This window comes from Anolis carolinensis, chromosome 1 (assembly GCF_035594765.1).
Source record: "Anolis carolinensis isolate JA03-04 chromosome 1, rAnoCar3.1.pri, whole genome shotgun sequence".
In the NCBI taxonomy this organism is placed as follows: domain Eukaryota; kingdom Metazoa; phylum Chordata; class Lepidosauria; order Squamata; family Dactyloidae; genus Anolis; species Anolis carolinensis.
Window position 1 is genome coordinate 84126299 of NC_085841.1, and position 72089 is coordinate 84198387.

The 72089-nt window shown below is 41.1% G+C and overlaps 2 long non-coding RNA genes across 2 annotated transcripts; one reads left to right on the top strand and one right to left on the bottom strand.

Annotated features, from left to right (window-relative positions):
- The first annotated feature begins 24560 nt into the window (after positions 1 to 24560).
- Positions 24561 to 35656, top strand: LOC103279435 (uncharacterized). Its single transcript, XR_010006797.1, has 2 exons — positions 24561 to 26083; positions 35610 to 35656. It is a non-coding gene; the product is annotated as an uncharacterized LOC103279435 (long non-coding RNA).
- A 2669-nt stretch (positions 35657 to 38325) lies between these two features.
- LOC134298373 (uncharacterized) lies at positions 38326 to 55310 on the bottom strand. The gene is made up of 3 exons (XR_010005412.1): positions 55116 to 55310; positions 44234 to 44449; positions 38326 to 39718 (listed from the first exon to the last, which is right to left on the bottom strand). It is a non-coding gene; the product is annotated as an uncharacterized LOC134298373 (long non-coding RNA).
- Between the last annotated feature and the right edge of the window lie 16779 nt (positions 55311 to 72089).

Consider the following 72089-nt stretch of genomic DNA (forward strand, 5'->3'; position numbering starts at 1 on the left):
AATAAGATATTAGAAGAAGGAATAATCCCAGCATCCTGGAAAAGTGCAAATATAACATTATTACCAAAGGAAAAGGCAGATATTACCAAGGTAAAGAATTTCAGACCAATATCGCTTCTGAACGCCGATTATAAAATATTTACAAGTATCTTAGCAGCAAGACTTAAAGAGATACTAAAGGAAAGGATTAAGAACGATCAAACAGGCTTTTTACCAGGTAGACATATGAAGGAAAACATCAGAAACATTTTGAATGCCATAGAATATTACGATAAAAATCCTCAAAAGGAAATAGCTTTTCTATTTCTCGATGCCGAAAAGGCATTCGACAACGTCAACTGGTATTGCATGTTAGAAATTCTTAGAGAAATGGACGCAGGTTTTTTCTTTATAAAGGCAGTAAAGGCGATTTACTCTCAACAAACGGCAAGAATAATAATAAATGGGAAACGGTCAAGTAGTATTAAGATAAACAAAGGAACAAGGCAGGGGTGTCCACTCTCCCCGCTATTGTTTGTGATGACTCTGGAAGTCCTATTGGAAGCAATTAGAAAAAACAAAGATCTTCAAGGTTTAAGAGTAAGAAATCATAACTATAAAATCCGCGTCTTTGCCGATGATGTAGTTTGCTTGATAGAGAACCCACTAGAACAGTTCGAATGTTGGTGGGAGGTAATTGGAAATTTCGGGGAGGTAGCGGGATTGAAGATCAACCGAGAAAAAACAAAAATGTTAACAAAAAACATGTCGCAGAAGAACAAGGAAAATCTTGAAGTGAAAACGGGGATAGAGATTGTGAAAAAGATAAAATATTTAGGGATAGAGCTGACGGCAAGTAATGCTCAGTTACAAAAAAATAATTATGAAAAGAAATGGAGGGAGATAAGGGAAAAAATGAAAAAATGGGGGTTTCTTAAACTCTCATTATTAGGCAAAATAGCTGTAGTTAAGATGAAAATTTTGCCGGAGGTTTTATTTCTTTTTCAGAATATACCGATCCTGAAAAATAAAAAAAAATGATCAAAAACTGGCACAAAGAAATAAGTAGATTTCTGTGGGAAGGTAAAAAGGCCAGAATTGCTTTAAAACATCTGAAAGATGACGTGAAAAGAGGAGGGCTGGGGTTACCAGATCTACAATTATATTACGATGCAGCAGCATTGAGCTGGATCAGAGATTGGGCTAATCTAAAGGATAAGAGAACATTAGATCTGGAAGGATATGACTTAAACAAGGGATGGCATAGCTATTTATGGAAAGAAAAAGATAAAAAGGAAAAAAACTTTAGAAATCACTACTTAAGATCAGCCTTGATAGGAACATGGTATAGGTATAAAAGAAGATTCTATACAAAGACCCCGATATGGTACTCACCTTTAGAAGCAGAGCACAAAAGGGAAATACCAAGGGAGAATTGGTTAACGTATAGACAGATGTTAAAGATAGAGAATCAAGAAATTAGATTGAAAAGATATGAAGAAATAAGACAGCTAGAACCAAAAATGACATGGTTAAATTACTGGCAAATAAATGAAAGCTTTAAAGAGGATTGCAAGATAGGATTTGAAAAGAATGAAACCTGTTGGGATAAAATGTTAAAATCAGAAAAGAAAATAATTAAAATATTATACAATCAGTTGTTAATATGGGAAACGGAAGAAGTGCAGGTTAAAGAGGTAATGACGAAGTGGGCAAGAGAGATAGGTCGTACGATAAGCATGTCAGAATGGGAAAAAATATGGAAAACAAAAATTAAATACACATATGCGGCAGAAATAAAAGAAAACTGGTACAAGGTATTCTATAGGTGGTACCTAACCCCAGAAAAGCTTGTGAAAATGAGTAAAGGGAAAAGGGATGACAAATGTTGGAAATGCGGAAAACATATAGGCGATTTCATGCATATGTGGTGGAGGTGCAAAAAGGTCAGAAAATGCTGGCAAACTATACATAAAGAAATGGAGAAAATAATCAAAATGAAATTTGGTATCAAGCCGGAGTATTTCCTGTTAGGAATAACGGACTTTCAGATGGACTATAATACAGAAAAGCTATTTACATATATGGTGACTGCAGCTAGGATATGCCTGGCTAAAATGTGGAAGACACAAGAAATCCCACCTAAAGAAAACTGGTTTCTGAAACTTTTGGACATCAGAAACATGGACTTACTAACCCAATTTTTAAAACAGGACAATGCAACCAGGCGAGAGACAAAATGGACTCTACTGAGAGAATACATGGAAAAAGAAAAAATGAACTGAAGACGAATTATTGTAAGCAATTACCTTGGGACTATTCCCATGGACGCCGTAAAGATAGAGTTAAAATTGTTGTCATGTAAAAGTTCTGGAAGGCCAAGAGGGTTTGGTTTTTTTTTTCTTTTTCTACTCTTCTCTTCCTCCCTTCTTTTGTTTTATGTATCACAAAACACTCATAAATAAAAATTTAAAAAAAAAAAAGAGGAAAACTTGGGTTTCCCACCGTTTCAGCCAGAATTGGAGCCCTTGCACCTGCAAGATGTTTGCCCACAAGAAGTCAGCCAAACAAGCCTTGAGCAGAAATCTCCCCCATTTTCTCTCCGGGATTATTATAATCGAGATAGAGGCGCTAGGGAGGCGAATCGCAGAAGCGCCAGGATTGCTGCCAGACAATTAGCTGATTAAGCCTGTTTCCCTTGGGAAATCTTAAGGAGTCATGCATCTGGACACAGTATGGGTTTCGTTTCTTGTTCCCCAGGGAAAGTGTTCCTTGGCGGGAAAACAAGATCCTATATAGGTGTTTACCCGCAAGGAAATCCTTGCGGAGTCAATTCGTCAGCTTCGGGAGTGAGATCGTGTGTGGACTACGCTACTCCAGTTCCCTGTTTCCCGGACCTTGCCACGGACCTTGTTCTAGTTCCAAGCCTGCCTTGTCCCCGGATCTTGCCACGGACCTCGTTCTTGCTTCTTGCCTCTTGTTGCCACGTATCAAGCCTTGTTTGCCAAGAATCTAGTTTGCTTCCAGCCTTGTTGTCAAGCTCCATTGGACTAAAGGACCCTGTCAATTCCCCACACTTTGCTTGGCAAAGTGTGTGTTTCGGTTATTGGATTATAACTTTGGACTCTAATATCACATATTGGACATTGTTTTCCTGGACTATATTTGACCTTTCCTGAAAGGTCTACTTCTGAACTATATTCTTCACTTGTTTTTATTGACTTTATATAGTCCTTTAATAAAGATATTAGATAGATTCTGGTCTCTGCGCATGGTTATTGGTGCTCTGCAGCCTGGGTCCTGACATCTCCTCTATTTCATCTCTATCCCTTTCTCTCTTTTAAAGTTAGAGTTATAGCGCTTTAGTGCAAGAGTGAATTTGTGAAATAGCATGTATCCACTAAGTCATTGTAACTCTAAAAATAAATGAAAAAAATTTCTTCATCAAGCCATCTGACCATTTCATCAAAACATGCCACAATATTAAAAAAAAACAAACCTGGAAAGTCCAAGTGAAGACCCAAGAAACTACCACAAAAAATTCACCAAAGAATGGAGACAACATCCACTGGCAAAACCCACTTTAACCCAGCCCGAAAGAGCCCTAAGACATAGCCACCTTATCAGATGGAGAAAACAAACCTTTCTGGGATAACTTGCAAAACCCACCCACTTCCAAGCTACTTGGAAAAAATTGATACCAGAAAAACACAAATGAGAGGAAAGAATGTGGCTGAGATCATGTTGAGAATTGGCATAACATAATTCCACATAATTTGGTGGGATCATAGAGAAAATCACGGCATCTAGATTGAGAAAAGAGGAAATTGGAACTGTGCCCATTTATTTTCCTGTGCGTGCTGTTGCCTAGCCCCAGGAAATGTGCCTGTAAAGAGGTCTCTGACTTTCTTACATAAAACAGTAGAACTCCAGTGGCTTGAACAACTGGCTAGTTAAGGTTGGGGCAGAATCCAACAGAATTCTAGCCCAGTTCTTTAAACGCAGCAGCAGCAAGTTCTCTTCTGCCTGTCCACTTGCAAGAACAGAGAAAATGTAGTCATTTGCCAGTCTCTGAACCATTTCAGGAACATTTCTGCCAGTAACACTTGTTGCCATCTGATCTCTATTGTTTTTCCGACTTCATTTTTCTGTCTCCTCCCCCACCGCCAGCCTCCCTCGCTTCCCACCCACACAGTCATAACCGTGTTTTGAACAGAAGAACAGACCTCCATATTCATTAAATGTGTGAAATGATGGAAGCAAAGTGTGAAATGGTAATAGTCTGTTTGTGGTTGATTAATAGAAATTTCTTCTAACAATTCCCGATTCCTTCTGGGGGTCATTGGAATGGAGCAGCTGTAAAGTCAGCAGGAGTAATTTAGATACTGAGCGACACAGACCACAACATCCGTGGCAGAATATGTGAGAAGTGCCCCGTGCGCTTGTTCAGGGCAGGAAATAATGACAAGTCGCCACTCCAGTGTCAAGTTAATAGGATGATTAGTTTCCAAAAGACTCCTGTTGTTAAGGAAAGCAATGATGAAAAATGTATATAATTGGACCACTCCCTTTATAAGTTGATTCATTGCCAAAGAGTCAGTGCCATATTCCTTTAAACAGAAGATAAAACTTCAAACACGGGAAGGGGTAAGGCAACTAAGCAACACTGTCACGTTTCTTCAGCAATCAACAGTGTTGTTTCTCAAGTTGTAAGTTAATATTCTCAAAATCACTCTTAAGTCCTTTCAGGCAGAAAGGAAAGGATTTGAACACGAGAGATAGAATTGCAGGTGCTTCTAAACTTAAATTATTGTTATATTTTTTTATTCTTGAGAAACAAATTTATAAGACTTTTATTGCTTCCTCCATTGTTACTCTTTGTGGTTGCTTTGTAAAGGACACCAAGGTAACATCAAAGTATGTCTTCAAATAGTCATAAGGATTAAGAGTTGAATAATGGTGACCAAGCGCTGACAAATGCTGAAAGTAATTCACTTGCTTTGGTAACAATGGCAAATATGTGACAATGAGATGTGCTCAAAAACAAGTAGAACCCCTACACACACACCCCATTGTTGGTCACTGGGCACCACAATCCCAATTCCAGGGTGATGGAACTACTATAAAAAACCATCAGTACATCATATTTTCATACCACAAACAGCTCACGGCGCCAAGGATGCCTTTCCCGAGGAAAACAGAGCATAAATTTGAAGGGTGTGAAATTGACATGATTAATAATTATAGTTATTAGCACATGCGCCAGCTGCTCATGTATGGTTTATCTCTTGATTTATGGGGCAGTAAATGCCCATATCTCCATCTGATGCAGAATTGAGAGAGTGCATAACCATGGGTAAAATGCATCTTTTCCATTGCCAGGAAGTTTTGCTTTTAAAAAAATTATCCGAGAACGTACCCTGGTTCCTTCTGGATGGAAGTGGTCCTTTTGTTCTCCTTTCTGCTCTAAACCTGTCTCCTCAGTGCCCTCAAAGCCTTTGAAGTAGGGGTTGCAGCTAACAAGAGACTATAGTTCTCCTGCCCCCCTTTCTCCTTCATTCTGTTGCCAGGCTGCAAACAATCACTATACATATTACAGATGAAACCACAAAGAGTAACAATGGAGGAAGCAAAAACTAATCATTGAGGTGCCAGAAGTGAAATCTTTTGTATCCATAGGCAGTTTGATTCCACCTCCCCCCCCCACCCCCCGGACCTCTTCTATTGCTTCTTCCACATGCACACATATGATATTTACATGACCAGTTAGAAAAGGTAGCAATTTACAGCAGGATCTTACTGATTTACAAAGCAGGGCATTTAGAACCTAGACTAAATCATTGTGCCTGACTCATATGATACATGATTGAAAACCTGTGCTACACTGTACAGAAATGTCTTCCGACTCATAAAATGTAAGACCAAGCATGGTAAGGCCCTTTTAGCCAAATCATATTGATTCCTTTGTCTTCTAAGCTTACCAATCTAATTGTATATTATATGGTGCATGGTTGAAACCAGTGCCATTTAATGTGAAAACGAATCTGATTATATAGAATAAAATAACCAAGAATATACTGAGCTTTCCCCATGCTACTTGAAAAGGGGATGACTGCCCCACACACCCCTTCCCAATACCTGACTGAAATCAGGGTTAGCAAAAATGTACTGACTCTGGTTTTGGGGGGCTTGTACAAAATGTAGCCCTAAAAGTATATTTTGGGGATTTGACTGAAATTGGTATTATTTTGATTCCAGGTCTCTTCCATGTGCTTTCCTCTAGAAGTAAAGTCCAAATCACCCCTGCTCAAATTCTTGTTAACATCCAAAGGTCCACACATTCCCCACACCAAAGTAACTCCATAATAGTTTTTTGTAGACCCACTTTATACTTATACACTACAACAAAAAGGGAAGAATGAAAATCAAAGGAGTAATCAGAAGAGCAACTGAGTGAGAGGATCTGAAAATGGAAACAGGCGAAGAAAGGCACTAAATGGCTTTACCCAAACTCTTCTACTGCACTGGAAACAGAAGGGACAGGGCAGGAGGTCTGTGCCCAATGATATACATTGCAGTTCCTCACCAGCCCCAAATTCAGCAGCAAGTGAATCCATAGGACTCCTCCATGAAAAAGGAAATCCTATATGCCAGTGAGGACTCCATCATGAGGGGAAGAGAAGTGAATAGACCATTGGTTGTGGGGGAGAAGGGCGAGTTGTCATAACCCCATGTTTTCCATCAGTTAGGAAGTCTATGTGGATCCTTGTTCTTTCATACTGGCTCCTGGATGACTGATGTCATTTCCATGACATCATTCAATGACCTGGAAAACCAACTACCCTTGGAGTATAAACATGTAATCAAGGCCAGATTAGATACTAAGGGGAATGTGGATTCCCTGGGAACTATTTTCCCTTCCTCATCTGGACCACTTCGCATTCTAGTAACAAGGAGAGATCAATGAGATGTTGTTGGACTGGAAGTCCCAGCAGCCCTAGCAAGCATAGCCAATAGTGAAGATTGTTGGGGGTTACAGGAACACATGCTTTCAATCCCTGTTGTCTGTCAGATGATATATGTTTCTGAATGAGATTAGCATTGGTGCTGCTGCTTCTCTCTGCAACCTCAGCAATATTTATTTATTTATTTATTTACAGTATTTATATTCTGCCCTTCTCACCCCGAAGGGGACTCAGGGCGGATCATATTATATACATATAGGGCAAACATTCAATGCCCATATACACATAGAACCGAGACAGAGACAGACGCAGAAGCAATTTAACCTTCTCCTGAGGGGAAGTTCGATTCTGGCCACAGGGGGGAGCAGCTGCTTCATCATCCACTGTGACAGCACTTCCTCATTCCAATGTCGTAAATTAGTTAAATTTGCCTCCCACTTTATAAGTGGTACCTTATTTCCTACTTGATAGATGCAACTATCTTTCGGGTTGCTAGGTCAGCAACGAGCAGGGGCTATTTTTTATTTTTAATTGTCGGGTGCTCACCCCACCACGGGCTGGCCTTGAACTCATGACCTCATGGTCAGAGTGATTTATTGCAGCAGGCTGCTCACCAGCCTGCGCCACAGCCCGGCCCCAATAATCAAACATGATAAAAATTTGTGTTTATTATTTTGTCTCCCACAATACTGGGGTTTTGTTTTGCTTTTACTATGTTATAATTTTGTTTTTTAACCTCTTCCCTTGTCCTCTCTACACTACTCACACAATATCATGCTCTATTAATTCATTTATTTTTTCATATAAAATGTGAAAGTGTACTTTGTTAAAAAAAAAAGCACATAGTTCATTGAATAGTGAATACCATTATCCCTTCATATCCACAGATTACACAATCTACGTCTAGAATATATATATATATATATATATATATATATATATATATATATATTCTCCAAAAAGCATTGTGGGTATATCAATACAGTACATGTAAACTGGGCTTATGAAAAAGTTGTCATTATAATTAACTACAGGGATACCTTTATAAAAATTAATACATTCCTCCTGAAACACACACAAAAAAATTAGATAGTCATTTGAATGTCCCCCCTTCTGATGTTATCACCCAGTGTGATCCCCTCCCCCATCCCCTAGTAATGTCACTGCTTAGTGCCTGGGATGATCCTAAACTGGCAGTCCTATTTATCTGCTTTCTTACAATAATTTCAAGAGATTGGAGGAGCTTGTTAACATGCCTGAATATAACTTCGCTGCTGCTCTGATCCAACAAAACTAGATGCACAGAGATAGCATTACATAGAGACACTGCCTAGCGTGTGATAGAGTAATAATAATAATAATAATAATAATAATAATAATAATAATAATAAGTTTATTTATACCCTGCCTCCATCTCCCCCAAAGAGGACTCGGGGCGGCTCACAGATAATATCAGATAAAAACAGTGACAATAAACAATACATCAGTAACAAACACCAATTATAAAATTTAAACATTAACCTATGAAAATAAAAACACACTTAATAAAACACGGAATTAAAAACAGTGAAGTTGAGTAATAGACTAGCTAAAGTGCACTTTGTTATAAGTTGTAAACTCAAGATAATGGATAAAGTGCTATAAATTCATTGGAGGTCAATTTGGGATAGGAAGGACCCTAAGTTAATATCAAGATTGACCAGGAGAAGTGTGACCGATATAGGAAAGGTCAAGGAACATAATTAATTATGGGGATGGGCGGTCTTTAACCAAAGGCCTGTGTGAAGAGCCAGGTTTTCAGGTTCTTCCAAAATGCCATCAGGGTGGGGGCTTGCCTGATCTCCCTGAGGAGCGAGTTCCAGAGCCGGGGGGCCACTACGGAGAAGGCCCTCTCCCTCGTCCCCACCAGCCGGGCTTGTGACAGTGGCGGGAGCAAGAGGAGGGCCTCCCCCGACAAACAAAGAGATTGTGCAGGTTTTTAGGAGGAGAGACAATCACAAAGGTAGGAGGGTCCCAAACCATTCAGGGCTTTGTAGGTGATCACCTTGAATTGGATCAGAAAGTGAACAGCAGCCAATGGAGCTCCTTAAACAGGAAAGTTGACTGCTCCCTGTAACGGGCTCTAGTTAGAAGCAAGGCTGCTGAGCGTGGGACTAGTTGAAGTCTCCAGGCCGTCTTCAAGGGCAGCCCCACGTAGAGCGCATTGCAATAGTCCAATCTAGAGGTAACTAAGGTGTGGACCACCATGGCCAGATCAGACTTCATGAGATATGGTCGCAGCTGGCGCACAAGTTTTAATTGTGCAAAGCCCCTCCCGGCCATCACTGACACCTGAGCATCAAGCAACAGTGATGAGTCCAGGATGACCCCCAAGCGGTGGACCTGCGCCTTCAGGGGGAGTGCAACCCCGTCAAACACAGGTTGCCACCCAATACCCCGATCAGATGTACGACTGACCTGGAGGACCTCTGTCTTGTCAGGATTAAGCTTCAGCTTATTTACCCTCATCCAGCCCATCACAGCCGCCAAGCACTGGTCCAGGATCTGAGGGGCTTCCTTGGAGTTTGGTGGAAAAGAGTAGTAAAGTTGGGTGTCATCTGCGTAGAGATGACACCACACTCCAAAACTCCGGATGACCTTTCCCAGCGGTTTCATGTGGATGTTAAAAAGCATGGGGGACAGAATGGAATCTTGTGGGACCCCACAGGTCAATGGCCAGGGGTCTGAGCAGGTGTCCCCCAATTTCACCAACAGGGAACGGCCTTCCAGGAAGGACTGGAGCCACTGCAAAGCAGTACCCCCAAGGCCCATCCCGGAGAGCCGACTCAGAAGCATACCATGTGTCACGACCCAGGCTGCAGAGCACCAATAACCATACACAGAGGCCAGAATCTATCTAATATCTTTATTGAAGGAATATATAAAGTTAATAAAAACAAGTGTAGAAAATAGTTCAGAATTAGACCTTTCAGGAAAGGTCAGAATTAGTCCAAAAAAGCAATGTCCAATAAGAAATATTAAGGTCCAAAGTTGTAATCCAATAACCGAAACACTCACTTTGCCAAGCAAAGTGAGGGGAGATGACAAGGTCCTTTAGTCCATAAACTTGAGCAAGGCTAGGAAATAACTTGGTACTGGAAACAAGGCTTAAAACGTGGAACAAGGTAACTAGGAACAAGAACAAGGTCCGTGGAATAACTTGGTAAAATCCGTGGAACAAGGCAAGGATTAGTCCTGGGAAACAAGGCAAAGTCCGTAGATAAACAAAGGCTGGGAAGCAAGGCGAAGGCTGGATAGCAAGGCAAGGCTTGAGCAGGAGCGAGGCTTGAATCGGAGCGCGCTGTCCAGACACAACTCGCTCCGTAGGCTGACGAATTGACTCCGCGAAGTTACTACGCGGGTAAAACACCTAAATAGAGTCTAGCTTTCCCGCCGAAGCAGTTCTCTGGGAATCAGAACCGAAAGCTAACTCTGAGACCAGATGTGAGACTCCCCAAAGATTCTCACGAGAAGCAGTCTTAATTGGCCACATTCTTAGCTGCAATCCTCGCACTCCTGCGCGAAGCTGAATCCAAACTTCTCTGTTGTTTACAAAACTCCCGGCGCAAGAATACGGGAGAAGTAGGCTCTGGGCTTGTTTGACATACTTCTGGGAGACAACTTTCTTGCAGGTGCAAGGTTCCCAGATCTGCCTGGGAAAGATCTGGCTGAGAGGAATCCAGTTCAGACTGGGAAGGTAAAAAACCCAAGTTTTCATCTTCATCAGGAATTACAATGTCCTGAGCAGGACTACAAGGCCCATGGGTCATCACACTATCCCCCTCCTCAAGGCCCCTCCCAAACTGGGACTCTCTCCCCGAAGCGCGAGGCCGCGGTTTGGTGGGATAGGTCTGATGAAAGCGACGGGTTAGATCAGGAGCGTGAACTGTGGAGGCGTCTTCCCAAGAGCGCTCCTCAGGGCCAAAACCCACCCAGTCAATGAGATATTGCAGGCGGCGGCGGTGAAAGCGAGAATCCAAAATGTCCTCAACCTCGAACTCCTCCTCCCCATTCATCAAAACAGGAGGGGGGGCCGGTTGGTCTGTATCAGGTCGCACACCATCCGCCGGAAGGAGCAGGGAACGGTGAAACACTGGGTGAATGCGCATTGAACGCGGAAGTTGGAGTTTGAAAGTCACGGGGTTTAATTGCGCCACCACTGGATAGGGACCAATGAAACGGGCATCTAACTTCCGGCAAGGGCGGTGGGAGGGCAGAAAGCGAGTGGACAGGAAAACCCGATCTCCTACCTTGATTTCGGGGCCCGGCTGGCGATGTTTGTCAGCGTGGCGTTTATAGTCCTCCTTGGCTTGGTCCAGTTGCTGGAGCAAAAGTTGTTGCACCGCTGTGAGTTCCTGCAGCCAATCCTCTGCTGCGGGAACCTCTGAAGTTTCAATGACAGGGGGAAAGAAACGTGGATGGAAGCCGTAGTTTGCAAAGAACGGCGTTTCTTTTGTAGAAGCTTGAACTCCATTGTTGTAGGCAAACTCAGACAGTGGTAACAGAGAAGCCCAATTGTCCTGTTGATAGTTTACATAACAGCGAAGATACTGCTCCAAAGTGGCATTGGTGCGCTCCGTTTGCCCATCTGTTTGGGGATGATGAGCTGAAGATAAGCGAGAGTCTATGCCCAATAGTTTTTGTAGTGCCTTCCAAAAACGAGAGGTGAATTGAGATCCACGGTCTGTGACTAAACTCTTGGGCAATCCATGTAGTCTGAAAACATGTTGAAGAAATAGATCCGCAGTTTCCTTGGCCGTGGGGAGGCCTTCGCAGGGAATGAAATGGGCTAACTTGGTGAATAGGTCCACCACCACTAAGATCGTGGTGAATCCACAGGAAGGTGGTAGGTCAGTGATGAAATCCGCGGAAATTATTTCCCATGGGCGAGATGGGGTAGGAAGGGGGTGTAAAAGCCCTGAGGGCTTCTCCCTTCGTATCTTGGAGCGCTGGCATACTGGGCAGGTGTTGACATATTTTTCCACATCCTTGCGGATCTTGGGCCACCAAAAATCCCTTAGGATCAAATGCATAGTTTTAAATAGTCCGAAGTGTCCTGCTGGTTTGCAGTCATGACACAGACGAAGCGCTTTTTCCCTGCCCGGTCCGGGTGGGATATAAACATGATTTCTATAGCAGAGCAGCCCATCTTTAAGCGAAAAGGGGAAATGCAGACCTTGGCGAAGTTGGTCCTGCGCCCAGGCATCTGCTTGCTGACTAGCCCTGATTTCTTGAGCACAGATGGGTCCTGGAGTAGGGGAAGTTGAACCAATGGGAATGGATTTGGTGTTCCCCACCGTGAGCGTGGCAAAGTTCTCAGGTTGTAGCAGTTGGGATTCAAAGGTCTCCTTGCGTCCTGCAGCGTATTCCGGTTTACGTGACAGGGCGTCTGCTTGCTTGGTTTGGGCTGGGGTCACATAATGGATCTGGAAGTTGAAACGTTCAAAGAATAAAGCCCAACGTTGCTGCCTCTGATTTAGTTTGCGGGCAGTTCTTAGATGTTCTAGATTACGATGATCAGTGTGGACTTCAATGGGAAATTTGGCCCCTTCTAGCCAATGTCTCCAAGTTTCAAAGGCTGCCTTTATGGCCAGTAGTTCTTTTTCCCAAATGGTGTAATTCCTCTCTGGTGTGGTTAGTTGACGAGAATAAAAGGCACAGGGGTGGAGGTGATCTCCCACCGGTTGTAAGAGTACAGCCCCAATTGCCACATCAGAGGCGTCCGCTTGCACCACAAAAGGGGTTCCAGGATTTGGGTGCTGTAGAATTGGCTGGGAGGTGAATAGTTTCTTTAGTTGCTGGAACCCTTTCTCTGCTTGATCAGTCCAGCGGAAAGGCTGCTTTCCACGGATGCAGCTAGTGATGGGGTCGGACCAGCGGGCAAAATCTGGAATGAACTTGCGGTAGTAGTTCGCGAACCCCAAGAAACGCTGCACCTCTTTCTTGTTAGTTGGCGCCCGCCATTCCAATACTGCTGAAACTTTGGCTGGATCCATGGAAAGCCCTAGAGGCGAGATGCGGTAACCAAGGAAATCTACCTCTTGTAGATCAAAAGCGCATTTTTCCAGCTTGGCATAAAGTCCATGATCCCGCAATCGTTGTAACACCATTTTGACGTGGTTCTCATGTTCTGATTGTGATCTGGAAAACACCAAAAAATCGTCCAGGTAGATTATCAAGAACCTGTCTAGATAGTCCTGAAAAATGTCATTGACAAAATGCTGGAACGTTGCGGGGGCTCCGCATAAACCGAAATTCATAACTCGGGACTCAAATAATCCGAATTTGGTCTGGAAGGCGGTCTTCCACTCGTCCCCTTCCCTGATGCGAACTAAGTTGTAAGCCCCCCGAAGATCCAGCTTGGTGTAAACCTTGGCTCCTCGAAGCCGATCCAGTAGATCCGAGATTAAGGGCAGGGGATAGCTGTTCCGCTTGGTGATATTGTTCAATGCTCTGTAGTCCACCACCAAGCGTAGTTCCCCTGACTTCTTCTTCACAAACATCACTGGGGAGGCGGCTGGGGATTGAGAGGGTCTGATGAATCCCTTGCGAAGGTTTGTCTCTAGGAATTCCCTGAGAGCTTCTTGCTCTGGTTCAGTCAGGGAGTAGAGATGCCCTCGCGGGATCGGGGCCCCCTCCACCAAGTCAATGGCACAGTCATAAGGTCTATGTGGGGGTAATTTTTCGGCTTCCTTCTCATTGAATACATCCCAATACTCGGAGTACTTCTTTGGCAAGGTGATGATGGGCTCGGTGTCTGTGGCATGGCATACCTTGGCTACGAGGCAATGGTTTTGGCAATACGGTGAAGCAAACTGCAGTTCTCTGTTGGACCAGGAGATGTTAGGGTCGTGGAGAGTCAGCCATGGAATTCCCAAAATCACAGGGAAATGGGGGACCTCGGTAACAAAGAAGGAAATCTCTTCCATATGTTCCCTTATCCACATCCTGGTGGGTTCCGACCACTGACTTACGGGGCCCGTCTTGAGGGGACGGCCGTCTATGGCTTGCACCACACGGGCATTCTTGAAATCATGATATTGTAATCCCAGAGAGTCGGCATACTCTCTATCGATGAAATTGTTGGTAGCTCCAGAGTCTATCATGGCGTGGATCATGACGGGTCCCCTTTTTGCTGACCATAATGTGACCACGAGAAGGAACAGGACCCCGGTTGGCGGCTCTTGGATGGATTTTTTGACCGGGTTGGCGAGCCTCTCTACACCCGGTCGTTGGCTTCCCCCGCCGGCTGTGTGCCAGTCGGCTCAGACGCCTTCGTCTCCGTGGAGGACGCCGCCGCAAGACGGGCGGCAGGCTTCCCTTTGGCTGGGCACTCTCTGGCGAAGTGGCCCCCGTTCCCGCAGTACCAGCAGAGGTTTAAGCGTTGACGACGGGCCTTCTCGGCGGCATCTAGTCTGGGACGCACATTGCCCAACTGCATCGGCACCTCCTCGCCTCCTCTGGGGTATGGGGTTGGCGGTGGGGGTCTCCACACCGGACGTGGCTGAACGCTGGCGGGAGCGGGGGGTTTTGCCCCGGCTCTACTGCCCTGGCCTCGAACCCACTGTTTCCTGTTGGCAATCATGACTTCAGCCCGTAAACATTGATCAATGAGTGCCTCGAGGGTCTGGGGAGGATCCACCTTGGAGATTTCTTCCAGCATTTCAATGTTGAGACCCTCCCGGAATTGTCCCCTGAGGGCTACATCGTTCCAGCCGGTGTTGTGGGCCAGCACTCGGAACTCGGCTATATACTGAGACATAGGTCTGTCTCCTTGGAAAAGGCGACGGAGTTTGTGACCGGCTGCCTCCAAATTGTCCTCGATTCCCCAAGTCTCCTTGAGGTGGTCCAAGAAGTGTTGCGCTGATCTTAGGTGTGGAGAGGCTTGGTCGAACAGTGCCGTCGCCCAGCTGGCCGCTGGCCCGTCTAGAAGACTGTAAACCCATGCCACTTTGATGTCTTCTTGGGGAAACTCGGCAGCACGGGCCTCCAGATAAGCTTGACATTGGCGACGGAAGACATGAACCTTAGAAGCTTCTCCAGTAAACTTGGTTGGCAACGCCATGGCCGGAAGACGAACTCCGCGTTCCTTCAAACCCCTTATTTCTCCATCCTGTGCATTGAGCTTATCACGGATTCGGTCCACCTCTTCCTTGTCGATGGTGTAGGTAATCGGCTGGCCGCTCGGCCCAGGTACGACTCCGGTAGACATTCTGGCCGAGGTTAATTGGTGCTTAGGTTGGCGGAGTCAAACTGTCACGACCCAGGCTGCAGAGCACCAATAACCATACACAGAGGCCAGAATCTATCTAATATCTTTATTGAAGGAATATATAAAGTTAATAAAAACAAGTGTAGAAAATAGTTCAGAATTAGACCTTTCAGGAAAGGTCAGAATTAGTCCAAAAAAGCAATGTCCAATAAGAAATATTAAGGTCCAAAGTTGTAATCCAATAACCGAAACACTCACTTTGCCAAGCAAAGTGAGGGGAGATGACAAGGTCCTTTAGTCCATAAACTTGAGCAAGGCTAGGAAATAACTTGGTACTGGAAACAAGGCTTAAAACGTGGAACAAGGTAACTAGGAACAAGAACAAGGTCCGTGGAATAACTTGGTAAAATCCGTGGAACAAGGCAAGGATTAGTCCTGGGAAACAAGGCAAAGTCCGTAGATAAACAAAGGCTGGGAAGCAAGGCGAAGGCTGGATAGCAAGGCAAGGCTTGAGCAGGAGCGAGGCTTGAATCGGAGCGCGCTGTCCAGACACAACTCGCTCCGTAGGCTGACGAATTGACTCCGCGAAGTTACTACGCGGGTAAAACACCTAAATAGAGTCTAGCTTTCCCGCCGAAGCAGTTCTCTGGGAATCAGAACCGAAAGCTAACTCTGAGACCAGATGTGAGACTCCCCAAAGATTCTCACGAGAAGCAGTCTTAATTGGCCACATTCTTAGCTGCAATCCTCGCACTCCTGCGCGAAGCTGAATCCAAACTTCTCTGTTGTTTACAAAACTCCCGGCGCAAGAATACGGGAGAAGTAGGCTCTGGGCTTGTTTGACATACTTCTGGGAGACAACTTTCTTGCAGGTGCAAGGTTCCCAGATCTGCCTGGGAAAGATCTGGCTGAGAGGAATCCAGTTCAGACTGGGAAGGTAAAAAACCCAAGTTTTCATCTTCATCAGGAATTACAATGTCCTGAGCAGGACTACAAGGCCCATGGGTCATCACACCATGGTCGATGGTATCGAAAGCCGCTGAGATGTCCAAGAGAACCAGCAGGGACACACTCCCCCTATCCAGTTCCTTGCGGAGGTCATCCACCAAGGTGACCAAAGCTGTCTCAGTACTATGACCAGGTCTAAAGCCGGACTGAGATGGGTCTAGAAAATCGGTGTCATCCAGGAAACCCTGGAGCTGTGAGGCAACCACCCGCTCCAGGACCTTGCCCAAAAAAGGTAGGTTCGAGATTGGTCTGTAATTGCTCAACGTGGTCGTATCAAGGGAGGCCTTCTTCAAAACAGGCCTCACTATGGTCTGTTTAAGGGCAGATGGAAATTTACCTTGAGCCAATGAGGAGTTAATTATCTTCACAAACTAACCTCCCAACCCTCCTCTGGCCGATTTAATTAGCCAAGAGGGGCAAGGATCCATGGCACAAGTAGTCGCTCTCACCGCACCAAGGATCTTGTCCACGTCATCCAAGTGAACAGGTTGAAACGAATCCCACAAAATAGGACAGACAGGTGTCTTGGTTATCTCACTTGGCACTGCGTCTAAGCTAGTGTCCAAGTCATGACAAATCTGAGCGACTTTGTCTGCAAAATGGTGCGCGAACTCGCTGCACCGAGTTGCCGAGTCCTCAGCTGCCTCCCCACCCTTGGGAGGGTGGAGGAGCTCCCCGAAGACACGGAACAACTCTGATGGTCTATTAGTTGCAGACGCTATGCAGGCAGTCTTGAAGGTCTTCCTGGCTGCCTGCAAAGCCACGGGGTAGGCCTTAATAGTGGCACTAAACCGTGCTCGGTCAGACACGTCCTGAGTTTTCCGCCAGTGGCACTCTAGTCTCCTTCTCGAGCGTTTCATCACTGCCAACTCCTCTGAAAACCAGGGAGCTGAAGTGACTCTTTGCAACGAGAGGGGACGTTCAGGGGCAATCATGTAAATTGCCCTGGACATCGCGCTATTATAGCGGTCCACCAAGGCATCAACAGGATCATCAGCCTCCCCAAGAGACCTCAGTAGTCCATCAGGATCCATAAGTCTCCTGGGGCGGACCATCTTAATGGGTCCACCACCCCTGCGGAGGTTCAAGGAGGCAGTGAGTCTTAAACTGATAAGGTAGTGGTCAGACCATGACAACAGAATAATATTTTGCTCTTCCACTCTGACCCCACCATCTATCGCAACAAATACCAGGTCAAGCGTGTGACCAATTTGATGGGTGGGACCAGATATCACTTGGGACAGCCCCATGGTCGTCATGGCAACCATGAAGTCTTGAGCTGTGCCTGTTAAGGTGACCTCGGCATGGATGTTAAAGTCCCCCAGCACTACGAGTCGCTGGGAGACCAGCGCCACACCAGAGAGCACCTCTGCTAGCTCAGGCAGGGAGACTGCTGTGTCGCGGGGTGGACGGTACACTAGCAGAATCCCCAAGCTGTCTCGGGTACCCACCTTAAGATGAACACACTCAAAACCTGCAGATTGCGGGACGGCGCACCTGACCAGGGAGATGGACTGCCAAAAGACCACTGCAACCTCACCTCCCCGCCCCCCTGGATCTGGCCTGCTGTATTTAATTTTCCACTGAAATTTCTTTTTTCCAGAACTGTAACATTTGTCATCTGAAATGAAAATATCTAACTGTAAAGAAACTAACATTTAGCGAGTTCACAGAAACTTGCCAACATTTTTCTTTATTATTTTCAAAATGTGAGTGCATATACATGATTGGATGTCACCCAAATGATCTAAAGCACATGGAACATCTTAACCATTTCATTTATAAGAACACCTGTGAGACAACAGGAAGTTAGAGAAATCTACCCCTCAGAAGGGAAATTCACTCCTGAAAGACTTATGTGGAAAAGGTGCCTCAAGTGAAGCTATATCAGAAATCCTTGTTTCCACAACAAGCCAAATTTTTCAAAATCCAATGATCACAGGAACAGAAAGCGAGGTGAAATCTTCTGAATGGGGGCATAGACAGCTAAATAAACACCACAGAAGTTTTAACCCTTCCTTATGCTATTCAAAGCTTATCTATTTATCTCTCTATCTATCTATGGCAGGAGTTACACTTTAAAAATACCCATTCTGACTCACATACACAATCAACTTAAGAACAAACCTACAGAACCTGTCTTGTTCATAACTTGGGGACTGGTGGTATATGGTATTCCTAAGACTATTCAAGATGTGATATCTTATATACTATCTATCTATCTATCTATCTATCTATCTATCTATCTATCTATCTACTTTTCTTCTAATTGATGGGAAGGTTAAAACTGATTAAAAAATTACAGTTTATCTGATAACATTTGATATCCTGGTTCATTCAAGAGAGAACTGGGCTCACATAGAATCAAAGGTTTAGTTTTCAGGAAATGGATCTTTTTTGATGATACCAGTTGATTAAAAACTTTAAGAATTATCCTTATGGATTATTCTTGATAATGTGTATATCATTTATCGTTAGACCTAACTGATATTCTTTCCTGTGTTTGTGTATTTCTTTATAAACTTACTCATTCTCTTTCACTGGGAGCACGGTTAAAGTAAATGCCTTTCTAAAATTCATGCAGCTTCTTTACAAAGGTCAAAACAGGGGGAGTAGGGGAAAAGGAGTAAAATTATGCTTGGATTATCAAAAATCTAATTTAATTTTACTGGAGATTTTATCAATACAGAATGGAATAAATAACAGTACTTTACAACCAGATGAGACATTGTTACAGAATCAATTTGAAAGAAGCAGTAGGAGATGCTATCCAAACGAGACACTCAAAAGAATGGAAATTTAGCTAGCAATATTCTTCCATGGACTATGTTCTTTGGGAAGGAGCATAGAACCAATATAGCAATTGATATAAAAATAAATTGATACAATAAAATATGAATCTATTTGTGCAAATCTTTGTTTCTTGGTTCTATAAGATAATTTCTCCATTGACTAAAATCCAAAGTCTTTGTCCAGTTTCAACAAGTAAAATAGACGTGTTCTGCCAGTTCCTTGCAATCTCATGTCTAGCTGCTACATAAAAGGAGGAAAAAAGCAGCTCTTTATGTTTAAATTACTTATCCTGATTTAAGTATTGTAAAGAGATGGTAGCCTTTTAGGTGTTAAAGCTATTGATTAATAATTTTACTGAACATAATAAATATATTCTTGCAAAATGTAAGTGCCCCAAGATCACCCAACCTGCCACATATGTACAGAGATGTCTCATATGCCATAGTTTCTCCAGTACAAACGTTTTGATTGTCTAGTAGTATATCAACAATGGACTATTTTAAGAGTGTTCTTTAATCTAAGAAGAAATACACTTCAAGAGGAAATGTTTTCACAAAGAAGTCCAAGATGAGTTTTCAATTACTGCTCTTCAATCTACCATCCATATTTTCTGTCCATATAGTTAGACTTTGTCACTTGCATCCACTACATGTTTAAGTGCAATTAAGTAATGCCAAGTTAGAACTAAATCAAGTGTAAATGAACATAAATAAGCATAAATAAACATTGCATCTCCAATGGAAATGTGATTTTTTAAAAATATATATAGTTTAATGCAGTGTCTCATTTTCACTAACCTCCTGTATGAGCATCCTGGCACAAACTGGTATTTGCTCTAATCTAAGCAGAAAATTTACATAATAAATGTTTCTAAAGCAGTAAGAAGAAAGCTGCAGGTGATGTGCTAATGAAAGCAAAGCAGTTATTAATATTTCCCAAACACATATTCCTTTTTATGTGAAAACCATTTCAGGTTGGACCAATTAATTCCCTTCTTTTTGTAAAATACTTTGTAAAATATATGGTTTCTGTTATTAGGTGACACTGTTGGCACAGAAGCAGATGGATTACTATAACAGCCAAATACGTTACGCCAACCTTGTTTTCAATAGCAATAGATATTTACAAGTTTTAGGCAGATAAGCAAGGAGGAATACTCAGTTCTATCTTCCTGGGATATTTGGCAGAGTTGTATACCAGGCCTATGCTATGGTTCACAGCTGAATCCAGTGATATACCTGGTCCAATTTAGAGGATACAGGAGTCAATTTGGTTCTCAGTCTAGATCTTTGTAGTCTAGAAATCCACATCATTGTACCTATAATTACTATCTTTGGAACTCAAGAAACAGAAGTTATTCTGCCCTTCCCCCTTTTTTTCAGAACTAAATAAACTTTGTAGGCACAGTTAGCGTTTAAGAAGGTACTATGTCTGCCTGTCAAAATACAGGGTGTTTGAAAAAGAACTCCTTAGCTTTAAAACACATTGAAACTAGGGAGTTCTTTTTCAAACACCCTGTATTTTCAGCTATAATGCATAATGCTACAATGATACTATAGTCAACTTCTTATTTCAACGTGATATATGCTAGGCTTTACCAGCAATACACTCCTGCAGTCCACATTTGACATGTCTGATTTTAGAAATGGCAATAATGAACTGATTTCAGAACATTCAATCTCTTAAGGAACTCATTGACTAACCTCACAGCTGCTGTGCTGGAACAAAGGAAATTCATGACGAGAAGACTGGAAAGGGAAATAACAGGACTGGGATACATTCACAAACTACTGTCTATTAGCAGAGCTTTGTACAGGGGAAAAGGCTTCTTGGCATATATCAATTGACTTACATACTGCATATTTTAAATATATATATATTGAAATTCTTTTAAAATTATATAGCATTAAGAGTACTATAGTGATGTAATGGTTTGAGCATCTAACTAAGGGCCTCGTCACACTTGAGTATTTATCTATTTTAAATCCAGTTTTAAATCCTCCTGCAGAATTCTGGGGTTTATAGTTTGGTGAGGCCCAGGATCGGTCTGGCTGAGCTGTTTAAAGCCCCCTCCCTAAAGTGGATTTCAAGTGGATCCAGACTCTAGTGTGATGAAGCTCTAAGACTCTAGAAACCAGAGTTTGATATCCTGTTTGGCCACAAAACCCACTGGCGACCTTGGGCAAGTCATACACCCTCAACCACAGAAAAATCTGTGCTAAGTTTGCCTTAAGTTGGAAATCACCTGAAGGCAAACAGTAACAACAGCAACAACAATAAACAGCCTGAGAAAAGAGATCAGTGCACCTGGACTAACCTTCATCAGCTTGTTGAAGAAAAAACCATTGCTCTTTACAAAGACTGGGCTCACTTTTAATCATACTTTTCTTTTTAAAGTTCTTGAAAGAATTAGTGGTCTAAGATTGCATTCAAATCAACTTGAGTAGAATTAAACATTATCTTAAATGTGGACTATATCTTCCGATGTCTCCATGCTAGCTGTTTTTCAGGACTAGATTTTATGGAATTTTAGATTTGTCTATGGTCAAGAGCACCATACTGTTGTATCTGTCACAGCAGAAACAAAGTATTAATGGAGCCATTAATCACTATCAAAATTGTATTAAGAATGAAGGTAGCCAAAAAGAGCTTAACTGACAGCAAGTGGCCATAAACCTGTCCAAAAACTAATTTGATTACCATCATACCAGCATCTGTGCCTCTTATGAGGCTTCATTTTTTTGATGAAATTAAGTAGACAAGCCATTCATGCGTATAATAGACATCTAAATCATGGTAAACATGTTGCTGGCAACAGAAGTAGTTAAAGAAAGTGTGAGATTGCTTTGTAAAATGAACAATGTATGCATAAATTGAAGCCATTTTATTCGTGTTTGTACAACAGTTGGTTTGAAATAATAAAAACTAACATCATCGCCACCCCATGTTTTGCCAAACACTGCAAAGTGAGGAACGGTTTGATCAACATTCAGTGCTAAAAATCACAGAACTGCTGGCAATTTGGAAGACAAACTGCTTTGTCAGTATGAATGTTCAGTCATAAGCAATCCTTGCAAACAATCTGCTTTATTTGTTGGCAGACAAATTCATTTTTTCTCACATATCTTGTTTCCCATTTCACTTGTTTCTAGTGTTGTGTTGTAAAGGTGGGTCCTTTAGAGCAAGCATGGGCAAACTTCAGCCCTCCAGGTGTTTTGGCCATCAAATCCCAAAAATCCCAGCCAGCTTACTGGCTGTTAGGAATTGTGGTAGTCCAAAACACCTGGAGGGCTGAAGTTTGGCCATGCTTTCTTTAGATGTTCAGGACTGCAACTTCCATGAGTCCTAGCTACATAATCAGTGGGAAAGGAGGATGGCAACTGCACATTAATTTCTAGGGGGCCATCTCTTTCATAAAATATGCAGTGGATTCTTACTGTCCTTGCTTAAAGCAACCTCCCCTAACCTCCAGATCTGTGTGCATGACAACACTAAACATCCCCAGCCACCCTAATCACTGGGTTTATGTAGACTGTTGTGATGACTCATGGGCCATGTAGTCCCATTCCTAGTGCTGTTGTGAATGATGAAGAGGAAAACTTGGGTTTTCCACCATTTCAGCCAGAAAAGGAACTGTCCCAGCCAGAAATTGAGCCTTTGCACCTGCAGGAGGCTTGTCTTCCAGAAATCTGCCAAACAAGCCCTGAGTCGAGTTCTCCCCCTTTTTCGCGCCGTAATTATTATCTCCAGCAAAAAGGAGTGCAACAAGCTAATCGCAGGAGTTTGAGAATTGCAGCAAAGCATTCAGATGATTAAGCCTGCTGCCATGAGAAATTTTAGGGAGTCATACATCTGGACACAGAGATTGACTTTCGTTTCTGATTCCCCAGAGAAGTGTTCTCTGGTGGGAAAACGAGGCCTATTTAGGTTCCTTGCTCCCGAAGGAATCTTGCGGAGTCATTTTCGTCAGCTACCGGAGCAGCGTGTGTGGACAGCTACTCCTGCTTTCAAGCCTTTGTTCCTGTTCCAAGCCTTCGTTCTCAGCCTTGTTTTCTCCCCGGATCTTGCCTTGTTTTCCGGACCTCGCCAAGTAATTACCACGGATCTTGTTCTTGCTCCTCGTTTCCTTGTTGCCTTGAATCAAGCTTTATGTGCTAAGAATCAAGTTATTTCCTAGCCTTGCTCAAGTTCATGGACTAAAGGACCTTGTCATCTCCCCTCACTTGCTTGGCAAGTGAGTGTTTCGGTTATTGGATTACAACTTTGGACCTTAATATTTCATATTGGACATTGCTTTTTTGGACTAATTTTGACCTTTCCTGAAAGGTCTACTTCTGGACTATTTCCTATACTTGTTTTTATTAACTTTATATATTTCCTTAATAAAGATATTAGATAGAATCTGGCCTCTGTGTATGGTTATTGGTGCTCTGCAGCCTGGGTCGTGACAGTTTGACTCCGCCACCCTAAGCACCAATTAACCTAGGCCAGAATGTCTACCGGAGCCGGACCGGGGGCCCAACCACTCAGTTACACCATCGACAAGGATGAAGTGGACCGCATCCGTGATAAGCTCAATGCGCAGGAGGGAGAAATAAGGGGATTGAAGGAACGCGGAATCCGTCTCCCGGCCCTGGCGCTGCCAACCAAGTTTACTGGAGAAGCTTCTAAGGTTCATGTTTTCCGTCGCCAATGCCAGGCTTATCTAGAGGCCCGTAATGCCGAGTTTCCCCAAGAAGACATCAAGGTGGCGTGGATCTACAGTCTCCTAGACGGGCCAGCGGCCAACTGGGCGACGGCACTGTTCGACCAAGACTCCCCACATCTAAGATCAGCGCAACAATTCTTGGATCACATTAAGGCGACTTGGGGGATTGAGGACAATTTGGAGGCAGCCGGCCACAAACTCCGGCGCCTCTCCCAAGGGGACAGACCCATGTCCCAGTACATAGCCGAGTTCCGAGTGCTGGCCCATAACACCAGATGGAACGATATAGCCCTCAGAGGACAATTTCGGGAGGGTCTCAACATCGAGATGCTGGAGGAAATCTCCAAGGTGGATCCTCCACACTCTCCTGAAGCACTCATTGATCAATGTTTACGAGCTGAAGTCATGATTGCCAACAGAAGACAATGGATCCGAGGCCAGAGCGGTAGGACCGGAGCGAGACCTCCCGCTCCCACCGGCGTCCAGCCGCGCCCAGTGTGGAGACCCCCGCCACCAGCCCCATACCCCAGAGGAAGCGAGGAGGTGCCGATGCAGTTGGGCAATGTGCGTCCCAGATTAGATGCCGCCGAGAAGGCCCGTCGCCAACGCCTAAATCTCTGTTGGTACTGCGGAAACGGGGGCCACTTTGCCAGAGAGTGTCCAGCCAAAGGGAAGCCCGCCGCTCGTCTGGCGGCGGCGTCCTCCACGGAGACGAAGACGTCTGAGGCGGCTGGCGCACAGCCGGCGGGGGAAGCCAGCGACCGGGCGTAGAGAGGCTCGCCAACCCGGTCAAAAAACCCACTCAAGAGCCGCCAACCGGGGTCCTATTTCTTCTAGTGGTCACCTTGTGGTCAGTAAAAAAAGGACCCGTCATGGTCCATGCCATGATAGACTCAGGAGCCACAAACAACTTCATTGACAGAGAGTATGCCGACTCTCTGGGATTACAATATCACGACTTCAAGAACGCCCGTGTGGTGCAAGCCATCGATGGCCGCCCCCTCAAGACAGGTCCAGTAAGCCAGTGGTCGGAACCCACCAGAATGTGGATAAGGGAACACATGGAAGAGATTTCCTTCTTTGTTACCGAGGTTCCCCACTTCCCTGTGATTTTGGGAATTCCATGGCTGACACTCCACGACCCAAGCATCTCCTGGTCCAACAGAGAACTGCAGTTTGCTTCAAAATATTGCCAAAACCATTGCCTTGTAGCCAAGGTATGCCATGCCACAGACGCTGAACCCATCATCACCTTGCCCAAGAAGTACTCAGAATATTGGGATGTATTCAATGAAAAAGAAGCCGAGAGACTACCCCCACATAGACCTTATGACTGTGCCATTGACTTGGTGGAGGGGGCCCCGATTCCGCGAGGACACCTCTACTCCCTGACTGAACCAGAGCAAGAAGCTCTCAGGGAGTTCTTAGAGACAAACCTCCGCAAGGGGTTTATCAGACCCTCTCAATCCCCAGCCGCTTCCCCAGTGATGTTTGTGAAAAAGAAGTCAGGGGACCTACGCTTGGTGGTGGACTATAGAGCATTGAACAATATCACTAAACGAAACCGGTATCCCCTGCCTTTGATCTCAGACCTCTTAGACCGGCTTCGAGGGGCTAAAGTTTACACCAAACTGGATCTTCGAGGAGCTTATAATCTAGTTCGCATCAGGGAAGGGGACGAGTGGAAGACTGCCTTCCAGACAAAATTCGGGTTATTCGAAACCCTGGTTATGAATTTCGGTTTATGTGGAGCTCCCGCAACGTTCCAGCATTTTGTCAACGATATCTTTCAGGATTATCTAGATCGGTTCCTGATTATCTACCTGGACGATTTTTTGGTGTTTTCTAGATCACAATCAGAACATGAGAATCACGTCAGAATGGTGTTACAACGATTGCGGGACCACGGACTTTATGCCAAGTTGGAAAAATGCGCTTTTGATCTACAAGAGGTAGATTTCCTGGGATATCGTGTCTCGCCACTAGGGCTCACCATGGACCCGGCAAAGGTCACAGCAGTATTGGAATGGCGGGCGCCAACCAACAAGAAAGAGGTGCAACGATTCTTGGGGTTCGCGAACTACTACCGCAAGTTCATTCCAGACTTTGCCCGCTGGTCTGACCCAATCACCAGCTGCATCCGTGGGAAACAGCCTTTCCGCTGGACAGATCAAGCAGAGAAAGGTTTCCAGCAACTAAAGAAATTATTCACGTCCCAGCCAATCCTTCAGCATCCAGATCCTGAAACCCCTTTTGTCGTGCAGGCGGACGCCTCCGATGTGGCGATTGGGGCTGTACTCCTACAACCAGTGGGAGATCATCTCCATCCTTGTGCCTTTTATTCCCGTCAATTGACTGCACCAGAGAGAAATTACACTATTTGGGAAAAAGAAATTTTGGCCATAAAGGCAGCCTTTGAAACTTGGAGACATTGGTTAGAAGGGGCCAAATATCCCATTGAAGTCCATACTGATCATCGGAATCTAGAGCATCTAAGAACTGCCCGCAAGCTAAATCAGAGGCAACAACGCTGGGCTTTATTCTTTGAACGTTTTAACTTCCAAATTCATTATGTAACCCCAGCCCAGACCAAGCAAGCAGATGCCCTGTCACGGAAACCGGAATACGCTGCAGGGCGCAAGGAGACCTTTGAGTCCCAGCTGCTACAACCCGAGAACTTTGCCACGCTCACAGTGGGAAACACCAAATCCACTCCCATTGAATCAACTCCCTCTACTCCAGGGCCCCTTTGTGCTCAGGAAATCAGGGCTAGTCAGCAAGCAGATGCTTGGGCACAAGACCAACTTCGCCAAGGGCTACGTTTTCCCTTTTCGCTCAAGGATGGGCTACTTTGCTATAGAAATCATGTTTACATCCCCCCAGGACCGGGCAGGGAAAAAGCACTTCGTCTGTGTCATGACTGCAAGCCAGCAGGGCATTTCGGACTATTCAAAACCATGCATTTGATCCTAAGAGACTTCTGGTGGCCCAAGATCCGCAAGGATGTGGAGAAATATGTCAACACCTGCCCAGTATGCCAGCGCTCCAAGACAAGAAGGGAAAGACCCTCAGGGCTTCTGCATCCCCTCCCTACCCCATCCCACCCATGGGAAATAATCTCTGCGGATTTTATCACTGATCTACCACCTTCCTGCGGATTCACCACGATCCTAGTGGTGGTGGACCTTTTTACCAAGTTAGCCCATTTCATTCCCTGTGATGGCCTTCCCACGGCCAAAGAGACTGCAGATCTATTCCTTCAACATGTTTTCAGATTACATGGATTGCCCAAGAGTTTGGTCACAGACCGTGGGTCCCAATTCACCTCTCGGTTCTGGAAAGCACTACAAAAACTATTGGGTATAGACTCTCGTTTATCTTCGGCTCACCATCCCCAAACGGATGGGCAAACTGAGCGCACCAATGCCACTTTGGAACAATACCTTCGCTGTTATGTGAACTACCAGCAGGACAATTGGGTTTCCCTGTTACCTCTGTCAGAATTTGCCTACAACAATGGGGTCCAGGCTTCAACTAAAGAAACCCCGTTCTTTGCAAACTACGGCTTCCATCCACGTTTCTTTCCTCCTGTCATTGAAACCTCAGAAGTTCCCGCAGCAGAGGACTGGCTGCAGGAACTCACAGCGGTGCAACAACTTTTGCTCCAGCAACTGGACCAAGCCAAGGAGGACTATAAACGCCACGCTGACAAACATCGCCAGCCGGGCCCCGAAATCAAGGTAGGAGACCGGGTTCTTCTGTCCACTCGCTTTTTGCCCTCCCATCGCCCTTGCCGGAAATTAGATGCCCGTTTCATTGGGCCCTACCCAGTGGTGGCGCAACTTAACCCCGTGACTTTCAAACTCCAACTTCCGCGCTCTATGCGCATTCATCCAGTGTTTCATCGCTCTCTGCTCCTTCCGGCGGAAGGTGTGCGCTCTGATGCAGACCGGCCGGCCCCCACTCCTGTTTTGGTGGATGGGGAGGAGGAATTCGAGGTTCAGGACATTTTGGATTCTCGCTTTCACCGCCGCCGCCTACAATATCTCATTGACTGGGTGGGTTTTGGCCCCGAGGAACGTTCTTGGGAAGACGCTTCCACAGTCCATGCCCCCGATTTAACCCGCCGCTTCCATCTGACCTATCCCGCCAAGCCGCGGCCTCGCGCCTCGGGGAGAGAGTCCCAGTTTGAGAGGGGGCTTGAGGAGGGGGATAGTGTGATGACTCATGGGCCATGTAGTCCCGTTCCTAGTGCTGTTGTGAATGATGAAGAGGAAAACTTGGGTTTTCCACCATTTCAGCCAGAAAAGGAACTGTCCCAGCCAGAAATTGAGCCTTTGCACCTGCAGGAGGCTTGTCTTCCAGAAATCTGCCAAACAAGCCCTGAGTCGAGTTCTCCCCCTTTTTCGCGCCGTAATTATTATCTCCAGCAAAAAGGAGTGCAACAAGCTAATCGCAGGAGTTTGAGAATTGCAGCAAAGCATTCAGATGATTAAGCCTGCTGCCATGAGAAATTTTAGGGAGTCATACATCTGGACACAGAGATTGACTTTCGTTTCTGATTCCCCAGAGAAGTGTTCTCTGGTGGGAAAACGAGGCCTATTTAGGTTCCTTGCTCCCGAAGGAATCTTGCGGAGTCATTTTCGTCAGCTACCGGAGCAGCGTGTGTGGACAGCTACTCCTGCTTTCAAGCCTTTGTTCCTGTTCCAAGCCTTCGTTCTCAGCCTTGTTTTCTCCCCGGATCTTGCCTTGTTTTCCGGACCTCGCCAAGTAATTACCACGGATCTTGTTCTTGCTCCTCGTTTCCTTGTTGCCTTGAATCAAGCTTTATGTGCCAAGAATCAAGTTATTTCCTAGCCTTGCTCAAGTTCATGGACTAAAGGACCTTGTCATCTCCCCTCACTTGCTTGGCAAGTGAGTGTTTCAGTTATTGGATTACAACTTTGGACCTTAATATTTCATATTGGACATTGCTTTTTTGGACTAATTTTGACCTTTCCTGAAAGGTCTACTTCTGGACTATTTCCTATACTTGTTTTTATTAACTTTATATATTTCCTTAATAAAGATATTAGATAGATTCTGGCCTCTGTGTATGGTTATTGGTGCTCTGCAGCCTGGGTCGTGACAACTGTAATCCAACACATCTGGAAAGTACTGGGAGCAGTGTAAACAGACAAGATGCTACAAGACAAAATGCTTAAAGAACAATGTGAGTGATAACTTGACAGAAATCAAAGAAGGCAAACCCATCCAGTAGGAAATATGCTCACTTCCATCTTTATAACTACCAGGGGGATGAAAACTAAAGTTTTTCCCCCTCAAATTTTTATTAATCATTTAGAATTTTTAAATTAGACACCAGAGATAGTGAAATATTACAGTGTTCCTTCACTACTTCGCAGTTCACTTTTTGCGAATTTGCTGTTTCACGGTTTTTCAATAAACTCTAAAAGACTATTATAAATCATTAAAAAATTACAATTTGAAGCCAAAGGAAGAGAAAAGGAGCCCAAGCGGCAATGGGAGAAGGAGGCGATTTATCAACACACGATTGGTTGATAAAACTTAAAATAGTGTATAACTACTAAAATAATGTATAAATATTAAAATATATATTGTGTCCCTACTTCGCAGATTTTCACTTATTGCGGGGGTTCCTGGAACCTAACCCTAGTGATAAGTGAGGGAACACTGTATTTGGAAATTGGCTAAGCAAATAATGGAATTTATTGTCACAGTTGATTCAGAATGCATAATACTTTCATATAACATATAATTTAGTTATGGTATTCACACTGATGTGAATAATGTTCACTTGGTTTGATGGTTTTAAGAAAGGATTAGACAATAATATAGAGAATAAGGCTGCCATGCAATACCTGTCTCTCTGGGAGTAAATAGCACTGGTCTCAGTGGAATTAACTGTAATACTGTTAATCCCAATTAGCCAAGATGAATTTAAGGAACTTCTAGATGTTGCTGGATTTAAATCTCTATTAATACCAACCACGGATCATCCTGACTTGGGATGATGGAAAACAGTGCAACAAACCCTGGAGACTTTAGGTTAGGAAAGACTGGATGGCCATTTGTTGGGGGTGTTGCTGTGTGGTAGAGGGTTGCATTGGATGGCCCTTGTGGTCTCTTCCAACTCTATGATTCTGTAAACTTCACCTTCTTTAGTACCAGCTCTGATTAGACGGCATGTCAAGTGAGCCTATAAGAACCCATTGGTCTCTGAATTTGTTGTGTTTTTGTAACATGGAGGTGAGGCCAGGTCTCAAAGCTACACCAATGAAGCATAAGTTCTGATATCAAGTACATAAAGCTTTAAAAATGGCCCTAGCATAAATGACCTATCTGCCATCCAAGGACCAACTGAGCCGAGGACAGAAATGGCTAATTACCAGCAGGAGCAGTTCTATAATCACACATGAACTGCAGTTGATTCAGGATCCAGATGCTGAACCAAGCCTACTTCATGACCCTATTTTTTGTGTCTGTTTTGCAATTCATTCTACAATTGATTCTTTTCAAACATAGTTCAGTGCCACTGTGTAGGGACCCTAAGGGAGGCACACACACCCTTCTTTACCTGGAGATAGCTGTGACATTTTGGAGGCCTTCTGCCAGGTGCCATGCCTCACTAAGGAGACTGGGAGGGAGAACCAGGCCAGCTATCTGCACTCTTGGCTTCCTCAAGCATCTGGTCATCTCCTATTGCTTTTGCTGAGGTCAGAATGGGACACCCATGTGATCAACAAAAAGGAAGGGGTTACTCCACCGCTTCTTGATAATCATAATCATAATCATAATCATAATAATTTATTTGTAACCCTCCCTATCTCCCAGAGGAGACTCTGGGCAGTTTCCAATGAATAACAAAAATGGCAAACATTTACTGCCAAAAACAGACAAACAACAGATCAAATCAAAAACAGTGAATAAAACTATCTCAATGTAACTTATAAAACTAACCAAAAATAGCCAAAAAATAATCTTAAATAAACATAATATAACACAGAAACTCATACAAACTAAATTAAATGCCTTAAAAACATAAGATGGTTTAAGACATCCAACAGGCTGAGGTAGGTGTCTGATATCTAGCCAAAGATATATATAAAGATGTGCTAGTCTTCCTCCTCTTTGTAAGCTAGGTTGCCTGATCCTGTGGGTGCCCCATTACTATCTCAACAGACATGTGGACCAGGATTCAGCAGATACATGCTGGATTCAGGGCAACTCCAGGGCACAAATACCCTGGATTAACTTGCCCTGTGTAGACACAGCATAAGAAGAATAAAATAGACTAACATTTTGGTTACACTTTTAATCACCTTTCAGTCTTCAAGGCATTATGCAATATTCTTTAAAACATCAAATATAGATACTGTATATAAAAATATCGTAAAAAGAAGGTTGAAACTGTTCATTGAAAACAGGTTTTAAAAACTATACAGAATTAAAACAGACAAGAATCCAAAGCCAACTTTAAGCACCAAAAGCCACATGAAGCAACGCAAACCACTGAAAGCTCAGGAGAGATGGAAGCAGCCTGGCATTATTTGGAATAATTTAATACAATTGAGGTCATGCGTCAAGAGAAAATTCTGCTTCATGGACTCAAAATGAATGATAACTCCTGTAATGTAGTCCATAAACAGTTTTAGACACACTGTCAATGCCCATTCAAGAATGCTATGAGAAAGGAGCCAGCTGAATCTCCAGATCTTCGAGAGAAGCTGAGTGGCATTTATCTCCAGTACATTTTATGAATCACAGCAATACCAACAGTGAACATCTTGCATTTGCTGTGCACCATGCCTAAAGCCATGGGAAACTGCCTGCCATTTGCAAGCTGATGGCTTGTAGGCAGCTCCATCTTACCTGAGTTTGCAGATGGGCCATTCCCCAGGTGGGTCTGGCCAAAACGCTTCTCATTAATCATTGCTTAAATCCCTCCCAGGAGAAAGACCTCAGGTTAGACATCATTTGGAAACAAATTGGGTGAAAAATAGCTCTGACAATAAGAAGCCTTCCTGAAAATCCCCAGTGAAAATGTCAGCAGTGTGAAAACAGACTCTTCCAGGACACTAAATGATCTGTCAGTTAGTGAATGACATTATAATCCACTTTTCTGCCACAGGCAGGGATAAGCCTTTGCTATACGTCCTCATTTTCTAATTTACTTTCTATATTTATTCTAAGACGTGAATTGCAATAAAGGTAATGTGATCCAGTAGCAACATAAGTACTTTTCAGGTATTATAACATTGACAAAATGTTTATTTTATGCAAACACAAACTATTTTATAACAACATGATATACTTTACATTGGAGAAACAGAAAGTGGTGTTTTATTGACAATGAGAGATTTGAAAAGGTTGAATTTCTTCATTCTGTTTCTGTGTTTTGGCTTCTGTAATGTGCAAAATAAACACATTTAAAGTCCATTAATTTTAGTGGAAGAGATGTAAGCTTACACTGATGACTTTCAGTGAATTTCAGAGATGCATAGTGTAATCCTAAAGGAGGAATGAGTGAAAAAACTGATTGGGTTCCTATTTTCATGCATGTAAACCAAATTTATACTGCAACCTTTACACTACAGGGAGACACTTGAGTACTGATATTTCGACTTTAAGGAAGCTTACAATCCTAGCCTCATATTAAAAATGGCACACAAAATGCATCTAGTATATCAAAGACTGTACAACAATAGCTTGAAAAATGTGCAAACAAATGTATATGATGATGCATGTGTCAAAAGATGAATTCACAAAAGAATGGGAACAGAATAAAAAACTTAAGAAAAATATGGATATTTTTATGTTAACATTTTTAAAATAGCAGAAATGGATGAATTAATAATGATGAACAAAGAAAAAAACACAAAGACTGGGAAACATTCCTAAACTTAAAAAAAAAAAAAGACAGAGGGAAGTTTTCATAGAAGGATTCATTATTTATTTGGTTAGAATATTTGTAGGGAATGTATAAATAACAACTATTAGACCAAAGGAAAGAATAGAAAAATAATGTAATAGGAAGGACATGAATGTCTCTAACCCAAAGGACGGTAAGTCATCACACTAGGAGGGGTGGGAGGAGGGAAGGGAGAAGTCAAAAACAACTATTGTATAAACGTTAGGAAGTATTGCACTGGCCTATATACATGTGTATAGTTTTGTTTAATTTTTATGAATATATAAATTTATACACACACACACACACACACACACACACACGAAGAAAAAAGAAAAATATGAATATAAGTAAAATTGAGCCTTACAAATACATTCAAGCACAATCCTCAGCAGTTTTGCTCTGAAGTAAATTCTGTTAAGTTCAGCTGGCTTTTCTGCATTTGAAAAAAATAAAAAGAGGCTCCACAAATATAAAAGCACTTAGAGAAATCAATGAAACTTAATTCCTTTCGAGCACAATTGATATTACCAATACTTGGCTTTGGATTCTGCACCACTTAAGGTATAGAAAGATTTCTCTTTGTGACTACAATGCTCAGCATGCCAATATTGCCTTGAAGTTCTGGGAATTTCAGTGCAAAAAATAACTTTCCCAAACTCTGTCTAGGATAAATTTTAAATGATGTTATGTTCCTTCAAGTTGTTTCCAACTTATGGTGACCCTATTATGAGGTTTCCTTATTAAGATTTATTCTGAAGGGATTTGCCTTTGTCACCAGAATCACTTGGTGGCTTTCCAAGCCCAGTGGGACTTCAAACTTTCATTTCGCTCAGGATCCTAGTCCAATGCTCAAACCACTTTACAGCATGTCCTTTCTTGGTATTTTCTAGGTCCCTCGGAGAATTCTACGGTATGCTTCTAACAGAAGTTTCCATAGAGTTATACTGGCAACTTCTTAAAGAAAATATGTCTCTAGAAAATGTTTAAGTTCTCCAGTGCAACTCTATAGTTAACTTCTGGTGAAAGTAGTTCATTTCTGGTGAAAGTCATTCACTGGGTTCACTATTATCCATGGGAACAAATTTCCCACAGATATGGGGTCATGCATTATAAGAGTTCCTAAGGTGAACAATTTTCTTTGCAATAGTAGAAGTTTAGAGTTTGAATGAAAATGTCATGTAAGCAGCAGGAATTCTTATTTGGAGGGTCAATGGCCCCTGTTTGCCCTCCCTCCATAACTACACCCCTGGAATCAGTGGGCTCTAATTGCATTTAGTGTCGGGCTTAAATGTGAAATATGTTTTTGAACATGGATTAGTAAATGACCATGTGCAAGAGTGCCATCTCCCAATTCCACTTCGCTAAATATGAATTGAGATCTACTGTATGGTTCTTAGAAAACCAAACATGCAATACTTCATCATAACAAACCAATATGGACATGCCTACTTTTGTGTTTTCAGAATTTCCATCACAGGCACAAACCCAGGATGACCTCTGGAGCTCCCCTGGATGCAGGAGGCTGCACTTGTCATGCAGCATTAGTGAGGATGTGATGAAGCTGTACATAAGTCATTGAGCAAGAAGATTTATTGCTTTATTTGACAATCTGTTATGAGCTAAACTGAGCATGACACTTCTGGGACTAGCAGCCATCCGTTTGACATCCGCTAGTAGAACACAAGCTCTTCTTGTGACAGCATACCCAGATCACTTTAAAACAAGCAGACTAACACCTGAAGAGTCAGTTAAGGACCCAAATATAACACTGACAGGAGGCAAACAAGACCCACAGAGCAAACCTCGTAAGACTGGGAATTGTCCTTCACACATGAGTATGTGGAACATGGAGAAATGACCTCACTGGATGGCACAGCAAGGTAAGGCATTCTCTCGTCAGCTCTGCCTCTGCTATCATTAGGCACACTAATGATGAGAAACAGTTTGCCTAATCTTAATAGACTAGCAGCGAGTGACAGCTCCATATTATCTAAATAAAGATGGCAAATGTGTTTCAGGTCCTGGTCAATGCTAAATTAGCCCCTTTACAACATTTCTGAGACTGCCCAAAACACCATCTCAGATTCTGAGATGAAGGTTCTTTTGTGCTATATAGGCATACCCCAGTCACTAAAGCCTCAGAGAATGAACCTTTTTAAACAAAGTCTTTTGATGCCTGCCCAGTCCCCTTTCCTCCTTGTCTTCTGTCTAGCTATAGGAGTTTTTTTTAGCAGCACTGGCACTGGGAAGGTAGCAAAAGAGAAACTTTCAGAGGTTGCAGAAGCACATTTGTAATATAGACTGAGCAGGATTCTACTCTAGCTGATTGATCAGTAGTCAAGTGTGTCTCCTTACAACAGGCAAGATAAACAGTAGCTGTCTTTGAATTCCTTTACTGAGTACATACGGTCAGAAACAAGGAGTAGAGAGCAGAGCAGAGAAATCTCAGCAGTTCCACCCAGCATGTTTTAAAAGCATCGGTCTATACATTTGGTCACAAAAATGGAAATTATTTGGAAAATTGAAGTTCATGAAAGAGAAATAATAATCCCTGGATGCATTTTGGAAAAGGTACTGGGTGCATTTACACTAGGAAAATAAGTCCAGGTGAATCAGACCAGATCCAGCTGTCTAGACTTTTAAAATCCTGGGATACTCAGAGTTTCAAGCAAAATCCAGAGTACCTCTCAACTTTATCTGAAGATGGTCAAAATTGATTTAAAACCAAAACCCCAGGATATTTACCAGAAACTATTGTGGTTTGAGAAGACTGCTAGTGATGTATTTGTGGTGATTTTGGGTCCATAGAGACAAGCCATTTGAAGTGTTCTGTAGAAGATTCAAATTTTTTTTTTGTTCTCAAGGAATGTTTACCTGACCCTTTCCCCTGTAATTCTGCTTATTGTAAGCCTGCATAGTATCACAGTCTTTTGTGTGCCTACTTAAAACTTAACTCTCTTAACTCAACAGGGCTCATTCTTAGTTTGCATGAGATTGACATCAGTGAGATTATCTGACTACATACAGAACGGAAACATATTGGTTGTATTGAAGTGATGCTGCCATGCTTGGAAAATTATATTTTTGGAGCATAAATCCCAGCTTCCTCAGCCATCATGTGCCAAGGAACATTATCCAAAAGATTGTGGAAGTGATGTTCAAGAGAGTAACATTTCCAAATAAGAGACTACAAACTTGGAAAACATGGGACCACTTAACACAATGGGACTTATTCCTAAGTAAAAACATATTAAATTGCACTAAGCAGGTAATTTGCTTCCCATGTTTCACCATTAGCCAACAGAGTTTTCATCAGGACTAGCTCTAACTTTACTTTGATAGAATGAAACACAGTTTAAACGAGTTTTATATTGCCAAAAGATGACATTTAATATTGGAAACATCTATTAAATTTGTTATCAGCTTTATTGTGCCAATAATGTGTAGAACTCAAAACTTTTCCTGGAAACTGAGATTATTTTAAAGATCTTTTCTATGGAATTTCCACTTATGAAAATAAATTAGCTTGTGGTGTTTGCAGCAGGCTGGAAAGAGGTGAAAGAAGAGAACAGCATCTGGACCCTATGTCTGTTCAGATGCTTCCAAAGGGAAAGCACTTTCATATTCATTACAGCTTAGTAAGGAAGAGAAGGAGAGGCAAGAGCAGGCAACCCCAAAAGGGGGGAGATGAAAAGGGGAGGGGTGTCCTTTTGTATCTGTGTCCAATATGGTTTCCTTTGATTGTTCATTCTCCATAGTCAAGGGCTCCCCATGGGTTCTCATCTGTTACCCAGGCGCAGCCCTACCTGCCTGGCTGTGTGAAAGTGGCTCAGCTGTCGGCGCTGGATGAGGCAAACAGATCACATCTATCTCCCGGGCATCTACTGAGCTCACAGGGCTCCAAGGATCAAGCCCTGGGCAAGAATACAAAAGCAGGTCTGTAGACAATAGCAGCCAAACTTCTGTATTGTCCCTTGCTCATTGTAAGGATGCTGGGGGTCAAAACTATCCAGCGTTCTTGCTTTCACAAAATAGATTGTGGTCTGTACGTGTGTTTGAACATGTTTGTGAAAGAAAAAGGTGGCCATGAGAGACAATGCTGGGATTTTTGGGGGAGAAATTACTCAGAGGAATAGCCACCTTTAACTGTTGTACAAAACAAATACTTCCATGTTCCATGCAAAAATTAAAAAAAACTTATATTAAACAAGTTGTTCAACATGTGTTTTAGATCTGTAGTGAGAGAAAGAGAGAGAAGATCTTCTGTTGCAAAAAATACTAAAGAAATACAGAAGTTGTTAGAGTATTGGTTGACCATAGAGTCTATTTAATTGGAATTATAAAGATTAACCTTTACAAACTGAAGAAATTGCATAGCTTTGTTAAAAAGTGGTTGATGGAAAAAGATAGGTGAAGTGACACCTAGTGTGATTTTAGAAGAAATTAGAAGACACATATATAAATTCTGTGTGTGCCAAAACGGGTTGTTGGTTTTTGAAGTGTCTTTTGTTTTAGCTCCTCCATTGACAATGAGCTTCCATTCATGAAGTCCCTGTCAATTAAGTAGCTACTTTGCTGTTATTTCTAAGCTCAAAAAGCATTTTATGGAAACAACTCATCAATGGATAATTAAGCATCAGTCAAATTACTGAGAAAATGGGCTTGTACAAGATAGTTTTTAAAAGTTTAAAGTTCTTTGCATGATTATTCATATATAAATTGTATTGAACTTACTTACATTTTCTACAAAGTCTGAGTAGGATTCAGGCATTCAGATTTTCAAATGTTAGCCAATTCCTGCTACTTTTATTGATGAATGTTGAGGTGACAAATTTGTTTCATTTCCTAAGTTTTATATATTCAGTTTTAAAACAGATTTTTTTGAGATCCTCACTCAATGTAAAGCTTTCTTTAAAAAACAAACAAAGCTTGGGTTGAAGTACTTTTTTATTAAACAACGAAGAGAGAGATTAACTATCCAGTGAGTCTATATCCATGTTTTCCCTTTATTTCACATTTCTTTCATATCTTCCTTTAAGTTTTAATGCCATTTCATCTCACATTTTGCCACCTCTCCTTCTCCGTGGGCACCTCTCCCCTTTCCTATCCTCCCATTCTGTCTCAGAGATCTTTTCACTTTGAGAAAATGGCCCACTGGGAAAAAAAGAGTTGCTGTCCCATTCGTTCCACACTGCCCACATAAAAAGCAAATATTTTCAGGTTGACTGGAAGTTTAACATTGTTTTTATTTTTTTTATTTTTAAAGAAAATCCGGTGTGACCTGGCACGTGTTGGTGCCCTTGCCATTTAACAAATTACTTGGGGTTTTTTCCCCACCTAAGTTAAACACATGTGCAAATTTCCCTTGTCCGGATTTTCATTGTCTGCCAAACCTAACTTCTTGGACTTTACAAAAGAGGGCTTTGTTAATTAGACCAGATCAAATGACACCATAACATTACAGATAAAATACCAGTATTTGAAACAGAGTAAACTAACCTGCTTCCTTGCTTCCTTAATATCCGGAAGAAAGAGAAACAATTTCCATTATTAATGATTTAGCTGAATAAATCCTAAAGCCAAGGGAGAATAAAAATGCAGTTTGAAACACAATATGCAACATATAAGAAGTAACGTGAACATAGAGCAGCAATCCAAATGACGAAATTGCACATCACTCTTCTTGAAAACATTGTATCTTTTTATTTAATAGGTTTACTTTGTAATTGAAAACATAACTTTGCATGTTTTGTTTGTGGGGGGAAAAAAGAAGTAACTCAACTGGGGCCACTGCCATGACAGTTTGATGGACATGTCACGAGTCTCTTTCCCTCCATCCTTTCATTATGGGAATTCAGCTTCAGTAAAAGGCCTGCTAAAATATCAATCGCACACTCCTTTGCATGAGAGGATTAAAGGTTTTCTTTTTTTATAGAGTGAAGTTCTGTGGAAGTCCAGAAAGCCATTTCTTCCTCTCTATTGCCATTTCCTTGCAACACAAGGAAATTTCTCTTTAATTCATCTGCCTATGCCATTTCTTCAGCAAGGGCTTGAATACTGAAGTGGTCATGCATGGGATTGCCCTTTTCAATGACCTCTCCCTCTTTTTTAGCATCTCTATCAGGCTATTTAATTTTCCAAAGTGAGAAATATTGTGAAGGTTGTAAATCTCATGCCTTTCTTTATATGAAGTTCTAATTCTCCAAAGTCATTTACGAACAGAGTGAGCCGGACTGCTGCACATTTCCTGGCAGGTGGTCAAGCATGGGACAGGAAAGCTTAGCTAACATAAGGTGAGTTAACGTCCCTTGTCTAAGACAGAACTTTTGTGATGCACTGTTGCCACTCTGGAGGTGCCTATGACAAGTTTCCCTGATGACAAAGTGCCTGCCTCACAGGGAAGCCTTTGTCTTGTCCCAACACTTCAGGAATATGTGTGTAAACTTACATGGCAAGAAGGGGACAGAGGGCAAGAATGTGTCCAGTGTATAAATTAAACCTTTGTTTGGCAATTTTAAAAAACCAAATATTTATTCATGGTTAACCAGAAATATTTAGCTATTCCAAAACATTATCAACATGAACATTAGCTATGTACATGGATGCTCCCATTTAGGATAAAGTCAAGGCCAAGGTTTAAAGAGGAGTTTCAGTAAGTTCTTCAGATGAGCTCTATTTGAAGTGGTTTAGGGCTGAAAAACTGGCATTCTAGTGAGTCTTGTCTTCCTTCATATGCCTCATGTTTTTTTTTTAATGCAAAGAAGTACACAAATGCAATTTCCCCCATGTATCTGTTTTTTAACCTCACTCTCCATTAGCTCCAGCCAGAAGACTATGGAAGAGCCACAATTTAAACTAGAGATTTTATCATATAAGGCTGATAAAGTGCAATTATAGACAATAACACACCTTTCAATAGGGTTTACCAACCATGTCATGTCTCTCTTGTCACCAATGCCATAGTACACCTGAATTGTTCAATGTTGTTGTTCTCTTGGCACTCTTCCTTGTGTGATAATGGTCTTCTATTGTAATTGTGAAGCAGAAGAAGCTCTTTCAAGAACACCTAAGCCATATGTCTGTGTACAGTTGCAGCAAAATAGGAACAGGAAAGAAAAAATAGAGGGGAAACACATTGTGCATATGCTGTGTAGAGCAAACATGGGTAGGAAGCAAGGCTGTGCAGCCTTGCATCAGATCAACAAAATGGCAACATTGTGGAGTTAACAATGAGTTGTGATTTCCAATAATGGCATATTTTCATTTGCTTGAACAACATTGTCCCAAATGCAATGGGACAATGGACTATATTGATAAGCTCCTCACTCTTCATATTTGTCTTTAGAAATATCAATAACAGTTTAAGTTTCTCCGGTAACCCCATTCTGGAGGGGTCTTGTCCTTTCCTCTCACCAGGGTAGTCATGTTCTGTTCCTATCTGGCCAGTCAATGAAAGAGAATGGTGTTAGGGAAATGTTATTTCACCCCATGACATTGTGCATTGGGTTAGCGTGAGATTCTACTCTATCCTCCATGATTGTATTTTTATCTCTATTAGGGGTAAGCTACAATGGGTGGTGTAGAGACAACCCCCCCCCCCCGCCCCAAATTTCTTAGAATCATAGAATCATAGAATCATAGAATCATAGAATAGTAGAGTTGGAAGAGACCTCATGGGCCATCCAGTCCAACCCCCCGCTAAGAAGCAGGAAATCGCATTCAAAGCACCCCCGACAGATGGCCATCCAGCCTCTGTTTAAAAGCCTCCAAAGAAGGAGCCTCTACCACGGCCCGGGAGAGAGAGTTCCACTGTCGAACAGCTCTCACAGTGAGGAAGTTCTTCCTGATGTTCAGGTGGAATCTCCTTTCCTGTAGTTTGAAGCCATTGTTCTGTGTCCTAGTCTGCAGGGCAGCAGAAAACAAGCTTGCTCCCTCCTCCCTATGACTTCCCTTCACGTATTTGTACATGGCTATCATGTCTCCTCTCAGCCTTCTCTTCTGCAGGCTAAACAGCTGCAGGCCCAGCTCTTTAAACCGCTCCTCATAGGGCTTGTTCTCCAGACCCTTAATCATTTTAGTCGCCCTCCTCTGGACGCTTTCCAGCTTGTCAACATCTCCCTTCAACTGCGATGCCCAAAATTGGACACAGTATTCCAGGTGTGGTCTGACCAAGGCAGAATAGAGGGGGAGCATGACTTCCCTGGATCTAGAAGCTATTCCCCTGTCTTAGTCACAAAACACTGTGACTTCCACTTCAATTGTCCATTTAAACCTGAAATGACTGGAATGTTGTCTCATGTTGGCTTTATTAAGAGTATTTTGGAATCTACATAAGGTGCAGGGAACTCATCTTGGTTTAGCACAAAATGGCACCCCAGGAGGCTTCTGAATATATAATTTTGGGGGGCTTGTAGGATCCTAGAGTGGATGTTTCAGAAACTGTGAGAATGCCCTTCGCATTTATTAATTTATTATTTATTAAAATAGTTATATTCCACTCTTTATCCTGAGGTCTTAAGATGGTATACAATGGTTGTCATGATCAGCACCTTGAATTCAGTTGGGAAGCATACTGGCAGCCAGCACAATTCTTTTAAAATTGGTACTATCTGGTTTTGGTATGATGTTGCTAAGCTACATTTGGCTTCCATGTCACACTATTCTGGGAAAGTTTCCACGGATATGATGCACTTTCTCAGTTCTATGCAGATAACATCCAGCCTTATCTCTTCTTCCTTCTATAAATTCAGGTTAGCCAGTAGATGTCCTGAATCAACACTTGTGTACAGAAATGGATTGTAAAAGACTCATAAAGTCCAAGAAAGGTGGAGGTCGCATCAGTGCTTGATCCCTTGCCTGTTCTTCAACATAATCCAAAGTGTTGATTTTCAGGATACCTGAAAAATCATCTACTCTCGCACATTCCTCTCTGAATCTTCAGGGCCCCTGCTCCTGCTGTGCTTGTTAAGTAAAGTGATGCAGGTAGCTATGAGACAGAAAAATGTCTTGTTGCTGATATCATTGTTTCAGAACATCATCTTATATATGTTCATCTGATACCTTCTTTTATGTTCTTTTGATACCAGGTGAAGGAAGGAGGGCTAGTTCTAGGTTTCTGTACATGACTATGGGCACTCATAAGAAAACAAAGATTCTGTGGAATATCAATCCACTGGCAATTTCTGAATTAGGTGAAGGTAAAGGTTTTCCCCTGATATTAAGTCTAGTCATATCTGACTCTGGGGATTGGTGCTCATCTCATTTTCTAAGCCAAAGAGACAGTGCTGTCCGTAGACACCTCCAAAGTCATGTGGCCGGCATGACTGCATGGAGTGCCATTACCTCCCCATCAGAGCAGCACCTATCAATCTACTCACATTTGCATGTTTTCAAACTGCTAGGCTGGCAGAAGCTGGAGCTAACAGCAGGAGCTCATCCCACTCCCCAGATTCAAACAGCTAACCTTTCAGTCAGCAAATTCAGCAGCTTAGTGGTTTAATCCGCTGCACCATCGGGGGCTCCCAATTCCTGAATTAACCTGGGAAAACCTGGAAGAATGTCTCTTCTGTGCAAGGGAAGCATCCAAGGGCATATTGAGGATTTCCAAATACAAGTAACTTGAGGTTTTATGGGTTTCCAGGGCTTCCATGGATTTTGGTCACAACTGATATCTTGACAATTCTGCAGGTCAAACTGGATCTGGGTTTTTGTTGAAATTATTTTAATCTGGAACTTTCCGTAGTTCTGTTGTCATGAATACATCACTGTCTGGTGGGCTTAGATTTAAATTGATCTCAGATGCTTTGCTGTAACAGGGGACCAGTTAAAATAGTTTGTATAAAAATGAATCTTGATGGATACTGCTAGCTTTCTGGTGACTCTTGGGAATTTTCCTGTTATCTTGGCAGGCACTTCTACCAAACCCCTTATTTATCTCTGTAACTGGGGTGGCCTATGTGGTTGATATGATTGTTTCTGAGCATCCTGTCTTGCTGAGTAAAGCATGGATAATAAATCTAGGTGGGTGGATTTTGGTGAGAGTCTTGACAGAAAAGCCCAGGTAAGGTCCAATTGTTACTAGAACATATTTGAACATTTCTCTGAGATAGAGCTGGTGATGAAAACAAAATTGTTCAACATTGCTTTTTCAAATGGTCAGATGTCTATTTTATCCTGGCCTTAGAAAAGAAAATGAGGACCACTTGTTAGATCATTGCGATCAGTTTTCAAAACACAGTGTGGATAAATTCACTCATATTCCTAGAATGCCTAACTGAATGGCCTACTTGATGCGGTGAATATACATTGGGTTTTAGTCTCTGTTCATCCAATAATATACATAATTCATACAATTTGTGGACAGAATTCTTTGAGAAACAAAACCTTATGTTTGGTGGACCCTTGCCTTTCCTGATCTATAAAAATCATGTAGATCAATTTCAACATGGTTCCAGGCCTGGTTATAGGAGACAGCTTTACTTTTCTTCAATTTTCTATTGGATTTTAGCACCATTGACCATGGCATTCTTCTATCTAGGGACCTCTTAACATGAGTCCAAAATCTGCGGCAACAGGGTTTTTTTTTCTTCAGTTCAGCCACAGAGCCCACCAGCTCCCATCACACCCTGGAAAAGTACTCCCAGGGTGGCTTTGTGACCGAACCGGGAAAAAACCTGCCGCCGCTGAAAAATTATCAGCGGCAGACAACAGGAGACTCCTCATCTTTCCATTGGGAAAGATGGGTTGAGCTGGCTTAAACAGGCTTCCCCCATGTGATGAGGTTGGGGGAAGCCGGGACAGTGTGGGGCACGGGGTGACAGGTTCTCCCACAACCCCAGGCACCGCTATCATTACCGCAATCTGTGGCAATATTAAATTATTCTGGCGGCGCGTGTGACAAGGTCCTAGGACAGGATGTGAAGCTAGTATTTCTTAGTAGGTGTAATCAATCCTGGAGGATTGGTTTCAAAAATGGAGCTGAGAGAATCATGTTTGATCCTATGAACACCTTTCTATGCTATCACTCAAACATATAATACTGAGTATAACAATTCTGTATATATTTTTATGCTAAACTCAGTATGTTGTTCTATTGTTAATTCCATTAGTTTAAATGTAACCTGACAGGTTCAAACACAGGTTCCTCTTGAACTGTAGGTCATATAGAAAGTTAATTTCTCTTCTACCAAGAGTTAACACCCTCTCATTACTCAGTGGACATAGCTATGTGGTTGAATAATATGCCTTGACTTCATCAATTATCAGCATTCTGTCCCAATCCTGTCTGTCACAATTACTTCAAAGGTTCAAAACAGATTGATTCACACATGACCATTACCAAAAGTGTCTTCCATGACCTGGGGAGGGGAAGAAAAAAAGAATTCTCATTTTATGTTTCTTTGAACCCACTGTTGTCTGTCTATGTGTATTTACTTTGCAAGGCCTATGGCTGGACCATGGAAATTAAAAAACAAACTGCTATTCAGCAAGTCATGTCAAAGGTGACTGTTATGCCGGAGTGTTGACTGTGGGACAAACATTCACTCTGATTAGAAGGCCTTTTCTGCAGCATTGCTGTCTCCACAGTTACATACCTGTCTATAGAAGCCTTTAGTTTATCTAGTCTATGTGGGAAGTCCTAGACGATGCCATCAATCTGAGAGATGAGAGGGATGCTCCCTTGACATCTGAACAAAGGCTGGGACACGGTAAGAAAGAAACCTAGCTCCATGATGAACAGAGTTCCTTTGAACCGCAGGATGTTCACACACAAAGTGTCAGAACCGTTGCCATGTTCACATACGGGCTTTCTGTTGAGAGAAATGAAAGCTGTCTCATGAATGACCTAAGGAAGTTTATCAAACACATGGTGAAAGTTAAACTACTTGTTTGTGTGAAAATGATAAAACATGCATATTATAGTATAGTGTAATCTGTGCAATATAGCATACAGTTTATACACAAGTATAAAAACACAAATATATACACATCAGCCTTGCAATGGGAAGTAATTGGTTATCTTTGAGGATGAATGAGGTGAAATTATTTGGGGCAGGTAGAAAACCAAAACATTTGTTATTCACAGAAAGCTGCATTTTAAGGGGATCTACAAACTTGGAGGGATGCAAAGTGGTTGCCACAATAAACATGGCTGTCTTCATTGTGTGCCATTATTACAACTGAATAACATCCACAGAAAGAAGTTTTTTTTTTACAAAGTGAGCAAATTGTTCCTCCAGTGTACACAGAGAGAAAGAGTAAGTGTAGGTGCAGAGGTGGTTCAACCGCGAGGCAATTTAGGCGCTTGTCTGTGGCACCATCCTCTAGGGGGGCACCTCCTCCTTCGGGCCTTCAGCCTGGCCTGGGCCCACCTTCGGTTCATGTGCCTCCCTATACAATTCCTCAGCAAAGACAGCGCTCCTGGAGCCTCTTCTTGTTCCCTCGCCACATTTCCACACTGCTCACCATCTTTAGCTGGGCCTATGGCGTGCATTCCACCATGTGTGTCGCCCCTTCTGTCCGTAGAAAGCCATATCCTCCTTACTTTCCCCCTCAGAGGCATTCACTTTGTATGTATGGCCCAGCCATGGACAAACTTCAGCCCTCCAGGACTTGAGCTCCCACAATTCCTAATGACTCCAACCCCTCCTCAGCCAGAGAGGAAGAGGAGGAGGGGGAGCAGCGGCGGTGGCATTTTCTTCCCCTTCCCCTTCTCCTCTGTCAGCCGCTCTCCTGCTTGCCTTCCCTGCCTGCCTCGCCTGGCCTCTTCCAGGTCGTGTAAAAACTAGGTCTCTTCCAACTCTTTAAAAATGGAGATTAAGGCTGGATGGCCATCTGTTGGGCTGCTTTGACTGCATGGAGGCAGAAAGGGGTTGGGCTACATCTAGCCCAACCCCTTTCTGCCTCCATGCAGCCTCCATCAGCCGCTCTCCTGCTTGCCTTCTCTGCCTGCCTTGCCTGGCCTCTTCCAGGTATGTAAAAACTAGGTCTCTTCCAATTTATATATAATCCAGTTCAAAGCAGATAATGTGGATTATCTGCCTTGATATTCTGGGTTATATGGCTGTGTGGAAGGACCCTCGTGGCTCTTCTACACAGCCATATAACCCAGAATATCAAGGCAGAATAACCCACAATATCTGCTTTGAACTGGGTTATCTGAGTCCACACTGCCATATAATCCAGTTCAAAGCAGATAATGTGGATTATCTGCCTTGATATTCTGGGTTATATGGCTGTGTGGAAGGACCCTCGTGGCTCTTCTACACAGCCATATAACCCAGAATATCAAAGCAGAATAACCTACAATATCTGCCTTGATCTGGGTTATCTGAGTCCACACTGCCCTATAATCCAGTTCAATGTTTGGTTCTAAATTCACAAATATAGTAATTCCTACATAACATTACCATGTATTGAACTGCTTTTCTGTTGATTTGTTGTAAAACACGATATTTTGGTGCTTAATTTATAAAATCATAATTTAATTTGATGTTTAATAGGCTTTTCCTTAATCCCTCCTTATTATCCAACATTTTCGCTTATCCAATGCTTTTATTTTTCTGTGATTGGTTTGGAGGGGGGTGCCAAAATTCTGTTTAGTGGGAGAAGTGTGGGTGGTGTATATCTGCAGAAGTAGTATTACAAAACTATTCAGCCATTCTCCTGGATATACCTTTTTCTCATGTTCTATTTAGAACTATATTTGCTGGATGAATTTGCCTTCTGGTTAGGGCCTTAATTGTGCCAACATGGATACATGATGCCATTAGAGTGCACTGGACAGAGTTCCGAGAATGGATATGAAAAGTCAAAAATTCTTTGCAGCTGTGAAGCTTAGCAGGTGGCCCTGGGTAAGTCGCCACATCATGAAGCTTAACTTACAAGGTTGTTGTTATGAGGCTAAACCACTATTCTGAGCTTCTCAGAGGACACACAGGATACAACTATAACCAATAAATAATATGGAGGAAGCAGATGGCCCCATAACCATATGCAGCATGGACTTAAAGCTGCACAGCATCAGACAAAACAGGGTGAACTGGAGTGGAGACAAGGCCCAGTTTTACACTAGCCAGACAGTTGGTATGATAAAAAGTGAAAACTTGTTCAATCATCTTGTGTGAGAGAGCTGTATTTGTTTATTTGCCTCATGAGAAAATTGCAAACATTGCATTGATGTTTATCTCTGTGTTATAAAACCCTGCTCTTTTCTGTCCTTCGTGTGTCCTCTGAAAAGACTGCAGTGTGTTCTCGTGACATTATGTTTCTCGTTTGCTTAGAGTCCTGTATTTCTCATAATCCAAAGTATTTTAGCATTTAGGCATGCTGGATTTCATCACTTGCTTGTCTTTAGCTTTGGGAACACAAATAAGTTCCAGGAGATTTGTCATATGATTAGAGTTATCCAATCAGGACATGTAGAAAGGGAAATAGTTGCCAAAAGAGCAGATGTGTCCAAAGTCTGTACCCGCTAATTTCGTGACCTACTAAAATCACTCTGAGATTTATATTGCTAATTACTGACTTTGTTTCTGATTTAATCACCCTTTGCTTCACCTTTGGAAAAATGTGAGCAGATAGAATTTCCTCCCAATATATCACATAATGAAAAGCACAATATTTTAGATCAAAAAAGAGAAATGTGTACTGCATCAGTACAAAAATATGTATGTTTTAAAAATCAACATTTTAATCTGAAATCTACTGTCCAAGCTTCTGTGGGTTTTTAAATAGCAAATATCATACAAACTGGAGTGATACAGATTGAATATGATCATTTGAAATGTGAATCTTTGAAAATAAAAATATAACATCATAAAATGGGTGAAAAGGTACAAGTTGCTTATGGTATAGGATCTTACCTATGCAGCACTTTGTCATAGCAGTCTTGAGTAATTGTGTGAGAAAGTCATTGAAATGAACACTATTGTATGAATAGTTTCAATAATTAACATTTCATTTCTGATTGAGCACAAATTAAAAATAAATAAAGGCTGTTTCAAGAATGCCATAAGATTATCCAAACAGAAAAGGTCAAGCTATACTCAGATAAGGATGGGAAGAGCTGTGAAATAAGCCCCCTACCCTAGAAATCACACAACAGATATCAGAAACATACAGAAAGAAAGGTAATGTCATTGTAGTGCTATGCTGTTGGGGTTACTTTACTATTCTAGTCTTCGTTAATAAAACCAGTAGATAGATTAAGGGCCCTTCCAGACAGGCCCTCTATCTCAGGATGTGATCCCAGATTTTCTGTTGATCCCAGATTATCTGGCAGTACGGGGTCATATAATTCAGTTTAAAACAGAAAACCTAGGATCACATCCTGGGATATAGGGCCTGTCTGGAAGGGCTGTGAACATGTTTTCAAAAAGAAGAGGAAAACAGAAGATTAAGTACAAGAAAACAAAGTTAATGGTAATTTCATGAGCACCATCACAACAAAAAAGGAAGGAAGCTCCAAAGCAGCAGCAATGGCATGAAAAGTGTTTGCATAAGCAGACACATACTGCATCACTTCATTGCAGAAGATGACAAGAATAATCTTTGTTCAAATAAGGAATGAAAATAATATTTCAAAAAATAAAAATATAAACGGTCGAAAAATATGTGTCTCAAATGTTGGTAAACTAAGGCAAGAGGAATCCTGGATGGATGAGAATCTACCCATTTTAGAACTTATTCTCACAAAATTTACATATGGTATTTTTATGCAGAAAATAAAATATTTTATCTAAAAAAATTCTTCTGCACCAAAAAAAATGTTCACATGTGAATGTTGTGCAGAACAAATCCCAAAATGTGAATAAGGTAAAAGGTAAAGGTTTTCCCGTGACATTAAGTCCAGTTGGGTCCGACTCTGGGGGTTGGTGTTCATCTCCATTTCTAAGCCGAAGAGTCGGCGTTGTCTGTAGAGACACCTCCAAGGTCATGTGGCTGGCATGACTGCATGGAGTGCCTTTACCTTAGTGCTGGAGTGGTACCTATTCATCTACTCACATTTACATGTTTTCAAACTGCTAGTTTGGCAGAAGCTGGAACTAACAGCGGATGCTCACTCTGTTCCCCAGATTCGAACCTGCAACCTTTTGGTCCACAGGTCCAGCAGCTCAGCGCTTTAACACTCTGCGCCACCGGGGTCTCCAAAATGTGAATAGTCGTTTAAAATAAGCTGTTTTCAAATATTTTCTTACAGTGGGCAGGAAATTGCTAAAATTACTCATTGCTCTATCTGAGAATGTAATTAGTGAATAATTAATTACATCTCTACCCCAGATTTCATCATCTTCAATGGAAGACATGTGCTGACCATACATATGCTTCTTGGATTCCTGAGAAGCAAGAAGTCAGTTTAAAAAGTTTGGAGCCATGGTGGCAATTTTTAAAATTATTTTTGATGGTGTATTTCTTGAAAGAATATTTTTGGCAATATCCGTTTAGTGGCTGCCTCTAGCAGAACATCTGAAGGAAGTGTTTACAGGGTTGTTGAGGATGCCTGCCATAGATGTGGGCGAAACGTCAGGAGGGAATACTTCTGGAACATGGCCATACAGCCTGGAAAACACACAACAACCCTGTGATTCTGGCCATGAAAGCCTTCGACAACACATTGAAGTGTTCAGAAGTAATAAGTGGGAGAACACCATGTGCATAAGTGGACTGAGTGGAATTAGAATTTCTACTATTTTAGTCCATCACCATTTAACATTCACAGATAATGTGGAGTATTTGAAAGCATTTCAGTTTTGTTGGTTATTATGATATTATAATAAATCTAAGGGGAAAGCTGATATAAGAAGAACGTGTGGGAAGGCTTTAAGTATTTCTCACTAAACATCTTGTGCCTCACTTCAGGAACAATATTCTATGTATGGATTACATGGTTTGGTAGTTTTTTTGTTTGCTACATTGATTTGCTATCAGTGATACAAGGACAAGCTGCAAAGTTCAGCACATATATCAGCACTAACACATTGCAGATTCTGCTATTTGTCCAGGGAAATTTGTTGTCAAGGCCTTATTTCTCTATGAAAGGAATGTTGTTTCATTTCAGATCTAAGATTTCCGACAAGGCGGACAATGAACTTTCTGAAAGGCGGGAGCTTTGGCTTGTTTCTTTTTTCATAAAATCGCAAGCATGGTCAGACATAGATTTCCTTTCAACCAATTAAGCTATTTTAAAGCAAACTGGTCAAACAGTGACATCATAGTGGGGGGCCATGGAATCAACTGGATGATATAGAAGGCAGAACACTTAAATGGTGACTTCTGCCATTGTTTCCACTGTCTGAAGCCTTTTTCCTTGGCCAATGCTGCCTGAGTGACCCTATACAATTGGGGGAATTCAAAGTCACTGACCTCAAGAGATGCCATTTAGAAGGCAACCACAGAATACAATTTCATGGTTGGGAGCCAAACGTACTGTCGCCTTCCACATCTTGATGTTGACAATATTTAATCTGTACTCCTTCTTCCCATTATTATCATAATCTTAAACAGAGACATGTAACAGATTAAATGGAAGGCTATGCATTTCTGTCAATAACCTAACTTGCATGTGCACCAGAATAACACTGAATTTAAGAAATGCTATAAACAGTGCAACTTGGTGTTGCCTTTTATAGAACAACAGTGAATAATTGCAAGTCGTGATTTTTCAGTTTACTACTGCAGATTATTGACGACTTCCCTGGCATATATTTCATATGACATCCATTGTCTTCTCCAGCTGCTGGATATAAAATTGGTGAGTTTCAGCATCTGTCTAATGGCCACATAGTTTCCCATGTGCAAAGAATAGGCAAATTCAAAACATTCTGTTAATAATTGGAGACACTAGGGGAAATGTTCTCTTTGCCATTTCTTAATGAGGACATCAAAACCTGCATTCAACCAGCAAGCAGATACAAAATAGAACCTTAGGGAAAGTGAGAATGTGGCAATTGTTGTTCTGTCATCACAGAAAACTATAGCATATGTAACATACATTTTGGAATTGGGGGAATGCCATGGTAGTCAAGAGGCAGGTAAAAAAACACTATCAAATCATAGTATCTAAGACAAGTAAACATATAACCAAAGTACCTGGTTTTAATGTTGCTGTACTACATCACGCCACAGTACTCCATAAGTGTAAGGTGTTTGAGGGACCTTCCACACGGCTCCTATATCCCAGGATCTGATCCGAGATTATCTGTTTATCCCAGGATATCTGGCAGTGGGGACTCATATATTCTAGTTTAAAGCAGATAATATGGGATCAGATCCTGGGATAAAGGGCAGTGTGGAAAGGGCCCTTAGAAACTATGTTCTGGATTACTTCATATACTTCAACTGTGGTTTAAGACAATGCGAGGATATTCTTTTTTCTTCTTCACTATGGACTTAGTTTTGCAAGATAACAACAGAATGTACAATCTATAGTGGAACATGATGAGTATGATGATGTTTTTTCTTTACTACTTTCCCACTAAATATATGTAAAATATGTATACAAAATGGAGAAATGGAAAAAAAGAAAGCTGTCTTCTCCCATGTCCTACTGAAGGGTTGACAGTCTTCATGCTTTTCAGGGAGCCCACAGAGCTGCATCAGGGTTATTTCATTTTATTTTCTTCATTATATTCTTGTATTAGAAAAAAAATACAATTATTACTCACCCAGAGCCACCTGTAAGGCTCATCTGCCTTTTGTCACCCATATCTCTGTAGATATGGGAGTTTCAAAGGAGTTTATAGAAAGACATGGCAAAATCAGTTTTTCAGTGAAAAAGGCCCTATATAGTATGACTCTCTTTTCAATGGACTCAATATCCACATTTTCCCTTACCCACACTCACAATCAAACTATGTGATTCTATGGTATACTTCCAGCCTAAGCATAGTCAAAATAAAGGGTTTACTTTTATGCATAGTTTCAGGTATCCTTGAGAGGTTTTGGAATATATCTCCCATGAATGTGAGGGTCATAATATAATTATATGCCAGTGGAACTTTCACTTGACTCAGTCATATCAACAACCTCTGATCTAAATCACTGTAGATCTGCTCAAAAGCCAATTTACTATAGATGGCACATTCATGAATATGCCATCTCTCCTCCTGAAGGCATCCCTCTAGTACAGTGGTTCTCAACCTGTGGGTCCCCAGGTGTTTTGGCCTACAACTCCCAGAAATCCCAGTTAGTTTATCAGCTGTTAGGAGTTGAAGGCCATAACATCTGGGGACCCACAGGTTGAGAACCACTGCTCTAGTATGTTGATACACCCAGGTGTTTCTGAGGCAAACTACATATTACTTAGCAGGTAGTTTTTAAAACTCAAGCTAAGAATGGATTAATGTGAGATGGAGGAGCACTTTGTTCCCTCCAAACCATGCACCAGCAATTCCCTTTGCTAGAAATGGATCTCTTTTTAGCAATGGAAATTACAGGCATGGTATTTTTTGACCTATACTGGAACAAAAGAAAGAGGCAAAGATTTAAGCCTCTCTGCCTGCCATCCTGGTTTGGTTTCCCTACATTAAATTAGGAGTTGTTTTATAAATGATAGTTACTAGCTGTATCTTTATTGTATTTTTTACCCTCTGTTTAAGTTGCCAACTTTAAGGGAGCTAAAATGGTCCAACAGAGACATCCCTACCTTTCAAATATGGATATTTCTTTGGTTTGGCTGTCATTTTTGAACAAGCTAATTTTCAGGGTTTTTTTCTCTCTCCAAAGCACTCTGAAAACCTGTTTACCAGCTGGGATGGTAGAAAATTTGTACCGACTCCAAGCAACAATGCCTTTCTCATGCTACCTTCAACATTTGGGGTGGAGAAGGGGAAGCCTCACTCTCCCAACTACTCCAGTTTGTACCTATTGTGGCAGAAAGAGATTGGATGTGGCACTTCTTTGCCAGTTTTGTTAGGCTTTGTTTTCCTGTATCTCTCACTGTTTCCTGGCTACGTCCTACTTTTCCTGTGTAGACGCATGTTAAACATGATGACTTGTTGTATAGAAGCCATGTGTTGTCATAATGTAACATCATTAAACAAAGTGTTTAGAGCAGTTTTCAGCAGAGCCAGAACACGAACAACAAAACCCGCCAATTACACTGTCATTTTCCGTAGTTGTTAAGGTTTCAAATGTCTCCAACTTTCTCTGGTAGGCCATATTGAGCATGTCAGAGTGAACATCTGAGATAACGATTTGCTACGCAATGTGCTAGTCTGCCCTCCCCCTCCCCCTTTTTTAATATCAGAGAAGAAAGAGTTCTTTATAATAATTTGGCTCAAATGTCTACACACATTGCTCCAGCGTCTGTAGCAGCATGTGTTTCTAGGATTGTTCTGGAAGAGAAAATGCAGAAACAGCAGGGAGCAGAAGATAAACAGGCAATTCGTGACTCATTAAAACCGGCATTGGTAGCCAACATTGTGGAGTGTGTGAAGGCCCCAGATCCAGTTCGCCTATAAACTTTTCTTTACCAGCTGGACTCAGCATCTGTCAGAGTTTGGAAGGAGAGATAATCTGGTACAAATGATTTCAGTGTGTCGCATTTATTAACCTGCCACCTTACATAACACTGCTGCTGATTGGGAACTCAGGGAACTGTTTAAACAATGACACAGCTTATTGTCAAAATGTTATGAATTTTTTGTCAGATGTCTTATATTTTTTAATTTTGGGGCCGGGGGGGGGGGGGGGCGGGGGGGAATGCAACAAAGACAATTGATAAATTGTCAGTGAACTGGCTCAAATCACTACTGGGCTGAGAAAGGCATGTGCCAGAGGGTTGTTCTAAGCAAATCTGTTCAAATTTTCTTTCTGTTTTCTGCTTGCAATCAACAAAAAGAAAGAAACATTTAAAGCTTATTGTCACATGAACCGTTAGATATAACTGTGAACAAGACAGATATGGCACTGATAACAACTCACCCCCATTTACTGTTCCTTGGGTTACATCTAATTCAGCAGGTAAAAGCTGTGGTTCTAAAAGCAAAAGCTGCAATCTTGTAGATGCAGCCAGTAGGACTAGCTTTTGAACAAACATGTATAGGCTTGTGCTACAAAACAAATGATCTTTCACAACATTTGGGGGGGGGGGGGGGGAGAGATAAGATAGCTGATAGTCAAAGATTCAAGTTACTCTCATAACCTGGAAGAATTACGTTTTTGAGTTACTGTGAGTTTTCCAGGTTGTATGGCCATTTTCCAGAAGCATTCTCTCCTGGTGTTTCCCTCTCATCTATGGCAGGTATCCTCAGAGGTTGAGGGGTCTGTTGGAAACTAAGTGAGGTTTATATATCTGTGGAATGTCCAGGGTGGGGGAAAGAATTCTTGTGTGCTTGAGGCATGTGTGAATGTTCTAATTTGCCACCTTGATTATCATTTAATGGCCTTGCAGTTTCAAGGCCTGGCTGGTTGCTGTCTGGGGGAATCCTTTGTTGGGAAGTATTAGCTGGCTCTGATTGATTCTTGACTGGAATTCCCCTGCTTTTTGAGTGTTGCTCTTTATGTAATGTCCTGATTAGTTTACAGTGCCTTTCATGTTCCTTGATTCCTGTTTGGGCACTATGTTTGGTTGTCCCTATGTATACTTGTCCACAGCTACATAGTATATGGTAGACTTCTGCAGAAAGGCACTGCAGACTAGTTCAACCTGAGAAGTTAGCCATAGCAGAGCACCTGATAACCTCTCCTGGGCACAGCATATTATTTGAGAGCACAGAAATGCTGGACCACTCTAACAACTATGGTACCATGTCAGACTACACAGAGAAGCCATTGAAATACACAAGCATATGGACAATTTCAACAGAAAGGAGGAAACCACGAAAATGGACAAAATCTGGCTACCAGTATTAAAAAACTCAGACATGAGTTGAAACTGCAAGGCCATTAAATGCTAATCAAGGTGGCAAATTGGAACATTCACACGTACCTCAAGCAAACAAAAGTTCTTTCTTCCACCCTGGATCTTCCACAGATATATAAACCTCACTTTCTAACAGACCCCTCAATCTCTGAGAATGCCTGCCATAGATGTGGGTGAAATATCAGGAGAGAATGCTTCTGGAACATGGACATACAGCCTGGAAAACTCACAGCAACCCAGTGATTCCAGCGACGAAAGCCTTCAACAACACAAATTACCTTTTTGTTTACAACTCTTCATATCCCTCAGATAGGGGCCATGTTGGCTGTGGAGTTCGGGAAATTATGGTCCAAGCAAGTTTGGATGTGCCCAAGAGTATCTCAGATGGACTTTATCGCACAGAAGTGGCAAACTGAGATTGAAACAGGGCCATCACTTTTGGTGATGGTTCCTATCCCGTGATGTTATACACAACCCATCGCTGCTCTGCCTCCTCCCCATGGAAAACCTATTTTCTGCTACTGATAGGAAAGCCCATCATTAGCCCCAGATCATACCTTTAATGTCACTAGATATATGTTTATACTGAAGTAAACAGCCTAAAAACTTACCGGTAACTATCTTGAGAGTCAGGTTCATAGCCTTGGATCCAGGTCATAGAAAAGAATGGTCTGCAACAAAAAGCTACAGAAGCAGCAGCACAGACTTTGATCCCTAAACAGACACTTTCTAGAGGTCATTTGGCACGGGAAATTTGAAAAGCAGCATACATTTGCTACTGTTTTTACTGTTTGTAACTCTTCCAGATCAGTTGCCAACAATTTCAAATTAATGGGGATGTTTATTTTTTTATTACAAAATGTGCACATATTAGCTTATAAAATATGGATTAGCTGTTTTCCTGCACCAAAAGAAAAGCTTGCTATTTAAAAATAAGGAAAAACTGTAGAGACTTTGGAAAGTTGCGAGGGGGAGGTAGAGAAGGTGGGAGGAGGCAGGCAAAAAATACCTCACATTTCATAATGGTTAGCTTATTATTTGTAGTTTTGAAACTTTATTGGTCCCCAATCTAATCTTTTCTGAGTATAAAAACATTAACATATGGTTTAGAGCAGCACAGGGCTGGAAAGCCTGTATCCCAAATGCGCATTGTATGCAGGGTGACATTCACACTAAATATCATCCCACAGGGTCTGTACTCCATTTTACCTGGGATTGGAGAGCCATGAAATCGCTGGAAAAGTTGTTCATGAGTCTGAACCAAATGGTGCACAGTGTACTGAGATAGTAACACTATCTGCTTCTGCCAAAGGTTGTGGCTCTAATGTCTCTCTAAGTAACATTAAAAATCTGCTGCTTCATGCCTATGAATTTCAATATTTATAGTGTTCAATAAAATGGTCCACTGTCAGAGAGAGATGTGCCACTGTGCACTCTCTGAGCAGATGGGCTGCAATATGGCACATTTACATGGACCAGCTGTGGAGTGCAGAAATGAATGCTGGTCATAGGCAAGATACAGGCGCCACATCTGGAATGATAACAGACTGGCTGCAGCATCCATTGTAAAGTCTCCTGTAGCAAGATGGGCTCTGATTTAAAGCTGCTCACCAGTGTACCTTAAACTGCATCAAGAGTCCTCATTAACACAAGAGACTACAGTGAGGTTTAGGGCCTGGAACATCTCTGTTGGGCATCTGTTAGAGAGCAGGAATGGTACTCCGTGGGCTATTGTAGAAGCACCCCAGGGAGAAATTCTTTCATGCATACGGCTGTGTTCTAAATTTAACTTCTCTTTTGCTTTCTTCCATCTATGATAGAGGGATTTAACATAATCTGGTAATAGCAGACAACATCACAATCTCCCCCTCCCACCTCCCCCAATTTGCAACCATTTTAAAGCCTCAATTTAAACTGTTGTGTTTTTAAAGGAAACATAACAATGAAACATTTAATATGCCTGACACATAAAGATAATAAATGTTTGTCAGTAAATTTTATGGTTCCAAAATCTAAAGCTCTTATGGCTATTCCATATATCATGTGGAAACATAATTCAGGTTTGCCATCACATATATACATTCTCAACAGGATGCTGCAGTCAGCTAGCGTTCCTTTATGTGAGCACGTATGTTATACACATGGATTTGCCACATTCACACACACGTTTAAATTTGTTTAAAATATCCAACCCAGTGAATTGAAATAAATAGTGATTTTCCTAGATTCATATCTACTAAAAAGTAAACCCCCTTGATTTTAGTTAGGTTTACTTAAATATAGCATTTAGCATTATGTTGTAACTCAGTACTTATCCAGTTGAACTTACTTCTGAGTAGATTCCTATTGGAAAAGAAAGGCTGACACTATGAAAAGTGCACAACACAAAGGACTTTACCACACAAGACTACTAAAGTGCAATTACAGCAGTACAAAAGCAACTGTTGACAGGGCTTACCACATGACTTCATGGGTGTCTTATAGTGGCATTGCACTTGATTCATCAATGGGTAGTCTCTTTTCATTGATGGGAAAAACTTGCCAGTGAATCCAATATCATTATTGTCCTGTTGTTATTCCCTGTGTGATAATTTCTTTCTGCTTCAGTTCCAGTATTGCAAAGCAGAGGAGGCTGTGGCAAATCGGATAATGTTGCATGCAATGGTGGCAAAATGGGGGGGGGGGGGTGCAAATGTACTGGATAGGGCAAACATTAGTTGGACATTAGGCTGCGCAGAAGATTAGTAGTGGTAATTTACATTAAAAAAAGTGCCAGCATTGCTCAGTTGACCCAAGTGTGAAAAAGATCATTCCAATAATAGTATGTTTCTGTTTGCTTAAACAATGTGATTCTAATGAGACACTAAGCTGATACGATAAAATCCAAAGAGAGCAAAAGATAAACTCAAAGCATTTCCATGAAAATATAACTGAAGTCCTGCAACAAGAGACATTGCTACACAGCCATAATGCAGTGCAGCCCCCATCCCCTGCGTAACATGGAAATTTCCATGTTGTTGAAGGATAGGAGGGGGTGAGCAGGAATGTGTTCAGCTATATTTTTCAGCAGGTGAATGCACTGCAATTGGAACAACTGGAAAAGTTCTGGACAGGACCCTGTTTGTCTCTCTCTGCTCTATGAGGGTTTCACAGTGGGCTGGGGTACATAGCAATATTTGAAGTTGATCATGTATTTTTCTGGGGAATTTTTAGTTTAATTTTATGCCACTTTTGCTGCAATGAGATCAAGGCAATGTAGATATTCTGAACTTTTATCTTCACAACAAGCCTGTGAGATAGGGTTCAGACAATGACAGGGCCAAATTCACCAAATGACCACAGTGGCTTTGTGAAAAACCTGAATCTCCTAAGTTATAGTGGGGTACTCTAACTCAGGGTTCCTTAAACAGTTTCCTCTTGCAGCCCCATTTTGCCAGAGAACGTTTTGTGTGACCATAGATAAGTAGGTATATAAAATAGGCATACAAATCAAGCATTTACTGATAATAAATAATTAAGAAATTTATTTTAAAACTATTCTTTGTTATACATATAATGTTAGAGGTAAAGGTTTCCCCTTGACATTAAGTCTAGTCGTATCCGACTCTAGGGGGTGGTGCTCATCTCCATTTCTAAGCCGAAGAGCCAGTCTTGTCTGTACACCTTCAGGTTTGTGTGGCTGGCATGACAGTATGGGGCACCATTACCTTCCCACCGAAGCAGTACCTATTGATCTTCTGGCAAACAAACTAGTAAAACGTGGCCTAGACAAAACTACAGTTAGGTGGATCTGTAATTGGCTAATTACCCAAAGGGCGCTGACTTCTTCATCTTGGAAAGAAGTCACGAGTGGAGTGCCGCAGGGTACCGTCCTGGGTCCGGTTCTGTTCAACATCTTTATTAATGGCTTAGACAAAGGGTTAGAAGGCACGATCATCAAGTTTGCAGATGACACCAAACTGGGAGGGTTAGCTAACACTCCAGAAGACAGAAGCAGAATCCGAAACGATCTTAACAGACTAGAGAGATGGGCCGAAACTAACAAAATGAAGTTCAACAGGGACAAATGCAAGATACTTCACTTTGGCAGAAAAAATGGAAATCAAAGATACAGAATGGGGGACGCCTGGCTTGACAGCAGTGTGTGCGAAAAAGACCTTGGAGTCCTCGTGGACAACAAGTTAAACATGAGCCAACAATGTGATGCGGCAGCTAAAAAAGCCAACGGGATTCTGGCCTGCATAAATAGGGGAATAGCGTCTAGATCCAGGGAGGTCATGCTCCCCCTCTATTCTGCCTTGGTCAGACCACACCTGGAATACTGTGTCCAATTTTGGGCACCACAGTTGAAGGGAGATGTTGACAAGCTGGAAAGCGTCCAGAGGAGGGCGACTAAAATTATCAAGGGTCTGGAGAACAAACCCTATCAGGAGCGGCTTAAAAAGCTGGGCATGTTTAGCCTGCAGAAGAGAAGGCTGAGAGGAGACATGATAGCCATGTACAAATACGTGAAGGGAAGTCATAGGGAGGAGGGAGAAAGCTTGTTTTCTGCTGCCCTGGAGACTAGGACGCGGAACAATGGCTTCAAACTACAGGAAAGGAGATTCCACCTGAACATCAGGAAGAACTTCCTCACTGTGAGAGCTGTTCAGCAGTGGAACTCTCTGCCCCGGACTGTGGTGGAGGCTCCTTCTTTGGAGGCTTTCAAGCAGAGGTTGGATGGCCATCTGTTGGGGGTGCTTTGAATGCGATTTCCTGCTTCTTGGCAGAGGGTTGAACTAGATGGCCCATGAGGTCTCTTCCAACTCTATGATTCTATTATTCTAAAGGGAATTGGGACTTTAAATGGAAAGAGCCGATAGCCAGAGTAAAAGGGAAAGCAAAATTTAAGGAACTGAATCAGACCATCTTTTAAATTAAAAAATTTAAAAATGAAAAGGACAACTGTTCTCAGGGGGAGGGGGGGGGAGAAGGAGAGGGAAGGGGAAAACAGATAGATACAAGTAGTAGACAGGCAATTATAGTAATGGAAAGCCTAAGAATACAGGACAGACTAGAATGGTATGACTAAATGTGTAAAATAACTTTTTCCTTTTCCCTCCTGTAATGTGAATATGTAATGTTGTGTTCTACACATATAATCTATTTTTTAAATAAAGATAATAAAATGTCATTAGTTATGTGATAAGTTCACAAAATGTGGTAAGTTCTATAACTGCAATGTCTCTCCAGAATAGAAAGCCAACAAAAGCCACCAAATAAACACCATTTTGAATACCTCATGACAAAGTGCCAGACATGAAGCATATTAAAATATTGCATATACACGCATACCAAAACAAAAGGAATGGAAGCTAGATACCAGAATAGATCAAACTATTCTAACTGGTTGTGTTCAAGGAATAAAGATTAATAAACTTAAATATTGGTTAATTTGCCAAACATGTGGTTTACTTTGATGAAACTGTACGTCCCAGAGGAATGAGATATTGTTTTTGATTTCTCACATCAAGAAGGGACTACCAGATGTTAGAGTTCACAAAAGAATTACACTTTCTGACTAAAGAATGAGGTACATGATGTAGAAAATGAACTGAGAATAAGAAGCAGTACCTGAAGAGAAGGTGATACATATGAGGATAACCTGTGGGTTGTAAGATGTTGCAAAGACAGACGAGTTCCTAGAGGCTTCATGTGTACCAACTATATGCTTGTTGCTGCTCATAGCCTGGTGAGGCATCAGATTTAGAAGTTGACAGATTTCTGAAGCTGTCAGTATTCCATGGGGGAAAGCTGCACAAGAAGAAACAGATATAGACATAGACACTTGATCTTCTATGAACACGAACAGTCACTCAACTTGTTTCTATTCAGTGCCTCCTGTAGAAACATAAAGAAAATTTTGAAAAACTGTTCATACATATTTCATCTGTTGTGTAGCATAGATTACTTTATGTAATAGTGATTACTTTATATTCCAAATGAACACACAAAATGTAAGTTATAACTTATCAGTAGTTAAGTCTTCCCAAAGGTATTAACAAGCAGACAACCATGTTGTGCACTGTTTATTTATTTACAGCATTGATAAGTCAACATGTACCAGCAGGAATAGTGCCTGTACAACATGATACTATAGTAAGCAACATGTATGAAATCTAATTTAGATTGTTTCTCAATTGTGTGACAAGTAATTAACAATAGTGCAAATAAGTATTTTAAAAAATTAATTCATATTACTGACAAAAAAAGAGCTGAACATTAGTAAATTGATAGCGCACCAAGTTCGTCTTTCTCATTTAGGATTACTTTTAATGTTAATCTTAAATTTTATTTTAATATTATCTTTTGTTATCTTAACTTTCTGGTTGTAATACAAATGTTATTATGGTTGATTTTAGTAAATAATTTTATAATTTCAAGCTTCAAGGTTTCTTATTTCCCACATCTTTCTTTACCATGTTGTAGGTAGAAACATAGAAACATAAAATAATGCAAATTTATCACCACATCTTTCATTTTATTTACTTTAAAAAAGGTAAATTTCCAGGGGGACACTCAGTATTTTTTTTAAAGAGAGCAGTAGTACAAATAAGTTTGGGAACCTCTGCTCTATACTGACTCCAATGACAACAGAGTCCTTCCCTCCAAAAAATTAATTGATTCTCTACTAAATAACTGCTAAACCCTAGGGAGGTGAGGCATGGGAATGGTAAATGTTCATCTTTTGCCTTGCCAATCTGATTACTCTGCTTAAAAGATCTAGTACTACAACTCACATTTCCAACAAATTTAAACATGATCATAGATCCAGGTATATCCAGATTTATCTGGATTTAACAGCACACCATACTTTTTAAGGGGAAAAATATTTACAATATCTGGAGCAGCATATTTTTTAATACTAGTCACTGCTGAACAACAGTGGGATCAGGTTATTTCTTAAGGACCTTTGGTTGGGTGAGTTGGTATGAGCTGGAGGAGATTGAACCGATCCAACTTAGCCCTTCCTAAATTCTTCAGTGACACCTATCTATATGTTAGCTAGTTTCACTGTTCATCCCATTTCCCTGTCCTTAGTCCACATCTTTGAAATTAGATTTGCATTACTGCCTAATAGTGGATCCTTTTAAAACTCACATAATATGAGCTGCTTCTGTATGCAGCTGAACCTGCTCCAGCATTCTTTTAAAAGACAGAGGACGATGGTAGCAAAGTCTCCCTAGGCAAGCGGTACTGTCTCATATGCATATAAATTCATGCAGTCTTAGGATTTATCTTTGAAATATAAATGTATAACATACACACTATGATAAACACTCACTGGGGTAATCTAAACAGGCTATCAGTCATGTCACTAAATTCTTCCTAATATCTATCAAGCTATTTTTACTGACTTGGGACATTTTGCAAAGCAGTAAAACTGTCACCAACCAGTAAAATGAGAAGCAAGAGAGTGCGGGAGATGGGGACATTTGCATTGGACTTTGTCCTGTGAAGATCAAACATCAAAATACTATTTGGTAACTTAGGAATAGAGAAGAATGGGAAGAGCATATTCTTATTCTTTCCTCCTTTTTTTCTTTCTTTCTTTTCCTTTATTCTTTTTTAAAAGTCCAGCTCTTTTAAGTGTCTCCTTAAGAGAGCTCAGTAGGGTGTGTCAATATTGCTCCCCATGGTAATCATATGGTTTGCCGATGCAGACACTGAATTGTTTTGTGGATGTGAAATATTGTGTGTTACCCTGTGAGCAGTGGAGCCAGTGGATCTGGGGGCCGTTGTTGAGAGTGACAGTTACATTGTGCCCATGAATAGTGCAGAGGCAAAATCAAAAACTCAAGTGGACCCAGACAGAATGTCCTGACCTTTAAGAAAAAAGCTGATTGGTTATGGTATATAAGCTCTCTTCATCTTTCAGCATAATCCATTACACCTTTCTTAGCAAATGCTAGTAATTTATGGGAATGCATGGATATGCTTCCCATACATTCTTTTACACATGCATCAATGAAAAAGAAATCTGTGCATCATGTGATATTATACATATAATTATTTTAAATGTTTTATATGCACATTATTTTATTTCGTACTCTTATTAAATCTTATAATTTTCTTATACAGACTTATGAAAGCATTCTAATTCACTTCACATATCAATCTGTAAGTTCTAATGGGAGTGCCCGAATTAAAAAGATTAATGACATCCTGGTCCAATAAAATATTTTCAAAGTGAAAAAAGAAAGAAAAAAATTCTCATCCAACAATGTTATTATAATGGCAATGGAAAAATAACCAAGTTTGGCCAGATAAAATGTATTACGTCTTGCTGTCATTAATACTAATACTAATGCAAGTCTTTTACTATTAGTACAAGATCTGTACTCCAAAGTGGAGAAAAATAAGCAATCACTAGTATCTATACTACAATGATCAGAAATATATATATTGAATCTCTTAATGTGACTTTGTCAGATCTAGATTTTTAAACATTTATAGCAGATGTAATATAACAAGCATATTTAATGTGTTGTCTAAAATTTAATAAGATTATTGGCTGAATTTCTACTCGTAAGTACTGATGCACTCTCAACAAAAATATTTTTGTCATATTCGTATTTTTATTAGTTAATGGATAGATAAGTTGTATCATAAATTAATCACTATATAAGGAACTAAAATTCTAATGAAGATATTTGCTAATGATTGCTTTTTATTATAATAGGCATTTAAAACATTAATTACTTAATATATGTATCAGGTTTTAGAAGGAGGGAGTGGTTAAACATTTGTGAATTCTTTTATAATTCAACACCTATAAGTACAAGTACAAGGTGGATTGTAACACAAATCACAGAGGGGCAGGAGAGATAGGCAGCTGAAAAGACTGTTTTGATCCCCTACCTGGCCCTTCCCTTCTCCTCCTAATTTGCCACTATCAGATGCTCCTCTTCTATGAAACCCTTTTTCTTTGGATGTGGAACCCGTAGTCAGAAGCAGCAGCACTCACAACTTAATACTATGTTTCTTTTTTTAATAGCTCTTACATACAAATTAGAATCAGTATTGTGAAGTCATTTGAGTGTTCAACTATGTTTCTGGTGAACAGAGTTCAAATCCCAGCTTGGGCAAGGAAAGTCACACAGAGGAAGGCAATGGCAAACCTCTGCAAACAAATCTTTTTCACTGATGTCTATATAGACTTTGGGGTTTTTTTGTAATGCAGATATTACTTTTCAAAGGTATTTTTCTGTTAGGGAGATTTTGATGTCTGAATAACTGGTTGCCTCTTGGATGCCACACACACACACACACACACACACACACACACACACACACACTTTGTTTCCATTTGTTTACCACAGAAGTTTCTACATAAGCTAATGTCCTTGATTTCCAGTTTGTTTGAACATAAAAGGTTTCAGATGGGCAATTTGGAAATGTTTTACAACAGTTTTGCTCCACACACACACAAAGTCCTAAATTTACTCCATCCTGTACATATTTTAGTCATCACCCAACACAAATTTGCACTGGATTATGGCAAGGGGCAATTTGCCTCCTTTTTCTCCAAGAGCCATACAAGAAAATTCTTCCAATCCAATTAGCATTCTAAAGAACAGCTTCAGTTTTGTGCTCTATTAAAGTCAGCTAAATTGATGCCCTGCATGTCTTTATTTCAGAAATAAAGCTGAACAATTAAAGCCCGTGTCTCTTTGCTCAGCTTTTGATTCTTCACAAAGCTTTCCCACTTGCCGCCTTTGCATGTTATGTTAACAAAGTCAGTTAACACCAAGCGCCACGGTAACAGGCATGGCGGAATTCCTTGTTTTTGCTCAATCAGACTGTGTTCAAACTATCCAACTGATTTATTTGTGCAGGCTGACCCTTATTCACCACTTAATTGTCCTTGTATAATGTTTCAAGAGACTCCTGACATAAGGGGAAAGACAATTGCTGATGTTTCTGGGAAACAACAGTTGACATGATGGCCAAAATCATGGTTGCAGGATGAAGGTTGGTCACATTTTGAAGAGTGTATTCCACTCCGAAGAAGTATGGTTGGAGACACCTATTCAGTTGCTACTGGCAGCCTCCTCAACCTGTCAATCATCCCCAAGAAATATTATGCCAGTCAGAACAAATGAAGGGATAAGGAATGAAAGGATGAGGCAGCTGGTCTGTTTGGACCAAGATTTTTTCCTTCATTACATGAATTACATGGATTTAATGTTCCTCTTTGACCAATTTTAAAGACTTAGGCACATTCGGATCTCTTACATTATAGAGACTGAACTAACAAGAGACTGACTAATTGCACAGCAGCTATCTTCAGTAACCCATAGCCTAATAATATGAGATCCAGCGTGATGTAGCAGTTTGACCACTGGACAATGGCTTTGGAGATCAGGGTTCAAGTCTCTGCTTGGCCATGGAAATCCCTGGGTGACATTTGGTAATTTACATACTCTCAACCTCAGAGGAAAGCCATGGTAAACCTCCTCTGAACAAATATTGCCAAGAAGCTCCCATGATAAGTTAGACTTAGGATCACCATAAGTCAGAAATGACTTGAAGGCAGACAACAACAAGGTCTTCATAGCTAATTTTTGTGCACAATTTGCTATTTCAGTAGATCCTAAACTTGGTTACTCTTTTAGGATTGTAGTCTCAGTGACTGGAATAATATCCCAGACCATCAGCTGAGAACATCTACAAAGGCAATGGTTTGGAGCTATGTATATGTCATGCTTGAATTATCACTAAGTCTGAGTTTGTGCATTCATAGAACTGTGGTCCATCAACCAGTTGAACTTTGGTAGAAGAGATCCATCCTCTTTTCGCAACCCAACTGTGTTCCTTGATTCTGCACCAGGGAGTTGGGAGAACCTGACAGAAAAAAAAGATATGTAAGAGTTGCTAGAAAGTTGCATGACAAAGGAAGGGAAATTCTTTTCCTTGAGCAGAAAACTACTCACATATCAGGTGGAATCCAAAAGTTGTTTGGTGGCTTGAGTCAACTCATTTCCTCTCAGATTTTCCTAATCTACAGTATGAGGAAAATAATGTATACTAGTGTATAGGGTGAGAATTACAGCAAGATAAGACATTTAAATTAATGAACACTCTGAAGTGGTATATGGATGGTAAGCAGGGTAGAATTTTTATTATTCCATTGTGAAAACTTGTATTTGTTGGGGAAAAGGCTGGCTTTATTCCCCTTTGCAGAAGAGCACCGCAAGATATGAGGTAGGGTAGAGATGTTGATGGTTGTTAACTGTGTTCAGGTTTTTAAAAATTCTAATTCCATCTTTTGTAAGCCACCTTGAGTCCTAATTCTGGAGAAAGACAGCATATCAATTGAATGGAAAAACTGAAACTGGATTAATTTACATGTTCAGTTTCAAATCACACATGATCCGCAGACATCATGGACATAATTCACAGACATCATGTGTGATCCATGATCTTCACAAAAAGTGAATAGAAGCTTTATTTGTCTCCACTCTGAGCACATTTCCTTTACTTAGAAACAAGGTATCGAAAGGCCTAAAGATGAAGAGCTAAAGCTGAATTAAGAGAGTATAAACTTTTGCTCTCACCATTATGCTGGTCAAAGACATACACATATGTAATGTACATCAATATTAATTCTCATAATTTTTACAAAGATCCCTTAAAACCACCATCAAATCATGCATCACTTTATGCCCACAGATTTTCCTATGGTTTCATGATGATTTTTATGGTATCCCATGAAAAAAGCATGAAGATTAATTAGGATGTCTGCTTTTTGTTTATATTTTAATCAAATAGATCCTATCAGTAGTCAAGAGTTGTTGGCTGCAGCTCCCTGATGACTATGTATTAAATGGGAAACTCAGCCTTGTAATGCTTTTGATACTGGCTCTTCACAATCAACAGGTTGAATATGTTTTGTTATTAGTCGGAGCTCCATGTTCACTAGTGTCAGGGGCACAGGACTTCTCTCCAGGAATTTGTAGGTTCTCCAGCAGGATTCTATGGTCAACATTCACTAGAAGCTGATACAGAACTGCACTGGAGGACCTACAGATTGTAAGATAAAATATTGTAATCAAATTGGTGAATAAGCAAAAGTCTAAATCACTGGAGCCCCCGGTAGCACAGAGGATTAAACCGCTGAGCTGCTGAACTTGCTGACGAAAAGGTTGGCAGTTCGAATCCAGGGAGCGGGGTGAGCTCCTGCTGATAGCTCCAGCTTCTGCCAACCTAGCAGTTCGAAAACATGCAAATGTCAGTAGATCAATAGGTACCACTCCGGCAGGAAGATAACGGCACTCCATGCAGTCATGCTGGCCACATGACCTTGGAGGTGTCTACAAACAACGCCGTCTCTTCAGCTTAGAAATGGAAATGAGCACCAAACCTCAGAGTCAGACATGACTAGACTTAATGTCAGAAAAAAACCTTTACCTTTACCTTTAAATCACAAATCTTGAGGATCAACTGTTGTTTTATCTTCCACCTTCCATACAAATCTGGATTTTGTCACACAGCCAAAAGTTTCTTTGTGATACTGTTTTGTAGATGATCGTTAAAATAATGACAAAAGACAAATTATACTATGGAGGTGAATGGGGAAACCTTTTAGAAAATGCCTATGCTTTTAATATTCAGAGACATGCATGTTTTCATTAATTACTTACCTGTTTCTTAGAAGTTAATAAATGGCCAGTGCAAGTGGAATTTTCATGCCCTTTTGACAATTGAAAGATTGATCCTTTATTTATTGGAAAGATTATTTTCCTCCACCTGTGATGCAATAGATAGAAGATCTAATAATGTTTGCAAAATTGGAAAGAATAACATAGAAGAATTTTACAAATTGACTTGTATTTGGACATTTGGACAGCATTTTTATAAACTGATGTTTGATATGGTTTCCCCCCTCCCTTTTTGCATTTTTATTTTCTCCGTTAATTATACTAGAACATAAAAATATTCTCAAAATCTGGACAATTTAGGGAGGGAACCCTCAAGAAGATTTGGGTGTTATACTGAGCTGGGGGGGGGGGGGAATGGTAATGCATTCATATGATGCTGAATTTTATCCAAAGTGATAAAATAGGAAACTCAAATTTCAGTCTTAAGTCACTACCACATCTGTAATACAGGATGTAAAGAAGTGTGTGATTTTATTGTGTTTATAGATGACATGTTTATTTGATTTTGTTTAAACAGTCAGGTTTGGTTAAGTTTAAAATGGTAAGTATTGGAGCTGATAATACCAGGAGGTAACCAGCTCAGCATTATGAGACAGGTTGCCATGACAACGGGGGCGGAGCCAACCGCCGTTTGAAGAAGAAAAGAGGGAATGTTTAAAAACCCAGTTTAGTCTGTGATTTTTAGTCACAGGGAACAGACTGGTTCCAAGTTTAAGGAAACCAGGGAGGCAGACCTCTAATAGGCCAGACTAAGCAAGTTAGGTGACTTGTTTAGGGTCATTTGTAGAGGCTGTGGATTAAGGGAAATTAATCCCAGTGGATCCAAGAGGATCAGGTTTTAGTTTAGTTTTGGAGAAAAGAAGTATTTTGAAAGTTGGAACACCTCACATCTATTTGTAACCGTCATTCTAAGTGCCTTTAAGAAGTTATAGAAACCACTAAGCTCTGTACACGAAAGAAACTTGTTTTGATTTTTAATCCATCTATGTCTCTGTCACAACCATATTCTAAGTTAAGCAACATCACCATCTGAAGTAAATAAAGAAATCTTAAAAAGAATAAGTGCCATCTGCCTAACATCTCCTCCATTTGGTGGCAGCGAAGATAATTAAATATATAACAATATAATTAAAATCATCATCTAGACATCTCTACAATTGGTGGTAACTGTGTGGTGGGAAATAAAGGATTCTTCCCTGCCTCACATCATTACAGTACTCAAAAAGATCTACCAAAACCTGGAAAAGTTACTTTTTGTGCAATAATCCCCCAAATTCCCCAAGCAGCATGAGCCCAAAGAGGAACATTTCCAAGCTTTGGATGGAGTTTATAGGGTCATTGCAATGTATTCTGAAAGCATTATTTGAATAGATAGTATTCCCCCTTTTCAAGTGATAAGACACCTTTAATCTTTTGCATCAGAATCCAAGACATTACTTACTTAGAAGTGGATAGCAATGGTAAAAGTCACTGAATATTATTCAACAGTTCTAAATTCCAGGTAGTGAAAATACTTGAACTTCTTCTGCTCACATTGCTTCATGGCATCTAAAAGAAAACACAAGAGTTTCAGCATATGGTTGTATCATCATCCCATCTCAGTTTTAGAAAGTGCATCCAATCTTTTAATGGTTTAGATGAACACAATTTTGAAAAGAAAAAAAAAACCACCAAACACTGCCCTTGTCTGAGAGATGGAAAATTTATGGCCGCAAAGGGCAGCATTCTATCAAAGCGTTTGCGCAAGGCCAACTCACCTACTGGGTGATGTGAGGGACACAGTGAGATGAAAGCGAAGTGGCTTCATTTCTTCCCATCGCAACAAAAAGGTCGAAGAAGAATATACTTGATACCCTGCTGTCCTTAGTTACCTGGGAGTTCGGAGCCTGCCATTTGAATAATGTTTCCTGTACAATGGGGATGACAGCAGAAGTGTGGAGAGAGTGATGGGGCTTCCTGCAGGCTCAGCTTTTATAGTTCAAATTTATTCTTTACCCGCAGAATAGAACAGATAATAAATGTGTAAATAAATAGTTAGCAATCTTTGGTCATAGCAGTGTAACTAGTCGCTTTCTTGTTCTTAAAAAGAAAACTACACTTCGAGACTTTTGCCATGAAACACAGGGGCCCCAAAACCTTCATATTTCACTTCTCCATTTGCTTATAACAGAATGTAATCATTTACCCCTTTGTGGAAGATTATGAATAATGCTAAATTAAACCATGCAATCAACTGCTAACCAGGATTTAAATTGAAGTGATGAATCTTATCTATGTGTGCTGAAGCAAACATTGCAAGATCTACACAACTAAAAACATGGGCATTTACTATATGTACCTGTAGCATGATTATGGAGCTCTTGGAGCATGTAGGAATTCAGATGTATACAAGCAACTGCATATGTCTTCATATACCTTGCTGTTGTGTATTGGGGATGATCCCTCACGATAATACAACCAGATTATGTAGAAACATACACAGAGTTCTGATCAGTATGTTTAATATGCACTTTAATTAAAGAAATATGTACTTTATTCAAAAGGAAAATAATATTATCCAGTGTTGGTAGAATTTTATCCATAAACCCTACAATCCTGAAAAAATACTACTACTTCTCTGCTGCTTGCAAGAGTTCAAATTTGATCAATTTTATACATCAAAGCAGTAACAGAATTTAAAGAAATTTCAAACATAAATAATGATAGTATGAGCCATTACACGAGCCAGCTCTTAGCTCTAAAGTTCTCCAATGCAACTAAGTAGAGGAGATAATGCATTAAAAATACAACCATGCTTTTCAATGAAAAGAAAAGGATATTTTTAAATCACTCATAAATTGACTCCAAGAACAGACACCTTCCCTTCTCTCCTGAGCTAACTGAATGCAAATAACCTTTGCATTTTGAATTCAGTTTGCAGCAACTGAAGTAAACTGAGGTCAAAAGAGGAATGTGGGAGTACAAAAAAGGGACATTTAAGAAGCAGCTGAAAAAGTGGATGGCAAAGGATTAATCAGGACAGTCCCTCCAAATTGAAGTTGTTGGAGCATATGGGATTCACCATTCCCAACCTGCATCTTTCTTAAAATCAAAACAGTCCAAGTATGCCAAGGACGAGGATACTGTTCTGCTATTAAGTATAATATTTGAGAATTATTTCCTAAATTCCCACACATAAAACCTCTATAGAAGAACTGGCACAGCAAATAAAATGTTGGCATTTTGAACAAACAATTATTGTATTCTTGATTAATTCAAACACTGGAAACACATAAGATGCAGTCTTTCTTTCATTGGTGATACAGACAAATTTGTCAACCCATACCAATATATTTACTTTCGCACAGGAAAATGCTATTCTTGGGTGTTTTTCAGCTGGGCAGATGCCTGTGTACCAGATTTGCAAATCAAATGCTTCACCTCTGGCACAAGGGAAAGGAAGCTGTAACTGCAGCACTCCAGAACATGTGTCTTTCCAGTCACCCCAAAGAAGTGACAGACACAATGGATACAATATTGCATCTGCTTCCAAGAAAGTCATGCAAATCACAGTCAGTTGCTGTTTAGACTGATTTTACCATTTCCTTGTTATTAATTTATAAAATATTGTATATATACATGTATAAATTGACCACTTTTGTAAGTCCAGAGCAGGTTATAGGGCCAAAATTCTGTATTTTGATATGATTTGTGAATATGTCATGGGTCTTCCCCAGAGAGAGGAAAATACTAATGCCTCCTAAGAAACCAGCCACCATTGCCCTGTCCAGAAATTGTGCAGAGAGAGCAGAGGAAGTTGGTGTTTCTTTGAGGTTCTCCTGGGATGGTCTAAGATCTTACCTTCCACCACTCTACTCAGAGAAGGGGATGATTCCTTTTTGAGAAAGGATAAGGCACAATAGTCACATTGACTCATAGATAAGTTGATCCAGGTTTCGGAGTTGATTCTTTGACTAAAATGTCTAGACTGGTAAAGCCCTGATTTGTGCCTTCCTATGATATTAATGCATGTGCAGTTCTAAAGAAAAACTCTTCCAATCAATTTACAGGTCTCAGCACAAGGGCTGATCAACAAGGGATCCTTCCATTGGACACATCATAAGACAACCCGACTCACTGGGAAAAGCAATAATACTCAGTACACTGAAAGAAGACCACATTTATAGATGGATTGACTCAGTAAAGGAAGCCACAGTTCTGAGCTTGTTAGACCTCAACAAAGAAATTAATGACTTGCTTTCTTTGAGGTTTCTCATTTGTAAGGTTGCCATAGATCCAACCTTATTTCACAGTAGGTGACAAAAATCAATATCAAAACACTAATGAATTAAAAAGAATAAAAACAATCTTTTCAAAAAATAAAGGCTATAAAGTGTAAGTCTATCGAAAGCTCTTTCATTAAAACAGTCAATTACTATTATCGACAGTTTGCCAGAATTTTGTCTACTGAAAGAGTTTGCCTTCTAAAAGAAAGACAAGAAAGGGGCCAGCCTAGCCTCCTTGGAATAGAGTTCTAGATCCCATGAACAGCCTCCAAGAAGGTCATCTCTCCTATCTCCATCAGATATGTCTCTGAAGATGGAGGTAGTGAAAGAAGGATCCGCCAGTTACCAGAATCCAGGCAGGGTCACGAAACATGCCGTAGTAGCCCAGCATAGATGATACAGTTAGAAATGCTGTAATGAAGTCATTAAACTTTTTGTTTTGGCACGGAAGTGCCACAAAACTCCTACCATCTGTGACACTCCAGCAGATGTGCCAATTGTTTGCTACTTATAATCTATTTTTCCAACACAACCTGCTATATAGCTTAGCCAATGGAAGAATTATGGAATAAGCTTTCCCTAGGACCTTCTCTTATATGACAGTATTTCCTGTTCC